Below are 53,561 nucleotides of genomic sequence, written 5' to 3'. Positions count from 1 at the left end.
GCTTTATTTAAATAGAAATGAGGTCAAAGTATTTTGTTAAGGTTTGGGATTTGTTTGCAGTATTTAACCTGGTTACAAAAAATATATGCTGGAAAGGTGGGATTTTGACTCTTAAAACAAATGAAATCTGTTCTTAAGTCACTGTTCATATGAACAATGTAAGTAAAGTAAAAGCAGAAGCGTTCATAGAAACATGCCTTTACTAGGTTAATCTGCTACAAAGAGTAGTTGTACATTCTTTTTCACCATTTGTTAATTAGTAGTGCTGATCTATAACAAAACAAATGTCAGGTTTTTCTTAATTGCTATGAATTTTCAGCATTTACCCATCCATCATAATTGTTAGGCATATCACAACTGGAATTACATCTAAAAGAAGGTCCTCCAAAGCTGTTGCACTCCAAGAAGAAATGGGTGTCAGACTCTAAAGAAAAACAAAGGAAAAGGAGAAACTTGAGATATGTGGCTTGAATGTTATTCTAGAATCCAGTTCTGTAAGAATATTAGTTTGGGGCTTCAGCTACTCATTTTAGCTGATAGTATTGCTTGCTTACCTGTTGGGCTTTGCATCCTCTGCAATCGTTTAGAAGTTGTACGTGAGAAAAAGCACTGAATATCTACTGCAGAGTAGCTATTCAGCATTAGCTCCTGTGTTGGGATCCCTTTACAACTTTAAAAGTCTGTCCTTGAAAATGGGTTTACCTAAACTGCAGAAAAAAAGGGCTCAGTAAGTGAAGGAGGAGAGCACACAAGGGAAGCTAATGCCAAACAGCTATTGTGCCTTTTTTTTTTTTTGCTTTAAATTACCTATGAAATCCCTATGTACACAATCCCCTATTCTACTGCAGAATACAAAATAAATACAGAATAGTTTCAGTCTAACAGGTATTGTTTCATGCACGTTGTAACATGAAGAAAATGCACATGATACCGTTAGATCTATCAAGTTTGAACCCCAAAACCTGTAGGGCAGTCTTGAACCCTAGGGAAAGAAGTGCACTTTTCTTAAGTCAAAGTGAGATAACACTTTGGAGAAGACAAAGTAGTTTGTAGTTCATTGTTTAGCAGACTGTTGAAGTCTGTAGCACTTCTATTCACCTGTGCACGTGTGGTATTTAACTGTTCTGCATAATAGGAACATCTTGCACAGGACAAACTGATGAGGATATCACCATAACTGTCCGTCTGGACTGTACAGATGGTTGAAGTAGCTCCTGAATTGCTTCATCATACAGCATAGGACTCAGTTAAACCAGCACTGATTTTGTTCTGCCTCAAGTTCCAGGCTGTAAGGAGATGCTTCATGATCATGTAGCCCTCCACACAGTTGATAAACTGTAATATTGACCAGTGTCCCAGTACTACGAATCCCCTCTGACTCTTGTCAGTCAGAGGACCTGTGAACTACCCATGACAAAACACTGGTTTTGCCTTACAGAAATCAGTTTATGTTAGGAACTTGAGCTAAGAACATCTCCTTTTTTCCTAATAAAAAGAAATAATCAGTTTGAGAGTTGGCTGCAATAAAGCTGTGAACATCTTCATGTCTACTCTAGTCAGAGTATAAAGCTTATGGCCTAGCACCTCACCAATAGTTGATGGGCACAGGAAACACAGAGCAACCTGCAGTTCTCAAAAGTCATTTCCAGGACAGATCATTTTCAAGCACCACTTTTAGCTCCAGATCTTGAGAACTGAACTGTACTTCAAAGGGCTACCCCCTGTGCTGCACAGCCTGATGTGATTGAATGAAGCAGCTTAATATTTATAGTTTCTTTTTTCAGGTTCGTTATTATCCTTGTATAGAAGATATTGCCAGTCCACAACCTTACTTCATATGGGTGTAAAGTAAGATGCAAAGATTTTAAAAACTACTTTGTATAATTTCGTAAGAGAAACTGTTTATACTATTTTTAACACTTGAGATTTGATATTGTATTGGGAAACATAATTTAGAAATTAGCAGCTGGAGGACTTTACTGGTCTTCCTGTGCCAACATGGATTTCTTTTGGCAATTTCTCTCTGAACGGGTACAACATTTGTGTGGCAGGATACCACAGATGATTGAAAAATGTTCCTGTAGCAGATCTGATTCAATAAAAGTAAGGTTTGGTATAGATCATATTTGACTACTTGATAGATAGATATGACTGGTAGATTTATTCATATCTTCACTGTGGAAAGCATTAATTTTTAATTGCCTTATTTTTCTGAACGTTGGAGGTGTGAGAAGCTAAGGATTTTTTTCCTTATGACTCATGGGAACTAAGATAAGTGTCCTGATATTGATTCAAACTTTAAAAAGCTTCACACCCACAGTTTATCAGTCTTCATCTTTTATTTTATGTTCAGCAGATACAAACCAAAGATAGCAACTGATCAATCACGTATGATTCAGCAGGTTGGTGCAATTGTCCTTGAGTTTGGTCACTTTTTCTCTAAAGGCATTCATTTCTTTGTAATATCCTTGATATTCTGCTTTCTCCAGCCCATTGCCTATCTATCTCCCTTGTTCTGGGTCCACCTTTCTACCAGGCAGATTTTTCACGTCTCAAACCTGTCTTTATTCCTGTTAATATGCCATTTAGATGAGGATTCATCAGAAGTTAGTCTTTATTCTCTTTGTTAGACTTCAGATGATTGCTCTACTCAAGTCTACTACATTTGCTCTCACAGTGGGATCATAGCTATGTGTAAGCTGATTACCTGCACAGCTGCAATTTTGTTTCATGCTTTATTACAAGAGATAAGTACATTGCTTTGTGTGGTGCTGAGTCCCCAAGTCCTCTGGTATATCTGTACCTAGTTCTTGTGCATCTTTGAGTCAGATGGGTACAATGGCAAAATTCCTTACTGTACATCAGGTGAGGTCTTAATCTGACCATTGAAGACAAGAGCTAGTAGTGTTCAGCAGATGTGATCAACTGACAGGGATGGCCTTCATCAAAAGAAATCTGTTATGGGATTGAAAAAGATAATAGATGCCTGTTCGAATTATCCTGATTTGTGAAAATGATAAGTAATCTTTCTGTTCAAAATTTCACCAATGGTTCAGTCAGTTCCTATTTTGTCAAATTTGTTTGCCCAGAACAATATCTGATGGTGCAATGCAATGTTTTTTGCTTCTTTTCCAAATGATGCTGCATCATTATAGCAGATAGCATGTTTACAAAATCATCATGTCATTTGAAATTCATATTCCCTTGAAAATCTGCCAGTACCCTTGCTGTTTCTTATGGTATCAGCTTTGCCAGGTATAGTGGCTAAAATTTCCCAGGTGAAAAGTGGAAACAAATTTGTTGCTTGTACATCATCATCACATTTCAGTTACTCAAAACATTTTGGTAAGTAAGAATTTTACAGAATACAAAGCAACAGACAATATGGCTTTTGGGTAATTCAGTGGTCGATGCTATGATGTTCTAGCATTTGTGTGGGTTATATTCATAATGCAGTTTTTAGAACTTAATACAAATTCTTAGATGATGCTAACAACGCTATTAAAAGATGCTGGAACTCTGAAATTTAGAACAAGGTCACTGGCAGCCTCTAATGAGACCGTCTTCTTAATACAAGGCTAATTATTTCTTGATGGAACAGTTTGTGATAATAATCACCAAGCTTTTATACGGAAAAAAAAGAGAGCATGCAGGACTTGAGTTAATATTTAGCAGTTCAGGAATGTCACAAAATCAGCTAATTTAGAAATGTTTGTTGATTTCCTCTCCACTAGATAATAGCAAACATTTTTGCATTCTATTTTATGTCATTCATTATTTAAATAGCCTGATGTTACTGTTGTTGGCATAGCTGTACAGGTAGAAACTCAAGAGAACGTGCTTGATTTTTTCTTGATATCAAGAGACATATAGATGGGGAGAAACTGGGAGAAACTTGTACAGTAGATGATACTTCTCAAACAACATTTCTTTTGACAAAGCAGCTGAGGTCTGATATTCTTTCTGCAGTCGAGGATTCAAAATTATTTTCAGTTTAAAGCAAGAGTAAGAATGGGCTCCGATGCCTGGTAACTGCTAGCTCCACTGTATTTTAAATTTTTGCAGTTCTGTCTAACCTCTTATGACTAGGTACCATTGCTGAAAGTCTCTGTCTTGCATCAAGCCTGTGTGCCAAATCATTGTTACATGGAGTAGTTACATCTTTACTAAGGGAAAAGAGCCCAAAAGTACAAATAATGTCTGTGTGAGTTAGAAAATGGAGGTCTTATTTTTTTTCCAGGATCCTCTGTGTTAGTCCTCTGATAACTTTGTCTGACAGCAGGTTTCTTATTTATTTTTAAATCTCAGTCAATAACTTTTAGGTATGTTGAATGGAGAGAATAGTTTATCTTGCACCGCAACTTTAGTTTTCATATTCTTCACCAAACAATTCAAATGAAGGTAGTGATAGGAATTAATTAACCAAACACTTAATAACCTGGGCCCACTATTCTTACCTGGTAATAAACTGTAATTTATAGAGCTAAAATTAAGATACGGAAGCAAAGTTTTGCGTTGCCAAAGATCTATAGTATATTGCTACTACTTGGTAATTTGAAACAAAACTCCAGGAATGTATTTTTTAACTTTTTACTTTAAAGAAGTCTTATTTCAAATGAGCTGAGGTTGTGACTGCTCCTTTTATGACTTGCATTTTCAATTGTATTACATTGTTTGCATTACACTAAAACATTTTGGACTATAATAGAAAAAATATTTTTCTTTTGGGAGCCTCAGGGAAGTCATATCTGTGCTCATGAGGTTTCTCAAAAAGCAAAACATTTAAGTAAGCATATTAAGTAGTGACAGTTTAAAGAAACAATTCTGACATTATACAGTGAAATATCTCAGTCAAGAAGTAAGATACATACATGTTTCTGTTAACCATCAACTTCGTTTTCAAAACTAATAAGCTGTTCCAGGAAGCATGTTTATTAGACAAGCTTCTAGGAATGCTACAAAAGTATATTTTGAACTATATTGGGATTTTCATCCTTCAAATAAATACATTTTTTACTATGTCTTTTGGATTTCTGTACATGAGACATAATAATTTTATGCAATGTGTGTCAATGTACCTGACCCTAACTTGCCAGGCATTGAATCCATCATCTGAAATGCAAATATGCCTCATTATTTACTTAGTAAACCACCTGCTGCACGTATTTAGCAGATGAATCTGCAAGTCATGGGGCTATGCATCCCAATGGTTATTCAAAGGTAATGGTACTCTGTGAAATATTGGTAAAATTGTCTATTTTTCCCTTTAAAATCTTCTCAGATCTACAGTTTCTGATATTAGTGATAAAATCTAGGTTTACTTCTTTTATCCTCACAATTTAATATGATTTAGGTGTGATAGTTTATGGGTGTTAGGTATGTGACAGAGGTAGATTCTTCTCCTGTTTACACATCACTAAGACTACTTATTAAATTACTTGTCACTGCTATGAAAATTTGTTGAAGCTGGTACTTCTTAGGCATATTTGCAAGATGATGGGATTATAAAATGTAAGGAATGGCCTACCTTTGCTAAATTAATGGCACGTGGACGAAAGAATTGTGTATTCCAGAGCTGGTTTGTAATATAACTATTGTAATATAAATTGGAATAAATTCACATACAAGACCATGTTACAAAGTTATATTGCCTCTTTCATTGCCTTCTAATGCTTTTGTTGTAAATATGAACCTTCACAAGGAGGTGTGTACAGTCACTTGTCTGACTCCGGCTTTGCTTTAACGTGGTCTCAGCCACCTGGAAGGCAGGACCTTGGACTGTAGCAGCAGACTTCTCCGTTCTAGGCAACAGACAGGTCTGTGAGGCTTGTCGTGAACTCTGCCGTGTTTCAAGTGCAATAGTCTTCTCATCCCTCAAAATATTTGACAACAGCCACGTTCAGCCTTTCTGAGGAAATAGGCCAAAGGGTCTCCTTGCAAGGAGCTGATTGCTCTACGTACCTCCGTCAGTGTCAACCTAACACAGATACATGGGCCTGTTGCATGCCTAGTTGTGTGTCCGTCTTGTCATGGTCCTCGGGAAGGGGGTGGCTATGAGCAGTCTGCAAGCTGCTAGAGCAAGTCATCAGCTTTATCAGCTGATTCCAGATGACAGCACTTTTGGGAGAGAGGGCAGCAGAGGGGGAGTCACAGGCTTAATGAAGTGGTCTGGGAGGTCATCTTCCTCTTTGAGATACTTGAAATGAAAAGAGCGATTGGTCAAATAAGTTACAGTCAAGGGAAATCCTCTCTGAAATCACTATCCCAACCACTAGTTGTTATAAATGACTTTGGCACTAATTTTGAAAACTGTTGAACTTCTAAAAGTTGCAAGTAGCAGCAGCAGCGAGCGGCGAGTACAGTATTGCCCGTAACGACACCGCTGTGGTCACCGTCAGCGTTGTGGGTCAGGTGGAGAGCAGGTGTGGCAGAGGAGCGGTGAAAAGGAAAGTCACTCTTGTGAAGATGCGGTGAACAGACGGCCGCGCTTCTGGGCGTGGAAACATGAGGCTGTGCCCCATGCACAACTTGCTGTGACAGGTCACCTTCGGTGGCCTTCACCGCAGACAGCACTCACAGGAAGCGTGAGCACGACCGTATAATAATGTTTCACTTCCCTCACTAGCTATTCCAACTCCTCCCCACGCTCTTCCTTTAGCTCCCCTTCATCCACATGCCCGAAGGTTCAGCAGCTGGCCGCTATGGCCTCGCGCTGTCAGAAGGCCTCCTCCCTGTGAGCATGGCTGTCCTGCACGCAGGGACGCTACGCCGAGACCCCGAGGCAGCTGCTGTGCGAGTTCGCTCCCAACCCGGCAGCGATACAGTCACTTCGGTGTGGCATCCACCTCCCCTAGTTAGTCCCTCTGAGGTGAGTTCTTCATAATTGCGTCTCCGTAGTTATTTCCTTCTCTGGTGTGGCGGTAGGGAGGCACACGCTGCCCCAAACACCACGGGAGCAGTTGTGCTTTACCTTCTGCCACCGTATGCCTGGCGCTCGTGAAAAGCCCAGGACGACAGGGAGAGGGAGGGCAGGAAAAGGACCCAAAGGTGTGTTCCTTCAACACCTCCTGCTTGACACTTGAGCCCTGGTTTTACGATGGTCAAGTGTCACAGGGGACCAAGTTACAGGGTGAATCAAACTCTATATTTAGGAAGAACAACTGGAAGCTATGACAGGAATTCCCTTTTACACTTCGCTTCTCAGCCGAGTCCCACTCCAGCCTGGAGCTGCTCTCAGTGCCGTCCAGGCTGAAAGCATCGGAGCTATTTCAGATACATTAAAAGGATCACAGTCAATACCTCCGCTGGTAGAAGAAGGTACCTCTTTCAGCATCAAAAGGAGGTGCACACACTCACTTGACGGTTTGGAACTTTTCTTATATAAGTAAATAAATAAGCTAATTTTGAAGGGGTCAATCAAAAACTTGAAAGACCCTTATGAAAACTCTTTAATAACTGCTGCGAGGTGACTGCAATAGTTGTGGGTTTATGCTTATTTTAATGTCTTGCACAGCATATCAGCGTATTCAGAGCAGATTGTTATAGTTATTGCTTCATAGTCCGTGGGGATCTTTAAAGATTTAAAACGGAAAGTCGCTTAAGTGCCTAGTGACTCCTAAGAAGCCTAACTGTGTATTCGCTCGAATACTGTAGTACATAGGTACATGCTTATTGTTTTCTGTATGTTTGTTAGAGCTAGTAAATTATTACATGGGTGTTTTGATGGTAAGAGAGGTGTTCTTTCACTGTAAGCTTAACAGGTAATGGTAGTGGAGACAACTGCATTACAGAAAATGTTACTGCATTTGCCTAAAGCATGTATCAAGTTTTTGTGTAACAGACTGGAAGCTGCAAAGTGGGGATGTCTCTTCTTTCTTTGTACTAGCTGGGTCTCACAGTAGTATAGTTCCTGTCAAAGCCTTTTAATAAAATAATACACTGCAGTTCTGTGTCCAAAATACCCGTTGTGCTTGATGCCGTGAGTGCGGCGGGGGGGAAAGGACAGCTTCCAGCTGGGGTGGGGGAAGGCTCTTTCTGTAGTCTGTGGGCTACTGTACATCTCTAGTGCAGATTACAAAAGATGGCATTATGATATCTCATCATATTTAAAGCAAATTGAATAAGTCAGCTTATTATCTTGCTGCAGCCCTGTCAGAAATTATTTTTAGCAGAGGGACAGAAGATAGGTCCTTTGTTTTACAAAGGTTCTTTTCAAAACACTGATTTATTTCACTGTAGTAGTCCTGTGTTTCACAAGTAGTCCTGTTCACAAGTGCTTCCACTGCGAAGCAGGGGAATTTGCAGGGGAAGTCTGGCATAAACCAGCTCCAAACTGAACTAACGTTGCTGTTGCATTCTAAGTTTGGCTCAGCATACAGCCCATAAAAGGTAAAAGGTAAGGTGTGGGGAGGCCAAAAAGACACCGGGGGATACAGGCTGCGTGCATCTGCGTTTCGCTGGGTGCGTATATGTGAAATCCTGCAGTGGAAATGAGAGTGAAGAGTGATTTGTTCAAGTTTGCAGAGCTGATTGGAATGCCAGAAATAACTTAATACAATCAGTGCAGCACTCTTGACTCTCTCTCTGAGACGCCTAGCAAAAATAACAAAGTAATTTATAAAAATGAACTAATCACTTCAGTAATAGATTCATCTGTAACCTAAGGTTTATTTTCCTCTGGTTGATGGTCAGTATTGCTCCGGAGGGAAACTCTGGGAAGGGAGGGAAAGGGAGAGAGCCAGAGATGATTGTCTATTTTTACTCAGTAGCGTGCTGTTGTCCTGATTTCTCTGGCGGTAATGAGGACAGCACGAACTGGTAGGAAAATCACCTCCTCCAAAAGCAGTCCTACACAATTGTATCATGCATCCATCTTTAGGAACCGGTGTCTGATTGCAATTATTTTGAATGCAGACTCCTTGTGAACCCAGAGCACCTCATTGAGGAGCACTATCGCTGTGCTTGCTTTAAAGTCAAGATTCAGTATAAATCCTTGCCCATTTAGCTCTAGGTGCCCCAAGAAGTGTGTATCAGTGTTTTTGCAATGCACAGGCACGCAAGATGGAGAAGTACATCTTAGCTTGAATTACTTTGTGACAGTGTTTAGAAAGTAGATTCATGGTGTTTTGAAATGTTGGATGTTAATTTCCTGTGCTTTTGTTTCCATTTTTCATTCTAATTAGAAAGAGGAGAAGATGATAAGAAAAATTAATTAAACTTTCTGTATTATGAGTCCTATCTTTCCAATAAACTAGGGGATTGTTTTGTATTTATCTTTGGAATACAACCACTGGTTAACAGCACAGTTATTTCTATGCATAGTAAAGATTTTCAAAAAGGAAAGAGAAAGAGTGCAGTATATCCTTTTGGCTTTTTGAAATCTGTGCAAATTTTATCATGAACTTCAGTGGCTGAGATTTCATTTCCCAAAGTGAACTCTGAAGTTTTTAAAACTACCTCTGATTTTAAAATTGTAAATGTAAATGTAAAACCACAATATAAAACTCACTGGAAGCATGCTGGTTTTATTTTGCACATATTTTTTTTTTGATTTATTAATTTAGTGGAAGCAATTTAAACCCGAAGCAACCTATGAAGATGATGTGTTGGTTTGGGCAGCACTCTGTACAGCTGATAGTGTGATCAGAGGGAGACCTCTAATGGCAGGTCATTTTTACTTTAAGTTCTGTTCAGCATTATACACAGATTTAAAGCCGATGCGAGAATATGCAAAAGCAAGTCTTCCATGCAGCTCTGGTGATACATTTTCGGGCTGATATTCCAGGCTGAAGACAACCTACAACTCATCTATAATTTTCTTTGGTACCGCCTCCATGTGACAGTTACGCTCTTTGGAGTACCAAAGTCTCTGACCCACTTTTGATTTCTTAGTGTATTTCTACTGTTCTCTCCTTCATCATTTATTACTTTTCTCAGGATTTTCTTTGTCATCTCAGGTTAAATATTGTAGCCAAAATATGCTGTAGTTTGTTTGTGATCAATGAGTTCTCTGGTGAACTCATTTGTCACCTTTTGGTATTACTATCTTATTTTGCATTATAATGAGACAGGTTAAATAACCAGACTTTGATGAAGGTCTAGTTCAGTTAAAATCTTAATTCTTAGTGAAAGAATAAAAGGCCGAGACAATCTTTCAATTAATCTGATAGCAAAATGTCTTTCTTGCTTTTTTTTCCCCCTACCTTTACAGAATCTTTTGACTTTGGTGTATTTCTCTTTGTTATTGTATATTAATACTGTATCAGTCCATATTTCTATGCCTGCATAAAATTATATGGAAAATTCTGTTCTTTTTTATCTTATTGCTAAAGAAAATCAATGAATCTATATGATCTAAAACTTTGAAGAGAGGCTACTTTGTGCCCTAGCAATTGTCAAGCAGAACTTTACAGTTTGACCGTCTTGATCATTTTCAGTCTATAGGCATTAAAGATTTGCAAGGATTTGTGAGTTGGAAAATGGTTATGTCTGCATTTACCAATGTTTTGTAGCAAGTTATTCTTTATTTGAAAGAAGTTTTAAACTGAGAGTTCCAATAATTCCCATGTACATACTATGACAGAAATAATCATACATTGTTTATGCTCAAATGCTTCCCTTAATTCTTACTCATTTTACAATGCCATTAAGGTTTGAGAGATTCCTTATCTCTACTCATTATTGTTTTTAATGTGAAAGAGAGAGCTCTATTTGTGGCTATGAAAGATTAATTGGAGAAGCTCAGATGTTCTGACTCCTTCTGATATTCAGAAGGAATAACTAAGCAACTCTGAAACTGAGACGGAAACAGGAGCTGGGCAGATGAAATGGATGCCTGTCAAGAGGCAGCACGGGTTAAGTTCTAGTTTATCTCCCCTAGCTATCAGAATGTCAGAGCCTGTAACACTTTCCCATTTTGCTTGCAGGGATAAGCCTCTGTCTTAAAAATGTCAAAACAGCCAGCGTCACATGTCAAAGCCATTCAGGTAAGAGACAGTATTTAAGTTTCTAATATAATAAAATAATAAATCTCAACCTCCATTGCTTGCCAAACTGCATTTTGCTCATACAAAACACCGCAGAAGTGCTAACTGGGGATTATTCTTTTAAAGCAAAAAGCTTGGTAGATATGAAAGCACTGAAAAAGTTTGACCTGAAGAGCATCTTATGATCTGAGCTGATGAAAAACTGGATCAGATAGGTTGGCTGCTTGCTTGCTTGCATGGTCTTTCCAGTGTTGAATTATTCCTATTGGTGAATCAGCTAAGCAAAACACGGTGATACATCTACAGAACTGATCACCATTATAAGTAAAACTAATTCTTGCAACTATTAGATTTTCCACAGAGTTAATATAATGCTGGAAGAATTATAGGCTAAAAAGATGGCATAGGTATTGTGAAGTTTTTCATGTCTGCATTCCTTTAGGAAAAACCCCACAACTTCCAATATTTGTTTAAGAAGCATTTTATTTAAAAGCCAAATCAAAATGAGAGAAATGTTGATGTTTACATTAAAAAAATTCTTGTATGTCACATACTTCTTCAAATGGCATATTCTCACAAGGATGAAGTTGGTTGTTACATACTTGTAAAAGAAACAGCTGGAGAATTATCCCAACATTATTATGAAGTAGCATCATAAAGAATGTATTTAGCTCATGCTGTCACTGATTCTTGTCAAAAGGCCAAAATACCTCCTGAGCTCCAGAATGTTACAGAATTTTCATGTATTTTGTAAAATGCATTTGCAATCAAAATTTCCCAGGAGTTCAGATTCCCTTAAAATCACATAAGAAACACAAACTGGAATTTCTGAAGTCTGATCTGTCCTCTGTTTCCCCAAGATAATACTAACTCAATGGATTGGAGTATCAAGAAGATTAATTACCCCATGGCTAGACAGTGTACTGAAGTTGCAAGGCACTGTAAAAATGCTAATTCTCTTTATCATCATCAACTCCGCTGGAACAGGCATGCAAACTACTGTACTCTCATTCAGTTGAAATTAGCAGAAGCTTGCCATTGATTTCACTTAGTTCAAATTTTCATCCCTCTTTTACAGTGACTATGGAAATATTTGTATGATTAATGAAAAAATGTAGATAATTTATAGATCAAAAGTATTTACATTTTACATTTAAACTCCATAGGCCCATACAAACATTTTTAAGGAATTAATTTGGCTTACTGTTTTCCTTAAAGTAAAGAAATAGTTATAGACTCCTTTTTAGTTTTATGATGACTTTCCAACTTATAAATGTAAAAAAACTCTTCTAATTTGTCCATTAAAAAAGTGCATTAATTTTAAACACCAAGTTTAATATTTTAAGAAACTTTAATTTTTGCAAAGGTAATTCGAATCATGAGAAAAATTACAGCATAAGCTTTAAAATAAATCTGTTTAACACTGTGTCAAAGGTTGCTCCAGCAGGGAGACTTGCACTTGAATCGATGCCTATTACACTTTGAGCACTCTAAGAACCATGATTCAAAATGTCACCTTACTTTTATACATTGTAATTCATATATTATGATCCTTTGCTATTATGTGCTATTATAGTAGGACCGACATCCCCTGGAGAATATACATTGTGCTGCAGCGATGAAAATGTAGTGTCACTTTACTAACAGAAGTATTTAATGGTACTCCATGTCAGAAGTGGCTTCTTTCTGATGGTACGAGATGTACACTACAATCTTCACTTGCCAACAGACACTAAATACAGATGTGGGAGAGTTAAAGGTGGCAACTGGTACCCAAGTGTAGTTTTGGACCAAAGTAGTGTTAATTTCTGGTAACATTCATTGCTGGCCTACTCCTCCCAGTGTGTAAAAGGCTGTGTATAGCTCTGGCTGACAATTATTCTACCTACAAACACCACTCTTGGCTTTCCTCAGAGGTCAGGGTGAGGGGTTTCCTATTTTTTTTCTGAATTACATTCCATTTTCTCTGTAGTGCCTTTATTTTTTTTTTAACTTGAATATGTTTATACTGAAGTGGCTTTCCAGCTTATTCACTCATCCTTCTGGTCAGCTAGGAATGGCTGTGATGCTGTGGAGAACTTACTCGTAACAGTCCTCAACTCATGCAGGGCTGCTGGTAATTCAAGACCCAACAGTTCCTGATCTGGATGCTCTGTCTCTAGTAAACAGAAAGAAGAACGTAAACACATCTCTAAACACCAGTTTAATGGAGTCAAACCAGCAATATATGTTGTATGTCATGCTTACAGATATTATTCCTTCGATCTGTTCAGGAAGACCTTAGTTCAGTACATCAGTACACATACCTACTCATTATGAAAACTGAAATGACATCCAAAATATGGTAGGCAATTTCCAAAAACAAAGAAAGATGCAAACCCAATAGTTTTAATAATTAGTATGATTAAAAATAATAATCACACCTAGACAGTCTGTCTAAAGCAATTATAATTTAGGATTTCAGGAGTTTGGAACAAAAAATCTCCAGTTTAGCATTTCACTGGGTGGGGAGCAGGCAAGGAAGAGATCACTGAGGCTCCTATCTCCGTCCCACCAGACAGGTGACAGGAGCCCTGAAATATATTTTAAAAACAAAATTGCAAACTTGTGCTGATCACAGCACAGCACAGTCCTTACAGAGGTACACTGGCATACAGAATCTGGTCTGTTGTTCGCCCATTATATGGCTGCTTATCCGCAGGCGGGGACCAGCATTGGATTAAGTGGGAGATTTACAGCTCAGGACTCTGGTGCTTCTGGTCAGGAACTGTTCGGAAATCAGTCATATGTTCATTTCTTACTAGAAATATTTTAATTTATAGTATGTGTTATCAGATCCAGACAGTGTTAAACTATGTCTTAAAGGCTGCTTGTTTTACCAAGTTAGTATTTCATGTCTCTGTACGTCTTGTCCAAACTCTGACGTGGATGCACTTACTTCAGATAAAATAGCTCAAACCGCTTTAGTGTGACACGGATTACTGTGAAAATGCTGAAGCAGACCAAAGAGTGGTTTATTTAATTTAATTAGCAGTCTGGCACTTAGTTCATTTTTGTTTCCTGAACCATTTTTAGTTACAGTTGGTCTGTCAATCACAGTAGGAAATAGAAGGGCCATGTATCAGAATTGCCGTGTTGCGGTATGCCCTGGGTGGCCGTGGGAGGCTGGCTTCTGCTTTTACTGACTCCAAGGGGAAGGAATGCCTGAGTTAAAAATGAGCACCAAGAAGAGAGATAACTTTTAATGTTTCAACTCTGCAAACTTGTGTGACCATGCTAGCTGTAAAGTGCAAAGAAGTTTCATATTCCAAAAAAAGAAGGTGACTGGAGGTACCAGAGCCCGGCAGGGGAGATGCTTAAAATTAAAAATAGCAAAGCTGGTTTTTTCCACTCCTAAATGAAATAATGGGTTAAGTACTGCAAGGCTGAAAATTCCCTGTCTCCTGGGAACTTAGGAAGTGCAGATGAAAGGTTTCACAATATCTAAATTAATGCTCAGTGAAAAAGCATTATGAAGTGAATACCCAGTTGCCTATAAACTACATGGCCCTACAGACATTTGCTGGCCCCACTGAAGTGGCAGCGTCACCCCCATAAATAAAAGAATGGGAAACAGATAAATAGAATAAAGAGAAAGGTGCTTATTTCTTGGCAAATGGATTCTTAATTTACTCAACGTTTGATTACAGCTGTCAGGACGGTTGTTCTTACTGAAAACAGTGGGCTGTTTACCTGTGTGGTTGCCCAACCTGGGGCACGATCTGCAAGACCACGATTTGAGCAGAAGGACGGGATTATTCATCTTCATTTAATGCAAATCAGTCAGATGGTAAACTACAATAACACAGCTCACTCTTGGAAGGTTCTCTGCTTCCGCTCCGTAACATTACCGATTCACCCCCTGGTTTTACCAGTGGGAGTCATGATATTTTGATGACATTTCCTAGGAGCAGCTTCTCTTCTGAGATCACAAAATAAGAATAGGTATAAATTGTGCATTTAGTTGATCACGCCATTTGACTTTTAAAATAATCCAGGCTGGGTCACATAGGGAAATAGATACATTTTAGCTGTTCTTTCCTAAGCAATGTTTTCTGCCATTCTTCTCTCAAAAATCTTTACTTTTAAGGTATCTAGTATAAGCCCCATTTATGTTATGGCTACTGGCTTTCTGCCACAGGTAAAAAATCAGATTGATTCAGTCGTGTGGGTATTATTTTGGAGGGAGTTTGCTAAAGCCAGGGGCTAGCCGTCTGCCTGGCGTTCGAGACGGCTCAGCCCGCTTTGACCCGTGAGCCCCCGCTGCAGGCCAGGCTGGGGTGTCTGGGCAAAACCCAGCAGGGACTGGACAGTCAAAAAGCCTTCCTGCCTTTTCCCACAGATCCTCTTTGCAACCGAGAAGTATATTTCTAGGACTAAGGCATTGCATTTGCAGTTTGTAGCACCCATGGGTAAATTCTGTTGGTAAAAATCACATTTTAAACACTTGTGGCTTATGTGGGCTCAGGACTGGCTTTCCTTCCTAACTACCTGTGATTAAGTGAAGTGAGAACTGGTGTCACTGGGGCAGGGAGACTGGTCCAGTGGTTTGGGTGCTATTGTAGGATTTGGCCAATTTACACTTAAATCCTTATTCTGGCACTCTCTGCTTGACCTTGACCAAATCGAAGCAGATGCCTAAAGAGACTTTGGTGTCTAGTACTCATTTGTTTAAAGTCCAATGAAATCAGGGAGCATTAGACTAAAATGCAGAACTTAAAAAGCTTTCTAGATAGCTTTGGTTTTTCACTTTCCATCTTTAAAATGAAGATGGAAGCATTTCCCTTTCCCATGGGAGTGGTGTAATGATGCATACATTGAAGGCGTAAGTGCTCAGAAACCTCGATAATGTCTATACTCCTGTCCCACCCTTTTTGAATTTTGCCACTTACCAACTGTATGTTTATTTATCAGTCACTATTACATGCATCATGATTTCCTTCTCACAGGCTAATATTAACATCCCAATGGGAGCATTTCGACCTGGTGCAGGCCACCCTCATAAAAGAAAAGAACTTACACCTGAGGAAGTGGAGGAGGTAAGAAAAAAAGGGGGGGTTGATTTTTTTTTCCCCAGGAGACTCCCTGATGTTGATGGAAGAAAGCCTTTTAATCAATCTTATAGCACTACGTACCAATCTTAGGTATGACAGCTGAACATGCACTGATCAATCATGGAAATAACTGGCCTTCTGCTAAACACTTCATGTATACATAATTCTGGTTTTGATGCCAAGGCACCTATAGGAATTTAAACTGTTTCAAAGGTGTGTATCTGCTGTCAGGAAAGAGAGCCAGGATTTCACCAGCAGTATTTATCTAGACTGGAGTTGATGGAATACAGCAGGAAAAGTTATAGCAAGGCTTTGGAAGAATCTACTACTACCTGCTGCCCCATAGTGGGATTTATTGTTATAGCTTAACAATATTAGAACAGGTTTTCAAACCTGACACTTTTTGGAATATTTATCAACAAGGAGAAATTGAATGTGAAGACTATCCATTTGCGAATTAGAAACAGAAATTGTGAACGCATTTACCTGCATAGGGGTGCAAATATTCCATTTTAGATTGAATTCTGTGTTTGCGTGCTTTTATTTTACAGGGAATATTTTAACACTGAGTTTTGAGTATAAAGTGCAATTTATACCTTAACCAACATTGATCACAAAGGTTATGATTAAACACAGATATCATATTTCTGGATGATATTAAAGCATCTTATTGTGACAGGTGCGCCACACCTAAGCTCTATCAGGAGTTTAGAAAGCGAGGGTGTCCACTCTGAACCTCGTGAGTCAACGGGAGGGTCTTCCTTACCCTTCACGTCTCCATTCTCTCTGCGAATCATTCTAACTCGAGTGTAATTCCGTTCTCCTTTGTATGTTTCTTCCATGCGGTAATAGAGTGAACTTTGCCATCAAACTTTGTTAAGTTGCACTTTTACAACATCATATTAAAACCACTCTTGCTAATAGCTTTCATGGTGATTCTTTAAGCGATCTAAATCACTCATTCGCGACAAATCGGCGTAGTTGGCAGGATCCTAAATCAGGATTCGCGACACTTATTTACCATGACCTTTTATAATAAATAAGAACTAAAACCTAAATAGAACCTAAACTAAATAGAACTAAGTGGAGAAAAAGGCAGTGGGATACTCCAAACAAGAAAAACCTCAAATAATGATGGGTGCTTATGGCTTCCTGGCCAGTTGGCTTAGTTTGGATTTATAATCCCCATTTGAGAACTGGTCCTGGTGGGCCAGAGTCGTGGATGCTCTCCAGAGCCAAGAGCAGGAAGGGCCCAAATGGACCCTGTACAGTTGGGCTGCTTCTGGCAGGACTCAGCCAGGTGGATCTGCTGCCATGCGGGTGAAGCAGCGCTGTTGTGGCTGGAGGGAGTCTTGCCTTCATGCAGAGCAGAGCCGTGAGGACCAGGAGGGAGGTGGATAGACACTTGTCTCCAGGCATGCAGTGCACTGCTGATGATTCAGCCCCAAACAAGCAGCCAGATTAGTTTTGGACAAATCATCAGCTCCTTCTGACCTGGTACAGGCACTTAAAATGGTCAGGTTGAGTTACATAAGAGCTAATTCTTCCTTTTCTGTCTAAATCAGACAGATTTTTTTCTGAATTTCAACATATTTGATATAAATAGTGCTCTGTTCACAGAGAACTTTTCTGAAGGAATCAAATCCAGGCTGACTTAACTCTTCTTAAGAAGATTGTAAAAAACCAAAATCAAACATACAATGTGACCTTGAACACATATTGTGGCTTTGTCCCCTGGAAAGAAATCAAAGCATATTCTCTCCACAGTAATTAAACTGGTGAAGGAATGCATGTTATTAAGCAGAAACTAATATAGCATGTGTGAATTCTGGTAGTATTTGAGAAATAAAATAAATGACTAGTGCTGATAAGTAGATTTGGTTGGGTAATTAAATACAGCTTTGCTTCTCAGTTATGTGAATACTGTATATGAGACAGAGATTACAGAATGAAAGTTCTTGGCCCCGGTTTTATAGCCAATATGCAACCAAAGCAATGGGAGTAAAGACTACAGAAGCAGATCTTGTAATAGGAATAGAATAAAAACGCTACCAGTGGACTTGTCTTCTCAGTTTTCTCCTCTCATTAAGTTTTGCAGTACAGCTTGTGGTTCTTCAAAGCAGCTTTTGCTAACAAATACATGTTTTGCTAACAGTGCTTAGCATTTTTCACTACATTTTAAAACCTTGGCAAAGGAGAAGAGGGAAATATGGGTCTTACGCAAAGGGTTGGTGGAGTCAGAAGGCAGCGCGTGTTTTTGAAGGTCAAAGGAGCAGACATGTTAACATTCAAAAGAAGCGGGGGTGGGAATTTCAGAAAATAACTCTTCTTCAGTCAGAGCATTTCCATGCATGTATTTGTTAACTCTTGTCGTATATCTAAGTCACTCTTCAGACTTCCTTCAATAAAACTGAAGGCCAAGGTCTGATACCAGCTGTGCGTTGCACACAGAGCGGGTGATATAGGAGAGGGTGCAGTCATAAATAGCACACATCTGAGATTAGACAGGAAAGCTAACATCAATTTATGGAGTGCAAAGTCTCCAAAACATGGTCGAAGTTTGCACCATTTGTACTATGAGAGGAATGGTATTGTAGATGACTTGAAATGGTATTTTTAACATAGTATCTGCTATGTACTAATAAGAACTAAGGGATTGGAGGGATGGTAGTTTTTCATAATTATTCAGATTAGCTAGCTGTGCAAGAAAACTGTCAAAGGAAACCATACAAGCTCATGGCATCTTCGGCTACCAATACAATTTCGTGCAACCCTCCAAACACCTACTGTATCAATTTACTTATTCTCCTGCTGTGCTTTGCTACTGTTCCAGGATGTTAGATCACGAAGCTAAATATTAGATAGTGTATATATAGTAGCTGGGGCTGGACCACTGACTGGGATTTTAAATTACCAAACCAGAAACAACAGTATGATGTTATTAGTATTATCTTGTATTCACTAATAGCGTAGTAGCTAAAAAGTGAGAAAAGATAATCCAAGTTTACTAAGCGAAGCAATATAATTGTTGCTTCAGTTTTCTTACATATGGTGATCTCTAGAAAGTTCGTAAAGATCAGATAAGAAGAAAATGTCAGTTTTCTAAAATTCCTTGGTTTTTTGCTACTCGATATTGCAAAAAGTCTGCTTCCTGATTAGCATGTAGTCAATTAGTCAACAGAAAAAAGAGGGGTTTACTGGCCAATATTTGACAGATAACTTTGGAATTTTAAAAATGATGTCAAATATTAAGAATTGACTGCTCACAGTCAGTACACCTTTACAAAAAGGGTGGCTAATAAATCTAAATACTGAATGAACTCCAAAAAGCCCACCCCAAGAGGACATTCACAGATTAATTAAAAAAGAAAAAATAATTTAATTGTCAAATTATTTGCAGTAAAATATTAATTCATCTCTAACCCTACATGATTTCCCCTGTATGCCAGTTTTCTAAAATACAGAACAGGCTGGAACAACCTTAAACTCCCTACTGGAAAACTACTCCTGCAAAACATTGCTCAGTGTAGAATAGAAATTGTCTAAAATACATGCTCTACCTCACCTAGGAGCAATAGTACAGCCGAGGAAGTACCAAGGACTGAAATACCGTGGTCCATAGGGAAATTAGCTGAGATGCTTGCTATTGTGTAAGTGCTGTTATTTAGCCTGTTTTTTTACAGTGTCAGCAAAATAGCCGTCAGGCACTACCCTAATTCAACCATAAAATGACAAAATCCCATCTGATCTTGCGGCTGAGGTTAAGAAAAATTAAACATCAACTCGAACTGAGCTTGGATGGAGCTTTTGGGGTCCATAACCTACTATCATATCTCTTCTCCAGAGCTGCAGAAGTGCATGATGGTTTTCTTCTCCAACTGGCCGGCAACTATGAGACTCAGAAAGAAATTAGATTCTAAAAATGGTTCTTCTGCTTTTTTTCTCTAAAATATGAAGGACCTGGGAATTGCCTTTAATGCTCCACTCAGTTAAATTTCTGTTAATGGTCTGACACTTTAAATTCTTATTCATTTACCAAAAGATCCACATTCCTCTGCACTAAGCACCGTCTAATTTTTTTTTTTCAGAATTTTTTTAGAAATTTTAGACAACAACCAACAAAATAACCTATGTATTCCTGCCCTCCCTGCCCTCCCCCCCCCCCAGTTTCCATTGGGATTGCATTTAGTATAAAAACATCCTTTCCTGTTTCTCAAATAACTGACCTATGTTCATACTTGAGAGATTACTATTGCGGCAGTAAGGTCACTGATATCCTTTTGTGCAGAGTGTTCCTGCTTCAACAGAGGAGGAGAAAGACAAGAAACACCTCCCAGGAGCTAAGAAGCTTCCAGGTCCTGCTGTCAACTTGTCAGAGATTCAGAACATAAAAAGTGAGCTGAAATTTGTCCCCAAAGCTGAACAATAGCTGAAACAAGCAGGTGAGTAAAAGAGAGGTTCTTTGCATGGCTCTAGGAGAAGGAGGCTGATCCAGAAACCTCTTTGCGTCAAAAGACGTCTTTCCAATTACTTCAAAGGGCCTGGAATCACACCCCATATTTCAAAAACAAAATATAAGAAGAAAAGGTCATAATCCTTGGAATTCTGTGTTATTTCAAACATGGAGCATGTAGGAGACTATATCCAATGATATTTGGCACCCATCAACCAGCCTAACAAAAAGTGTATTCAGCTATTAGCAATATTGAAGTCAGCTTAAAAATACCAGCTTCCTGCTTTGCAAGCACAAGTTTCAGTTTTACAGAATATAGGATTTGTATTTGTACACACTAACTACAAATAAATGTATTACAATGCAAATAAATTTATTGCAGTGATGGACAAGTAGGTCAGTTTTTTAAAAAGCTCCTTTGGAACGTTAGATATTTGATATTATTTTATTTCTGTAGTTCAAAACTGACATGCTAATGGCTCCATGTATTTGATCACACAGAAGTACCCAATGCCACTTGTGGCATCCAAGGACTTGCTATATATCGGTGCGGGGCTCAGAAATATGACATAAGACCTTGGAGAGATCTCTGCTGCTCTGGAGTGGCAGCTGGAGACCAGGCAGGGACCCTCAGGCACTGCAGAAAGCACCAGACACTATGGGTTGAGCTACTGGTCTATGATTAGCACCACAGCTCATACTTCATCTTATTTTGCTTGGTGAACAGTGACCAGTGGTGTGCCTCAGGGGTCTGTATTGGGACCAGTACTGTTTAATACCTTCATCAATGACATAGACAGTGGCATTGAGTGCACCCTCAGCAAGTTTGCAGACAACACCAAGCTGAGTGGTGCGGTTGACATGCCTGAGGGATGGGATGCCATCCAGAAGGACCTGGACAAGCTCAAGAAGTGGGGCCATGTGAACCTCATGAGGTTCAAGAAGGCTAAATGCAAGGTCCTGCACTTGGGTCCGGGCAGCCCCAAATATCAATACAGGCTGGAGGATGAAGGGCTTGAGAGCAGTCCTGTGGAGAAGGACTTGGGGGTAGTGGTGGATGAAAAGCTGGACATGAGCCAGTAATGTGCGCTCACAACCCAGAAGGACAACCGTATGTGGGCTGCATCAAAAGAAGTGTGGCCAGCAGTTTGAGGGAGATGATTCTGCCCCTCTTCCCTGCTCTGGTGAGACCCCACCGGGAGTACTGCATCCAGCTCTGGGGTCCTCAGCACAGGAAAGACATGGACCTGTTGGAGCAGGTCCAGAGGAAGGCCACAAAAATGATCAAAGGAATGGAACACCTCTCCTATGAGGAAAAGCTGAGAGAGTTGGCGTTGTTCAGCCCGGAGAAGAGAAGGCTCCGGGGAGACCTTAGTGCAGCCTTTCAGTACTTAAAGGGGGGCCTATAAGAAAGATGGGGCCAAACATTTTAGTCGGGCGTGTTGTGATAGGACAAGGGGTAACGGTTTTAAACTAAAAAAGGGCAGATTCAGACTAGACATATGAAAGAAACTGTTTACGCTGAGGGTGGTGAAACCCTGGCACAGGTTGCCCAGAGAGGTGGTAGATGCCCCATCCCTGGAAACATTCAAGGTCAGGTTGGACGGGGCTCTGAGCAACCTGATCGAGTTGAAGACGTCCCTGCTCATTGCAGGGGGATGGACTAGATGACCTTTAAAGGTCCCTTCCAACCCAAACCATTCTATGATTCTATGATTACTTTATTTAAAAGGAAATATTCAGCACTTCAACACAGATTTCAGAATAATTTCCATCTGATTTCAAACAAGTCCCATAAGCCTCTGTTGTTCTACATTCTGAGCCTTAAATAAATTAATGATCATTTCTGACCACGAAATTATCCTCTGATTGTCTTTGAAAAGCCTGAGTCAGTAAAGATGCATCAGGCAGTTAAAATGAAAATTCAGCTGTACAGAGAAGTTTCAATACAAAAAACCCCTGGCTACAGTAAGGAAAAGATATTTGTGCCACGTAGTAGTCATCTGAATTGCCAGTTGTACCTATTAACACAAGTCCTTTTACTGTGAAGAGAGGCAGAGGAGCTAAGCTGACTAGGAGAACATCACCTGGAATTTACTGCACCGAAACGTAAATGAAGAACAGAAGAAAACAGAAAGCAGTGTAAAAGGGTTCTGGGAATGCAGAAGTGCTATGGACCAGGAATCTTGAAAGAAATGGCGTATAATCTGAGTGAATTGCCCCAATACACACTGCAACATTAACTTATTTTTATGTACAGCATAAATATGCCATTTAGAAGGAAAAAGTGTTTATTTTTTTCTTGCTTTTGCCCTGCTGTGTCATAATGTTCCTGTTATTTTAAAGAAACAACGGAATCTTTATCTTCAGAAAACTTGGGAAAAGGAAAATTAACGTTTTGCAAAATGTGTATTAGTCATTGCACTAAAGCAGTGCTCAGAGAAATATGAATTTTTAATGTGAGGCTTTAAAGAGGTTTTTCTCTGTAAGAGATATTTAGACATAAATTTAACCCCATATTTATTCTCAGAAGATTGCTATTTTCAATGTTTAAAACAGTTTTTTAATAATTAGCTTACTGAGAGTCTGACAGAAATATTTAAGGTGTGCACAGAGATTTCACTCTAAAGAAAAGATTTCTACAGAAAGGTCAGCAAAGTGAGGGGCATCTTGAAAGCTGTGAGGTCATTATGAAGTCATTTCGGTCTCCATCCTTCTTTTGATGTTGTATTGTTTATCAGGTTCTGACAGTGACACAGATTTCTAGATTTTGGATGGTACAGTCACAGATCATATCTGAAAACTTGGTTTCTAGAAGAGTTGCAGACACAGTACTCACTGGAGACTACGAGTTTGGTTTTGGTTACAGTGCAGACCTAAGCATGTGCATAAAGTCTACATAAAATTGAGACGTAAATCAATCACTTGCCACATCCAGCAACCTCGAATGGTACTAAATCTAAGGATTGTCCCCTATAGAGGGCATTCATCAGTTCAATTGGTTTAGGCATGACCTGCAGCCTTGTATAAAACGTGATATAGTCAGTGATTTGTTTTATGACTGACCATGCCAAGCCAGTAAAGATTATCTTTAATTGCAAGAAATCCACGCTCACATCTGCCTGATACTTTGCTTCATCTCCAAGAACGGGCTACTGATCATCCTTTGGATGTGATGCTCTCTAAAGAATGGTAAACTGACTGGTCAATAGAAACGCCTCTGCAGAGTGTGTACTGATAAATCAGGGCATTCTGGTTTTCACAGTTTGGAAATGAATTATCTCTCACATCAGTACAATAAAGTCTACAGATATTCACTGTTGAGGGATTTCCCTTTGTTAGTATTTTTATATTTCTTGTGGCACTCTGTGGGAAATACCCACTGAAACTAGTAGAATAACTCCAAATTCTCTGGACAATTTCCATTATGCTGTGATCCTATAACATGATCTCATAAAAGCATAAAAAGTATAGATAAATATGTCAAAAATACTGAAGGTTTTACAACTACAACAATTATTTCTAACACTTCCTCCTACTATTGTCAATTTTCACTGGCTAGTTTCAGTAAATTGCAAGTCCACATAATCAATTTTGTTTTAATTTTGATCCATGTTTTCTTGCTAGGTTTTACAGAGTGCAAACACATCAGCAAAGATAAGGAACATGAAAAACAATAGGTTGGTTCATTATTAACAAACCCATTCCTACATAATTTGCATTTTGGATTAACTTCTGTTAAATATCTTTGGTCTTGCTCTTTCACCAAATTAGGAAACATGAATAGACTTGCTAAGATCATAGTTGTGAGTCTAACAGTTTGTGGGAGGGATATAATTAGTGAGACGTCATGAAGCTGGATCCACCGAAGGTCATAAAGTGCTTATCAGTTAAGATATTCCTGTAGTCATCCCCTGCTGCTCATCTATCATCTATAATTAACTAGCATACCCTTCTTTGTTATAAAGATTTTTTTTCTTGCACAGACCTACAGATAATGTGTTTGATGCAGCTAGTTTTCATATACAAAATGAGTTGTGATTCCTTTTCCTTTTCTCCACCTGCAATTTTTTTTTTTGCTGCTCCCTTCACATGTATACATTTCTACATGCACAAGAGTGAAACGTATGGAAAATAAAATAGTAATAAAATAGCGCACACTAATCAGCTAAATATATGTCCTGTTGATTAAGTAGTGGTAGGAAGCATTTAATTTGTGACAAATGGAGCCGGCTATGGCTGAGATTTATTGCTGATTGTTATGATATTTCATGTGATAACTAGTATGATGAATGTTCCTGAAAATGGGAATGAGCACAAAATGGCATTTCACCTGAACGTATATATTAATCACAGCCAGTTACTGCTGCAGCTCATGTTTGGGTTCTTTCTTCAGTCTGTACCAGTTCACGTTTTGTGTCCTGAAGTGTGGGGGTTTGTGTAACAAGACTTTACACAATGCACCGTGAAGGGCCATGGAGTCTGAATGCTGGACTATGGTTTTAAAGGTCCTAAACCTTCAGTCTTGAAGGAGACTTTCATACTCACTGAAGAAACTTCTCAAAAGGCAAAAAGGGACGTTTACTGGCTTCAAGTTACTAAAAAGTCTGTCATGGACATATGGGCAGCACTCCTGGAACTGTGTTCTGGTCATGTTTGGAGAAAGTGCTCATCAGGATGCTCATCACAATGGTGATGAGATGGTTTCTCAAGGTGTGAGAAACCATGCAGCTGGTACTTGTAGATAAACTGTTGTCTTTACCTGGAACTCTGTGAGGGAGGGTGGTTTAATTGCAGAAGCTAAGCAGTAGTTCTGCTGTCAGGTTACAGAAGCAAGGGAGTCCTATTTTGAGGGCGGAAGAATAAACAGCTAGTAAAAGCTTCCCAGGGCAGCTTAGACTTTGTATTGCTTGCAGCATTACCTCCTCTCTAACATATTGGGAATCCTGCCTGCATAAAATGAGGAATCCTGTCAGCAGAGCAGCCTCTGAGATTGGCATCACTTGGGGAAGAAAGAGAAGGGGAGAAAAAGAAGTCCCTTAGGCAGTAGAGCTCTTCTATCCATACTTAGAAGATGTTCTTTGGTGTTGCTGTTAATTATTTACAAAAAATTCCAATTACCCTGGGCTAAAAACACACATTATAACTTTGTCCACTGAGTCCTGCACGTTTCAATTACAGTTTCATGCTATATACTGCTCTTAAGCTGCATCTCAGTTAACAGTAGCCATCTACCTCTCCCAGTGTCACTGCTCTGACACACTGTTCAATGATTGTGTGTTATTCCTGTGCTCACATGGACCAGAGGGATATGGTTAAACTGCCGTACAGTAACAAGCAAAGTTATTGCCATTGTGTCCAGCAAACACATCCAGTGCCTTGCTAGTAGAGGAACTCTGACATGCTGTAAGCTCTTGAAACAGCCCCACAGTTTTAAGAAAATGTGTTCATTTGATTAAGCCCAAGTAGCCAGCCCTTGTGTGAGAGAAAGGAATTCTGCATCCAGAGGATGCCAAGGTAGGTCAGGAGCTCAGGTCTACTTAGCTGGAGTGGGAACAATGGGGTGAAGAAGGAGGATGTGCTGCAAGAATTTCTGCAGGACCCTTCTGCCAAAGTCAGAGGAGGCTTGGGGGGATCTCATCAATATATATAAATACCTGAAGGGAGGGTGCAAAGAGGACGGAGCCAGGCTCTTTTCGGTGGTGCCCGGTGACGGGCCATCCCCAGACCCACTCACTGTTTGGCCTGTGTTAATTTCAAAGTAGTTCTTGTGGTTTTCTATCCTTGGTTCCCTACCATCCTGCTTTGGTTCAGAGTTCCCATATTAGTAGCACTTGGGGTTTTCATGGCCAGCTATAAATTTTGCCAGGTCACTTCTCTTTGTAAAATTGTCCTAAGAAACCAGGCAGTTGAGGGGTTTTAGGATTATTAACAGCACGTTTAAGGTTCTTTTGGTTTGCTGTCCAGGTTTTTTGAGTCTACTTATGTCATGCTTTCAGACTTCAAAACAGAAGAGCTAGAAATTTCAGGACATAATTTAATATGAGAGGAACTTTTAGAATCATATTATCTCCTTGAGTGAAAAAAGTTATTCCCATTTTGTTTCGCAGAGTTTCTGTGTTCAGAAGTAAAAATTTGGTTCATTGTCTCTACCATGGCCTGCAGCTGTCTGTCGCAAACTGAGTCTCTTCTCTACCACCAAGGAAATGCTGTGGTAAGCCCCCAGCATGTCGTTCCTCAGGCCTTTGCAAGTCAAGGAGAGGTTTCCTTCTCATTCTCTTGTTGAATGGTGGAAGTGAGGAGGAAAGCAGGCTGGAGAGACTCTGCTTTCTAGATGCCTAAGAAAGCTTGAAGGTATGCATTAGGAGGTTGATTTTACCAAGTAAAGAACAGGGCATATTCTTATGAACAACAAATGATTCTACACAAGCTAGTTAGGAAAAAAATGTGTTTTGTTGTTTTGAAAACTGACTGATAACTTCAAAAAGAACACCAAAAAAATCAGAAAACATTTTGCTTCAAAGCAAACTACAAGAATGGATAGTTGTATTTTTTCAAAACATAAAATATGCAAAAAAAAGTCTTTTATTTCCAAACTGTGTCTTCAAGCAGAGCATTTTTATTACTGGAAGAGACAAGCACAAAGTAATAATTCAAAGAACTCTCTACTAGTTTTTAGAACATAAGCATGTTATGTGCTCTTCTACTTTCACAATATTCAAGAGAGTTTGCAGACATGTAGAGATGAACAGGCCTCTACACAGAGACAGAAGAAATTTTTTCATTGAGCCTCTCACTTTGAAATGTTAATGCCCTTAAAGTTAAAAAAATACTTCCCACACTGGCAATGTAGTCTCACAGATCTCTGCTCCATTCTCAAGTGAGAAACGTCAGTTTCTGGGAGAAAGTTCCAAGTATTTTGTTTGAAAGCTGAAAATTCTCTCTTAAAAAAACCTGAAAATTAAATCACTGCTATTTAATAGCTGCTTTCCTGTGATCACTCTGTTGATTACTTGGTCCTCAACTTTTATTGCCAGACTCTTTTATATAGAAACCCCTATGTTCCCATCAGTGCTGTTCATGACAGATTTTTGTAGGAACTAAACTTTTTAGTCAATTCCCTGAGTTGGATGCAATTTCTGGGGTGACTTCTCTCAAGTGAAACTCAGAAAGACAGGAAGCCTCCTGAAGATATCAGGTGTGGAAGGATTGGTGAAGTGTAAAGATGGGATACAGTCATTAGTTTTTTTCTTGCTTATCTCTGCTATATGTGTTAAGAGGTAGTATGAATGAAATGCAGCATTAAAAAATAAGTACCACTGGAATGTATTCCTCTTGGAAATCTCAGAACAGGATATCAGAAATCCCTAAAAGTTCAGCTATTTGCTGTGTGAACAGATCCTGGTATTTAGAGAAGGTACTGTGGCACTTACCCTGAGGCACACGGGTACAAGCCTATGCAGAGCTAACTGCAACTGGGGAACCATGGGCATTAGAAACTGTTTGGAGAGCATGAAAGAGATCATACTGACCACTATTAAAGAGTTATGGGCAGGAGTGTTGATCTGCTTGAGGGTAGGAAGGCTCTGCAGAGGGATCTGCACAGGCTGGATCGATGGGCCCAGGCCAATTGTATGAGGTTCAACAAGGCCAAGTGCCGGGTCCTGCACTTTGGTCACAACAACCCCATGCAACGCTACAGGCTTGGGGACGAGTGGCTGGAAAGATGCCCCGCAGAAAAGGACCTGGGGGTGTTGATTGACAGCCAGCTGAATATGAGCCAGCAGTGTGCCCAGGTGGCCAAGAAGGCCAATGGCATCCTGGCTTGTATCAGAAATGGTGTGGCCAGCAGGAGCAGGGAGGTGATCGTGCCCCTGTACTCGGTGCTGCTGAGGCCGCACCTCGAATCCTGTGTTCAGTTTTGGGCCCCTCACTACAAGAAGGACATTGAGGTGCTGGAGTGTGTCTAGAGAAGGGCGACGAAGCTGGTGAGGGGTCTGGAGCACAAGTCTTATGAGGAGCGGCTGAGGGAGCTGGGGTTGTTCAGTCTGGAGAAGAGGAGGCTGAGGGGAGACCTCATTGCTCTCTACAATTACCTGAAAGGGGGTTGCAGAGAGGTGGGTGTTGGTCTCTTCTCCCAAGCGACAAGTGACAGGACTGGAGGAAATGGCCTCAAGTTGCACCAGGGGAGGTTTAGGCTGGATATTAGGAAAAACTTCTTCACTGAAGGGGTTGTCAGACACTGGAACAGGCTGCCCAGGGAGGTGGTTGAGTCACCATCCCTGGAGGTATTTAAAAGACGTGTGGATGAGGTGCTTAGGGACAAGGCTTAGTGGTGGACTTGGCAGTGCTAGGTTTATGGTTGGACTTAAAGGTCTTTTCCAACCTAAACGATTCTATGATTCTATTTGCAGAGATGAGAGCGATGCTGTTTCTCTGTACCTGGGAACTGTCCTGCCAGCGTTAGGTATGCCTGGACCACTCAGACACTGTAATGACAGGTGTCATCAGGAACCCAAAATAATAAGTAATTCCAGTTTCTCTAACCTTACACAGTTCAAAATGGGGTCAGCACAAAGGTTTTCAAGTGCCTACACCAGAGTAAAAAAGCTAACTGCTTTTGAATACATGAAGTGCAACTTCCTACGTTATTAACAGCTCACATAGTTTTATCAAATCTACATAAATTTTAGCCAATTAAGCTGACACTATAATCTGAAATATCACGGCTCTGATGTGATAATCAAATGAATTTTCTTCTAAATTTAGTGCCTCATCATTTTGTTTTATAGTTTTTATTCGTTTCATTTGATAAAAGACTACCTAATTATGTTTTCACAGCCTTGTGCTCAAGAACCACATAAATTACTGCATCACTGTACTTTGTCATCTCTTGCAGAGATGGCTTGATATTGTATGAGCCTTGTGATCCCTGTCTGGGAGCAGGCCATCTACAAGTGTCATGAGTCCTACTCTGTGCTTAGAATTAGGCCTGCTTCAGCCACCAAATAGCTTCCTGTGTGCCTTGTTTTGAAAAGTGCATCTCTTTTTAGTGCCAAGGCTACCTCTATTCCACACTTGGTTGCAAATTCCTTCTGAGAATATATAACATCATATAATGGTAGAGCTCACCGTATATAGGTAGAACATTGTATATAGGTAGAGCTCACCATTACAGTGATCCTAACATCTGTTGCCCAGTCGGCAGCACTACTGAGGAAATACTATGCTGCAGATGTTACTGGTTTTTTGGTGTCCCTATCTGCTGCCATTTTAACCTCCTAATTCCCCTTTGACTTGCAGCAGCAGGCTCAAATGCAGTGTATTTCCATGCACCAAGGCAACAAAGTACACAGCATAAATAAGCATTTCCTATGGGAATATGTATTGGTTTTGCTGTCAGCATTGGTCATACCTTATTTTTCACATTTCATTTGCTGCAGGTTGTAGCCAGTTGAAAGGAAACTCAGCTGAACTAACCTTTACTTGAACTTGGGACCAGGTATAAAGTCTGGTTTTCCCTCCCTCCATTTAGTGGTTATACTAGTATGGCTGTATTTGTTTCTGACCACAAAGGGCTGAGCTCCATGTACAGACATGGATTCAATAAAAGCAGAATAAAACCCGCAGACTTGGTGCTCAGAACTTACTCCCCCACTTTGGTAAAGTTGCCATAACATTGCTTTTAATTTGATAATTCAGTTATTCAACTGATAAAAAAATAAATTGAGTCCTTCAGCTTTTAGCTTTCCTGTGTCTTTGTTCCTGTTTGTTGCCTTGGAGCGAACCTTGTCTTAACATCGCTGTTACTCCTGCACAGAGCCTTTCATGGCACAGAAATATAATCTTGGAGCACACAATGACTGCGGCCATGAATGCACTGAGGGAACAAGAGAGCGATGGCCGTACTTGCCCTGCGTCCTAGCAAATGAACCACAGGAGAAGCAGGCTAACTGGCCCATGTCCACTCCTGTGTTAGTGCATTTTAACAGCGGTGGCAGCAGCAATACTGGCGTGCACAAGACGAGAGCAGGACTGGCAAAATTGCTTTTACTGAGGAAACATCAAAGAACAAAAAACTTCCCCCAAAGCAAAACTGCTGCTGTTCTGAGGGAAGGATGATGACAATAACTAGATGGTGTTATTTGAAGGCTTTGAAAGGTGCAGCCTTTACATATAAGATGAAACCAACACAAAGTGTGTACTGAAATGGAAGAAAATACAAATCCGAAGACTTGAAACCAGATACTTGAGCTGAAATAGGCAGAATATAAGGAAAAGCAAACCTCCAGTTGTTTCTGTGTTTGCAAATCATGCTGTTCTTGAGTGCAGAATCCTTCCCAAAGGCTGTCAAAGACCAGGACAGAGTATGTCCTCTGCTGTACACAGAATTTAATTAAGGATCTCAGATCTTTTACTTTTGAATTTCGCACTTTCCTGGTTTTCATGGTTTTGTATGAAAATAGTTGAATTGATCTGTCTTTTCAGGGTCTGAATGGAAGCTTTTATTTTTGAAAAAAGTGTAATCTTTCTCCCTTTTAGTTCTCAAGACAAGAAGAGGTCTCTCTGAGAAGACAAGAGGCATATTTTCAGTTTTCAGTCCATTTTGCTGAAAGTAAAGTGAATTCAGACAGGCATATCTCACATGTACCTTTTTTTTTTTTTAGTTCAAGCCCTTCATTGAAAAAGTACCAAATTAGGCAATGATGTAGTATTGCAGTCCTTTCCACTCTTTATATGCTTTTCTTGGTTTTATTCTTAAGTTTGACATGTCTTGGAATAGATTTGCTATTAGATGTTTGAACAATTACTTCTGGGGCAAATCAGTTCTGCTTTTTTAAGGAAGAGCTAAGTGTTGTCTGTCAAGTTACTGTAGTTTAACACATTAGTAGACAACATCTGAGTCACTGCTGAGCATGTGCATGCTTCAAAGTCTTTGACAAACCAGTAGAAACCTCAGTGAGGATGTACATGCTCTGCTTCATATGCATAGAGAATAAGAGTTTGAACCTGGCCAAACACCACAACTCAGCTGACAAACAGTAGCTTGCTGGGTCACAGGGCAACTTGGTCAGATGTCCAAGTGTGAAGTTATTTGCAGTTTGGTTAAAACTGAAGAAATCTGTTTCCCTAAGGCAGGATGAGAAGTAGAGCAATTAGCTCCAACTCCTTCGATACCTTACTTTAATAGACACCATGGAGATGACTGGAGACTGGCTCCCAGCGAAGCTTGTGCTGACATGAGGCTAAAGGCCTAATTTTTGAGCTGCAGACTGACCATCCTTCAGCACAGGAAACTCCTCAGGATCCCACCTGCAGTGAGAGTTTTGGCATCTAACCATTTCCATCAAGGCAAGCCTCTGGCATGAAAATCACGTGCAATGGCATTAGAGTGTCTTGTGCCACTGGAGCGTTCCTTCACGTCCCTCACCAGTGGCTGGGATTTTATTAACAGCACAGGAATCAGATACATTTTGGGCAGTACAATGCAGGCAGCTGTTTCTGGTAGCCGTGGAGGATGGCAGAACAATACGTTGCACCACTGTGTACTCATTTGCCTCAGAGAGGCACTACAAGCTCTGTGTCTCCCAAAGCCTCTCTTTACCGTGGAGGTGATCCTCTTGCATGATCTACCAGTGGATACAACTGCCTGGGTTCTACCTTCTGTTAAACACCTACTGGCTGGCTGGCTTCACCATTAAAGAGGGGAGCTGATGTGCCCCAGACCCTGGGGGTAGGCAGACAGGAGTGGAGAATAGATGGCCCAGAGCCTATGGCACCACCATCTGCCTTGATTGCTGTGTCCCAAGGGCTGGATGAAGGCCAGCATTGTCTTCCCCTGCCAGGATGCACTAGCATTGCTCAGGGACAGGTCCTGGTCCCTCCCAGGAGGCAACTGGCTGTAAGGAGACATACAAGGTTACAGAGAGAAGAAAGGGGGGTGGAGACCTCTTGTCTCAGCCATAGTACCCAGTGTCTCTGATCACACAGGTCCATTCAGAAACCTTCTGCCCTGCAGAAACCTGCTCTTCTGCCATCTCAAGATGGCACTGCATATGCTGTTAAGAAACCTTGAGCCACTTCTGCAAGCAGCATCGTGAAGCTTGTGTGGAGAGCTGTTTAGATACAGCTAATAGCAAAAAAAAAGAAAACAATCAGTTTGTCTTCTCTGGGGCTTCAGCAATGTCCTGAGTAGAGCCAGGAGCCATTTCCCCTCACACCAGATCTACAGTGTGAACCGTCTCCTCCAGATTCGCACCTGAGTATTTTTTTAAAAAACAAGAACAACAATTTGAAAACATGCAAGAGAAGGAATGTGCTGGTGGCCCCTCCTTTCTGCCTGGGCACAGCTATTATCACACGTACCCAGCCAGAAAGCATGAATAAAGCAGGTCAATTCCTTCTTCTCCTCAAAAGGATTAAACCTTACATTTCTTGCTTCCCTGGAGACTGCAGACTACCTTGGCAGGGGGGACCCTTTCTAGACTTTGAGCTAAGGCTAGGCTGCTGTGCAGAAATTAATTAAAATTAATCTGTAGACAAGTGAGCCTGACAGCAGCTTAGCTTAGCTGGCAGTAGGAAAACCTGCTTCCATGTGCCTTAGCCTGTGGATTGCTGTGTACCTTGTCTAAAGGCTAATTTGTGTGGCAACAGTTTCCTCAAGCTGTGCTTTGAAAGAAACCAGGGTAGCTGCTGCTATGTTTTTCTACAACGCCTGATGCAGTTAGGTTGGTGTTGAGGCGGAAAGTCTCCCGTGGAAACCCACCAGCTTTTGGGTGCTGCTCAGGATTACATGTGTCCCAGGTACTCAGCTGAGCAGGTTTATCAAAACTCAGGTATTTGTAGATGGACATGAGCACAGTTTGAGGTTACGGTGTAGCTGGACCACAGTTTTGAGGGCTGCAGTTTTGGAGTTAAGCACCTATGTCCCATTTGCACCTTAGACATCTCAATCGCTGGGACTCTGCCCTCCAGTACTAAGGAGCACAATCACATATTAACAGTACAGTCTTGTACAGCCAACATGCTGTAATGCCTTCGTTTATGTTTTGAAGAAATCTGTTTATTCCAGGGGAAAAAATGGGCTTACATTTGAAGGTCTAATAAATGGCAAAACCCTATAAACACAACATATATATATATACTGGTTGCTGCTGTGAAAGAACTTCACGTGTACTGTAGCTGTATGTATCAAATATTAAATGACTAGACAATAAGGTTTCCAAAGAAGAGACAATTACCACGCTACCTGCAGTAGCTTTGAAGAAGCAAGATAATGGGAGGAATTAAGCATAGCCTGCATGGACCAGATGTCAGAATACACAGTTTTCTAATACAGTCAGTTACACGTCAAGTCAAATTAGCAGCCTGAGTATGATGTCTTGCCTTCATGCTTATCTGTCTCTGGAGAGATCCTCTGGGTTATGTACAAGATGGCTGTTGAATTTCCTGAGCTGATTAAGACCTCTTGCTTTTCTGTGGCAAGGAGGCCATGAAATCCAGGACAAGAGTCTTAAATATTCAGAAGAGGCTGCAGAGAATGCGGGTTAGGGAAGGACCGTGTGCTGGGTTTTGACAGTTAGCAATCACTTTCTTACCACCCTTCCTTTTCCTCTCATTTGCAGTCTTTTTTCAATGTATTTTGCTTCATATGAAGTGCTAAGCATTTCAGAAGTATTTGCAAAGTGCACAGAGACCTCCCAGTCCCGATTTGAATATTTTGAAAACAAAACCATAGCCAACTTCCATCTCTTCTGTAACTATATTTGCAGGGATGTGACCGTTGTCTCAGGCCCTCTCTTTTTATTGCACGTGCCAGAGTTATATTGAAAGAAAACAGGTGGATGCATAGTACCACAATTAATCATGGTTCAGTGGTGCTATGATATTATCTGTAGGCATATCAGATGTACACAATATTTATATGGAACAACACTCACTCACACATTATGAATTCTGTTGAGAAGAAGCCATATGACCAGGAGAAAGTAGCATTTTTAGAAAGTGTAACTAGCACAGAGAGTCAAACTTGGGCTATTTGCAGTACAGCCCGGGTAAGGTGGCAGAAGAGGCAGTATTCATGATGAATAAATTGGATATTGCTGCCCAAATAGAGACGGCTGAGATTTCTATTTTCTTGCTTGGAGAGGAGACCCTTCTCAGGGTCTCCAAGATCACAGAGCTTGCTGCTAATGCATTAAAAGCAAAGAAATCAGTCTGAGAGAGCTTAGGGATGGACATTGGAGCACCAGCACTTGGCCTGCCCCAACCCCATCACCCCCACGCTCCCCATCCTTGTTCCCGCAATAGAGTGGTACTAAAGTGGTGGGCCACACGGCCCACACCAGCCCGCCGGCTGAGGAGGAACAACCTCCCCTGCCTTCGCACCTCGGCGAGGACCACCAAACACCGCTCCTGCTGACCGGATCTCTGGACACATCTTCTCTTTTAATTGAAGAGCAGCACGGAGCAGTGCCGTTTGCCTCGCAGAGTTTCAAACTGCCCGAGTGCCGGTGAAATCCCTGAAAAATCCTGAAAGAGCCGAAATTACGGCCGAGCTACGTCCCGTCGCTGAGACCTTCAAGCAAACCCGAGGTCCTGGCAAAGCCCTCGCTAGGGTTGAGCTCTAGGCAGCTTCTGAAGCGAAGCGGGACGGTTCTCTGTGACTTCAATTGCGGCTCAGTTTTGAAGCGGTGAGCGCGGCAGGCGGCAGCGGAGGAGCGTTTGCAGGACGGTCCCCCCTTCCCGGTTGCCGGGGCGGCCGGTCGGGGCGCGGCGGGTGCGGGCGCTGCGGGCGGCGGCTCCGGCGGGCGGCGGGGAAGCGCCACCGGCCGCCACCACCCCGCCACGGCCCCCGGGCACGGCCGGGCGGGAGGAGGGAGAAGGCACCGCGCCGGGCAAGGATTTCTCGGGCTTTAAGTGCCAAGGAGCTTTTTGTCTTTACCGGCAAAGGCCTCAGGGCATCGCCTCCCGCTGTGCAACAGGGTTTTGTGTCAGTTAAACCGCTGTATTTTTTCCCTTTCACTGTAATAGCAGAAGCAGGTAGTCCGTGCTGCTGCCCTTCTGGGTTTCCGTGGCTACCACAGAAATGTGCTTTTTTACCTCCCCCGCCCTCTTCTCAAGAGTAACGTAAAGGAGCAGTGTCTCCTGCGGCCCCTTCAGCCATGTGAAGTGCTAAAACGCAAAAGCCTCTTTTCTGACAGTCATTTCTCTTCTTGTGCTCACTGGGTGCGTCATTAATAAAGGCTATTTTTTTTTTTTCAAAGCATTAGTTTTCAAATGAAACTGTGGTTTTACCAACTCTACTTATATCATCATTCTAGTACAGAACATTGCCCAAAGGGTTAACTCTGAATCTAGTTTCTTTACAGTGTGGGTTGTTGGTAGGGTGTGGGGGGGTTGGGGTTTTTTTGGTGGAAAAGAAGGGGAAATAATCGTTACAGCGAGGTAAATCACAGCAAAGCATATGTGTAAATACTGCGTCGTGACAGTAACTCTTAAGGGAAACTAGAGGGCAGACTTCTAAAATACTTCAAGCTCTGTAAAGATGCAGATAGGTCAGGTACCTCATCGGCTTCCCAAAAAAAGTTAAGTACCTAACTTCTAGGGGTTTTACATGTTTAACCAGCTAAATGCTTTCAAAATACTGTCCTGGGATGGCTCAGGAAGCCTATTGCATAAAAATAATAGGCATTGCTGTGTGTCAGCAGCCAAGCAGCTCCTATTGTAAACCTGCTAATTATTATACACAATATAACTGAGTTGCCATTTGCTTATCCCTCCCTTTGTCTCAAAGTTGTTGTGTCATGAATTGTGTCTTATTGTGTACCAGAAATCATTTAGGACTGGACAGGTGGTTTTTAAATTATTATTACATGTGTGAATATTGCTTACCATCTGCACGGGGCTTGGCTTCTGACCTGTTCACTGTGGGATGTTTACAAAGACCCTTTGTAAAGGGTCCAGTGGCCGAGAAAAATAGAGATAAGTGAACCCTCACGGTCAAATCGCCAAGAAGGAAATGAAATCAGTAGAAAATTTATTTGGATTTTTTTTTCTTTTTTTAACTTTTCATGGTCCAGTCTTCAAGTCTGGGGTAGATCGGGTGTACAGTATAATTTTTAGGGCTTGGAGTTGTCAGAATGAATCTTGAAGGGCAGCATTAAAGTGTTTCGTGTCACGCACCTGAATGAAGGTGGAGATCAATGCAGCAGGACACTGAGATGAGATGGAGGCTGTGGAACCAGTTTGGACATGCCAATGTTATGTTATACTGCAGAGCTGAGCCCTGTCCTCAGCTGGACGAGAACGATGCAGGAACAGCTGGAGTTAAACCATGTTATTCAGAATTTAAAAAATAGAATATTTCTTCACTGATTTGAGAAACTAGCTGTCTCCAGCAACTTCTGGATGTTAGGAGTGTTGAGCAGGAATTAGGGTTTCCAAGTCTGGCAGACCTGAAGTTGTCAGCCCTTGGAAGCCCCCGTCAAAAAGCTGCACCAGCCTTTTGGCAGGCGGCTGGGGAGCCAGCACGGGGGCTGATAAGAAACTGCCCGGATCAGTCATGCTCAATGTTCCATGTTGGAACAGGAGAATCAGTGAAAGCAAGATGTTTCCATAAAAAGTTACACTTTCAAACCATAAACTTTTCCCAGCGGAGAAATGTTCCATCAGAAAATGTTGGACCAGTTTGACTCTTGGCATACTCTAAGGTACAAAAGCTCATTGCATTTTAAATAAACTTCAGCAGCCTCAGCCCATGCCAACTCTCAAACAACAAATCAAGCAAACTTGGCTTTTTCTCCTGTAATTATCCAACCTAATAATTCTCTTGTCATTTTCCCCTTTTGCTTCACTGAAGAAAGGTTGTATTTGCAGTACACTAAGATGCTGTTTGCTTCTAGTTTCATTGCCCTGGAATTTGAAATTCATAAACAGTCATGATGTAAATATATATAGCTTTAATCCCAAATTAAGTATGTGCAAACATCACCAAAATTCAATTACCTTCAGGACACACATGATCGGACTTTGTTTTATAAAACATTTTTTTGACATTGTCCTTTCTAAATACAGCATGAAACGCACATTTTCTTCAGGGACAAATGAAAGACAAAGTCTGCCTTGCCAAGGTTTGACCACTTGGCTTTCAAAAGTCTAACCAGTTAACACCTAATGCTTAGACCTTTCCCCTCAAACATTAAAGTTGCATGAGAGACGGAGAGTATTTGCAATGAAAAATGAATGGCAGAGCTAGCATCCTGGAGGATATGTGAATTCTGAAGAATAATGAAAGAAAAGTGTTCAGACAATGTTAAAGTCTGGTAGGAACTGAAAAATCAGGCAGTATGGAAGCTAAGGGTGAGTGTTTATGTGTTTGTTGGTGCAGATGAATTAACATACTGTACAGCCTGCCGTATATTGTGTTATCTGAAAACTACGATTTATAACAATTTTCCCCTGACCATCTCATATCTTCAAAATTATGTGTGGTTACAAAACTAACACAGTAATGCCGATTCATCTTTTGTACATACCAGTAAGTCTCTGAAGTAACCTACCTCACTTTAAGTATAGGGGAAGTAAAGTTTGGTACCTATATCTTAACTTTTGGATATGAATAACCACTATCAGGCTATGTGTTCAGTCTTAACTGATTAACTGATGCTTATGTGAGTCATTTATCAACCTAATACTGGTTTAATATGTGCTTTTTACCATTCAGTTCCTCAACTTTTTTGGAAAAGGAAAAAGCCATTGACTCCACAAATGTCAGTAGGCAACAAAGACCAATGGCACTTTAGAATTGCCATTAGTGAGCGCACATACTTGCGGACTCCATAGGAATCAGCAGTGTGCCAGATATTTCACTTTCTGCAGCCTTTGCCCCTGCAACTCTACCATCTCCTGCAAAAAAAAATTCAGAATCTCTTGCTTACAATTTTTTATTTAAAAAATACAAATAATTTTTTTACTCTTCTCAGTGTGTGAAAACCATGCAGATACCAAGCAGTGTTGCTTACCACTGGGTGTGCATCTCTGGAGAAAATGCCAGCTTATCAGGACTATTAAGTGGCAGCCAGCGTGACAATAACAAAAGACATGAGCATTCAGGTGTGAAATCAGAGAACCTTTCCAGCAGCAGCATTTTGCTGTGTGATATGTTGCATTCAGATTTGTGAGAAAGTTTTGTACATAATTTAGAGTAAAGCTTTAATATTTGATTGGAGACCTAGCACCAAATGAAGTGCCAGCATAAAAGAAGTCCCAGGCAAGTGCCTTCCTCCAGAATCTCTTCCATGTAGTAAAACAACTTACTTGAAAATCATGGTTTATCATTTCATTATGTAGCATAGTTATGCATTTTAGAGTTCATATGGCATGAAACAGCATGATCTTGAGGGTGATAGTCCACTCCTACAAAGGCTTTTATTCCACTGTAAGACTGCTGAAAGTATTCAACTGGAAGAGTCTTTACCCTACCATAAAAATGTCAGTAAAAATAGTGTCACCTTTCTCCAAATTTCAGCCTCCCCAAATCAACTGTTCTTCTAGAAAAACAAAACTGGGTGGCCTGAATTTTCACAGAAGAGCACAGAACATCTGGGGATTTTCAATTTCCTGAGAAAAAAATCAAAATTTTTAAACTAAATCAGGCACTTCTTGTGAGAAGCTTTATTTTGTTAGATTTCCAGCTTCCTGTCCACCCTAAATAACAAATAACATTTATAAGCACTTCCAACACCTGTTGTTCAGCAGCTTCAAAGCCTTGATGCTATGGATCTGGTGCAGACACAGGCCATTAAGGTTGTTACAAAATGTTATGGTCCAAGCTGCTGACTGAGGATTTACAAGGCTGCGAAATGCCACACCAAAAGTCCTCCTATGCTGCTGGGCACAGTTCCTGGTGGTGGTTGGTCCGTGCAGCTGTCTGTAGGTCGCTCTGAGCTGAGTGCCTGGCCAAGGCACGCTCAAGGCTGGTGGAGTGAAGCTTCCACCGGAGTGAATGGGACTACCATAAGAGCAGGCAGCAAGGTTTTGAGAAGTGCAAAATGCCTTTGGTCCCCCTGCTTGTGCTGCCCTACATGGGACATGAGAGGGTTTGACTTTTCAGAGCCTAGTGCTTGCAGTGGATTAGCTCAAGATCCAACCCGAAGGCTGTGACCCCCACACTCATAAGTCACCTTTGAAACAATCCAGGAATTCTGCTTTTTAGCGTTACAATAATTTGACCGTGTTTAATCCAGGTTACACAGTGCAATACCAGTCATTGTGTTCTTGCTTCTTGTGCTTTAGCTGCAGACACCTGTGAGGCATTTCCACCCCCAGTTATCTCTGTGGTGGGCTACGAAGCGCTCACTGTAGGGAGTCTTTGCGGCAAGACCACTCACCACCATATACATTTTCTCCTAGCTGGAAACTTTGCTTTCAGCAACGCATCCTGGTTGAGAAACCCCAGTCATGCAATTAACTCCCAGCAGGTGCATTTCATATTGCATCAATGAGTGCCTCCTTACAGAGCCTTCATCACTCTCAGTACAGCAAGGATGTCCCGTTGTTTTAAATGTCACAGCTTTTTTGGACTTTTTCTTTTAGTAGCTGATTTCTCTTGCTGCTTTTTTCTGTACTGAATATTTTATCAATCATTATTTTATTTCTAATAGTGCTTAGCCTGGCCCCTTCCGTACATATCTTTGTCCTGTAGACATGACAATTACCAGTCCATAAGGAGACCTAGCAACATCTTTTCATTTTCACAGTGCACCACCACCCAGGTGCATTTCTACTGGCTATTTTTTGCCGTGTGCCTGCAAGCTGCTAAGTGGTTTTGGTTATCATTGGAGAAATCAATAGGATTTGTAGCACCTTGAAGGAGGTAATAAGCACTTTGCAGGATCAGCTCTTAGGCCTTGGTTTCCTGACTTATGAATTTGCTATGACGATAATTCCTGAAGTTTCACCATCTCTGTTAGCCTTTGTCTTGAGAATCTGAATTGCTATTATGAGGAATGAAAATGAAAATGAAATAAAACTAAACTGTCCCAGAGATCCCTTTCTAATCTCAGTGCCATAAATTTTTTACTACTTAAGCTCTTTAAGTCGTGGGCATACGTGTTAATATGATCAGGATGATACCTTAAAAAGGGGACCAAGCCCTTCAGTGATGCCTACACTGGGAATCAAATGCTTTTTAAAGAAGAGGTGGTATGGGTGAATGAGAATAGCTTAACATAAACTCAGAGAACAATTTTCCCCCTAAATTGATTAATAATTACAAAGAATAATAATTACAGGCAGACACCTGCATGAACCTAGCAGGTCTTAGTAAAGTGCCACCGAGGAATAATCTTTTTTTTCTCTTGAAGGCAGTAATTTCAAAGGTAGTAAGTACCACAGCATAATTCTCATTAACAGACATAGAAGGAGCCACTGCAGCTCCTCATCAACAACTTTAATCACAGCATTTGGTGTATACTGCTTGATCTTTGCTTCCCATTATGAATCATAAATGACCTCATACACTCCCAAAGCAACTGAAGATAGGTCTGTGAAAACTTTTTATAGGGATGACACTTTAGGTTATGAGAAGTTGGAGGGAAAATGTTAATGAAAAGCTGAAAATTGAAATAAAAGCTTGAATTTAATGTGAGGTAAACATATGTTACAGCTACTGTGCTTTAAGACGTGTAAACTGTGGAGAGAAAACATTAAGCATAGCTCCAGAAAAAGTGACAGCAGCAATAGCAATACCAATAACAGAAAGTATGTCAGAGTTAGTATAGGTTTTTTTGTAATACCATTTTGAAGTGTTATGCATAATCAGGCCTTAAAAATTCAGACTCTTTATGAACTGCTCAGATATGATAAACCTCAGGATATGCTTTCCCAACTTTAAGAAACTGTTTTTATCCCTGTAAACAACATATTTATATCAATGTCTGTAGTGAACCCATAAGCTAAAAAAATGTGCTTATTAAGGTGCTACTTCATCTAAATCATAACTAGCAGCCCGTCGCATATTGTTTTAGGCAGCTTTCTGATCTCGGCCAAGAGATGCCCAAACAAAAGAAAAAAAAAATGACTGAGGAGATGATAGAAAAGTTCAGAATCCATTTCCATGCTCTAGAGAGTGTAACATTTGTAACACATTACAAACGCGAAACCTTTTGAGTTAGTACTAGTCAGGAAGTAGAGATGTGTTATGGGAAGAAGTTCTTTCTTTTTCACTGGAAATGCTGAAGTCTGAGGGATTTTTTTTCACTTTTGAAACTGCTACTAGTTGCAACATCTTGGACTGTTAGGAACAACATACGATAGCATTCGGGTCATCTACATCTGGGTTCCAGTTACCAAGAGAAAAGGAAAGGCAGTATAACTCATGTCAAGTATCATGGCTTTATGGACATTAGGTCTTTTCAGAGAACAAAAATTTAGAATTCATGTTCTTTAAGAAATTTTGGAAAAAGACTGATTCTGTTTCACAAAGAAAATGAGAGGTTTTGCTTCTCAAGAGAAAGAAATTCTAAGGAGAAATCATTTAGCAAAAAGAGAAATATTTCAGTATGATTTTTCCGAAGTATTTCAGCAGCCTTTACTCTTGGGAGCTCTCCTGGGAGTGTCCTGGGAGGTGATGGCAAACTGGAGACTTGCCAGGTGCATGGTGGCTGCCCTGAAGCTCCTCACTCTGGAGATGGATCCCGGGAGCTCTAAGGGCTCCAGCTCCAAGGTTTGCAGGGCTGCCTGACCTCTTACTGCAAATTCACAGCTGGAAGCATGGAGATACAAGAACCCAGGGTCAGCCCAGAATTTCTAGGGGTTTCAGAGCCTCTCCTTAGGAGTCAGAGCCCTGAAGTCCCTAGGCAGAAGTAGAACTCCCACAGGTTCCCAAATGTAGGACCCTGCCCTGCAGAACATGGCTTGGGCACTCTAAGAGCTGCCACCTCTGCTTGGCTCTCTGGTCCATGGCAGGGAAGGAGGTTTGAGGGAAGAAAAAAAATCTAACTTGAGAAAAACTTCAAGATGGTATACTCTGAGTGAGCCAGCTGCACTGTTGTCTTCTCAAGATGAGCAGTTGCCTGCAGCTGGGTAAGTGAAGAACACGTTTCTTGCCTGAAAAATTTATAATGGAATTTTTCCTTTTGGATGACAATTATCCTACAGACCAACTGAACCATCCAAATCATTGGATTTTACTGTTGTTACATGGTTAATCCAATGAAAACTAATGGGAAATATTGGTCCTTCAGGGAACTGATAGACTTCTGTGCTTACACAATACTTAGTAATTTGCTTTAGAAAGTTAAAAAATATCTGATGTATAGACTGTAAAGAAGCCAAGGTGCTGCTTCAGCTGGCTTCAACTAGGAGTCCGTGCATGAACCTCACCATGAAAAATATTCACATGTATGATTTGTTCATGTGTTCTCTTGTTCATGCTTATTAACTCTCTGGGAACTACTCGCATAAATCAGCTTATGTGCCCAAGTAGTTGCAATCTCCAAATAACTGAGGGAACAACCTAGCAACCATGCACAGTTTAATACTACTGCACTGAGCCAAAAATCTGCCAAACAGCTTCAGACACATACTGATATCTAATCTGGTTTTTTACCACTTAAACTGTTACGGCAGCCATTAGGTCAGTGCAACGCCATTCTTCTTAATTGTGTTATGTTGGCCAAGTACCCAATTAATACCTTTCAAAAATGCCATGGATTTGTTCCTTACTTGGCAGGAGATAAATCTGCTGCCATAACATATTGATCTGAAAGACCTCCATTTGACAGCTGTCACTTCAGAGCCACTGGGCTAAATTGTCTCTCTTTTGCAAGTTCCTTTGCTGACAAAGCTTTCTGACTGTGTAGGTAACAAGAAATTTTGACAACAGTGTAACGTGAGGAATGTTTTCACTTGACTGGTTTTTTGTCTTAAACAAAAAGGTCTATTGCGGTTGACTAGACATGCTGTTACACAGTACTCTATTGCAGCTCCCTTGTGCGTGCACTACCGAACCATGAACAGTGGAAAGGGTCAAAACTGTCCTTAGTTCCCCGTGTCATACTGTCTGAGGACAGACGTAAATTAATATGAGAAAGCGAGCATATGGCTTTCAATAATTTCTTCATAGTGAAGATAAGCAAGGCTCATTATCAAAACTATTTTTGTATTTCAGTGGAAAAGACCTCGTTTTTGTCTAACATTCTTTGTCAGACAAATTGAAAGAATAAAAGTTCTGACCTTTTTTGTTTTGAAACTCTGTGTGTATGTGCATGCACAACCTGAATCTCCATTTTTAGTTGCTTCCCCACATATGTTAACCTGGTGCACATTTGACTTCCTACTGCTTCTTCCGCCATCTGTCTGGACATTCCAGATACGATATAAATGTTAAAGCAGTTGCACAGGAGAAGATGATCTTAGCAGGTGGTGCCCACTGAAGGGAAGCGAGGGCAGACGAATTAAAGCAGATCCCTTGGCACTTCAGGTTACCGCCTCAGGACAGACAAGGCTTTTACCAGATGTGTAGGAGAATTAGGGAGTCAAAGGAGATAGTCCAGCTTTATTTCACATTCCCAATTCACTAGAGCAATCAAAGTAGACATGTCCCTGGATTTACCTTTTTCAGAGGTTTTTCCTTCTGAAGATCAGTGTATTTGTAATTCTAGGCTAATTCTGCTCCAGACTAACAGAAGTTCATGAACTCTGTCCCCTTCTTACCTTACTGAAACTGATACCGTTTTCATTCCCAGGGTGCTATTTGCTGAGAATGCCCAGATGTCATTTAAAAGTTGTGGGAACAAGACTTCCCTGGTTCTCCTAACTCCATAGGAAGTCATTACCTTCAATTCCCACTTGCACTTTTGAAGAGGCATTTTTTGACACTTTTTATAAATTTTTTCCAATCACTGCAAAATTTTGTCCAAGCAGCCATACCTGTTGTCCGTGTGCAATGCCCACGGTATGTCATGAATGCTTTCAGTTGATTATAATCTTTAGAGTTTGCATGATTTAAATCATACTTCACAGCTTGGTTAAACAGTATTGTAAAGAAAAGACCCAGTTCTCCAAATGTAACCCCCCCATCCACTCCCAAATAGAGGACTTCTTGCTGTCTTTTCTTAAATGTTGCATGTATAACGGTGATAGTGGTGAGTAAGGGATCTATAAATGGGTTCTGGTGAGGAGTAAACATCATGTGGTCATTCACTTTGGAAGCTTGTTGAGTGGGAGGCATTTACTGAACCTTGGTGCACTTGCTATAATCACTGATTTTCTATGAGGTGCTAATAGGACATGTCTGTTTTCTCCTTTGTAAAGTTACTTATAAAACAGGCTGCCTTACCAGAATCTTAGGGTTAAATATATAAGGCTGGCAATTGTCCAAATAAAGACAAATTTTATTCAGCCCTCAGGTGATTCATGCATGGTCTTTAATTATATAACATTAGCACTGAATATGGTCATTTTCTTGCATATCTGGAGATACAGACAAAATCTGGATTCATTTCATGTTTCATCTTCTTTCAGCTAACGTTGTATAAGAACGGAAAATACTGACAGTTGGAATTACTGGTGCTTTTTCTAGAGTAAATCTTTCATCTGCTTGTTGTTAACCACTTTGGACATATTTTCAGGGAATAAAAGGGAGATGCAACATTAAAAAATGTAATTTTGAAGGAAAAGGGAGATTTTTGCAATTAATTAATGTATTTAGTTGTATTTTTGAAGTTGCATGTATGTTGAATAGCACAAAAATTAAATTATTTTTAACAGAAAAATAGCCATTGCTTTTTCCCGTGGTTAGAAAACTCAGGGACCCAGTCTTTTTTGTCCCAGAAGTTAACACTGGAATGTCATTGACTGTGATCACAGCCCTGCAGATTCTCAGACACGGAATGAAGAAAGTCTTGAGGGCTGGGAAAAAACCCTAATACCGTGATTCAGTAAAGCTCTTAAGCACATGCTTGCGTCCACCCTTAATCAGGACAACACTTAAGCATTTGCTGTCAAGTACATTCTTTTCTGTTTTCTTTAAAACGGCAGAGTGTTGTTCAGTAGAATAAGGTTGATTGGAGTGGCAAAAGAGGCGCTGGTAGATAAGCTGCAGCAGCTGAAAGAATAACCAGGGAACCTAACTGTGAGGATTATTAATGTACCATAAGCAACCTATTTTTGAGTTTACAGACTCCTATTGATCTCTGGAGGAGTCTGAGGTCTAAAAATAATGTGCCTTTGGGAGCTGGGAGAGAGAGAATTGGAGCTGGCCAGAGGGAGGTCTGTGTGGATTGGAGTATCACGGGGAGATAATAGAGGGTCTGCTGACTGCAAAGGGAGTTCAGGTAGCAATTATAAGCAACCAGAGAGCAGAGAGTACACCTGAGAGAAAGATAATATTATTAGCAGGTGTTAAAATAGCACTGCTTGCAAGCAATGTGCTTTAGACAAAATTTGAGAACAGTGGGCTTGATTTTCCCCAGCACCTGAGCATGGAGGCAAAGCTCATCATCATCATGACAATTTAGTTGCTCCTGCATTTGGATGGCAAGTGACAGGGTTCCTGGGGGCTGTAGTATTTTTTTTTTCGCTCCTCCTGTTAATTAACTAGTCTTGTGGGTGCACGGTCTCCTAGAAGACTGGGCTTCCTTTGACTAGAGTTGCTATGGCTCAGTTGTGACTGGGAGAACTGGAGACAGAAGACCTTTTGGAAGGTCCACTGCCTAGTGAGTCCTGTGCTGTGGGAGGGAGAAGACAAGAGGTGCTCGCTCGGCTAGCTGGGTTATGATGCCAGTTGGGAACTTTCAGCCTTGAGGTCATAAAGGTTTTAAGTGGTATTAATATTGACTTCAGCGGGAGCTGGGTTTCAAAGGTCTGGGATCTATAAGGACACGAAGGGAGGACATGGAGTATTTGAAGAAATGGAGCATGTGGCTAAAAGTAATCCCAGCAGCCAAATTACTTGGATTATTAGCAACGCAGTAATACAGTATATAACACCTTGTTTTAGTTTGTAAACTCACTGACAGTTCCACAGCAAAGCAGGGGCAAGCAAGGACCTTGCACCTGGCCCACAAATCCACCCTGGCCCTCATGAGTGGAGGACAGCTTCCCTTGAGATCAACAAAGGCTCTTCCCAGACTCACAGACTGGCTGAGGCTTGAGAGCACCTCTGGAGACCATCCAGTCCAACTCCCTGCTCAGGACAGGGTCATTGCTTAGGGCCATGTACAGTCAGGTTTTGAATATCTCTGAGAACGAAGACTCTACAGTCTCTCTGGGCAACCTGCTCTGGTGTTTGACTGCCCTGACAGTAAAAGAAGCTTTGTTTCCTGCTTACATGAAATTCCCTGTATTTCAGTTTGTGCCAGTTGCCTCCTGTCCTGTCACTGGTCTCCAGTGGGGAAAGTCTGGCTCCATCTTCTTTGTACCCTTATCACCAAGATCCCTGGGGGCTTGGTGTGAGCAGCGCAGGATGGCTGGTATTAGTTGCTCAGGAAATAAGGAAAGAAAAGCTACCAGGAGAAGATAAGCATGAAGCTCCCATGCAGGGCAGATGTCTCCTCCAGAATGACACCTGCAGGAAACACAGCCTTACCATCTAAGACACTGAATCTACTAGAAAGGTATAAAAAATGTCATGTAATCCTAAAAACTGGAATGAAAAGCTATAGATGTCCTTCACACCACAAACCTGCCCACGATGCATTTGGAGGTAGAACGTGATGTTGGCCTCTTTCAGCAGAAGGATCAGAAAACACTTGTGACACCAAGGACCACATTATGCTCAGATGTGCCTGCTGCACTCTGCACACCCTCTCTCCTGATCCCAGGCTTGACTGCATGAGTTTAATCACAGCCAGCAATGTTTTATCCACCCACCACTGGAAAACAGTCACCTTGTGATATTCAGGAACAGGCACAGAACAGTTTGAAAGAGAAAAGAGAATACTTGACTGAAACACACAGAGCGCGTGTGTAGGCAGGTGGTAATTATATAGGACAGGATTACACGTGCCTTTGTATCCTGGGGAGCCATCAAATACAGCCTTAAAGTTGGATTTTGGTTTTTTGAGACCAGAAAGATAAGTACCTAAAATTACCTGATTGGAAGGAAATTTCAGCTGAAATAAAATAGCACATTGCCTTACTGAATCAGGCTACGAGATGATTACGTCGTTTGATTGCTAATGGCCACAGAGCGTGTCAGTAGCACTACGTGTGGTTTTATGACCTCTTTCCTGTGGACAATGACACCCCCTCACTTTTTTTCAAGTCAAGTTAATTAACTTTTGACTTCTTTATTCAAAAGTTGCCAACGCTTTCAAGCACTTAGTGTAAGCCATGCAGGGTTTCTCTTAATAGCACCTCTTTTCTCCAGGGAAGTGTTTCTTCTCAAAGCTAAGCAATTCCAGCCTTTTGAATGCCCCTCCAATATTTGTTCAAATGTGTACAGCCTACACAGGTTCAGGAGCACAGCAAAAACTCACTTTATGTAACACATCATGAAACAGAGAAGGCTGTCATTTCTTCTCTGTCCTGTGGCTTTTTCTCTGCTTTCTGAGCATTTGTTAAAGGTTCATGAGTTCAGTAAAATTTACCAAAAATAGAGATATTTCTCCACCCCAAATACTTACATTTTAGCTGATTAAACATATATGCTGAGAAAGTTAGTGTCTTGAACTTTTGAAAGTTAATTGCAAAACCTGTTTTCATCAGTATTGAGCTGTCTGGAAACACCGATATCGACAGCAACTACTGATATCTCTTAAATTCAAAGAGAATAGGAATAGACCCTATGCTGGATTTCAAATTAGCTGTGACTATGCAGGAAAGAATCACTGTAGACGGGTCAATGGAAATTGCTCATCATTCCCCAGACAGCAGCTAAACACCTGCCCCCCCCCGCACCTTGCTTTACATAAGTAAATAAATTAACTCCAATGGGATTTATACAAACAGCACAGAAAATACTATGCTACCATGTCTAGAATACTGTCTTCAGTGCTGGTCAGTCATGAAAATTAAAGCAGAAATAGGGTAGGAGTGGAGCTCTGACAAAGACAGTTACAGGAACAGAAACACAACCAAAAGAAGGGAGGCTGAAAATTGCTGGGACTGTTCAGTTTGGATAGCAGACTCACTACTAGTAAGGACTCTCATGGGCAGAACAGAGAAAGCAAGAGAAGAGGATAATCAAAGCAGCTGAGAAAAAAAAAAAAATTAATATATATTTATACATATATCCAATTAATGTATTCCTACTACCTGTGGCACGGCCACGGTGCTGTGCCATATGGCAGGATTTGCCACCTGTGCCTGCTGAAGCAGTGCCAGGGCTTCCCCGGGGATGAGTCCCAGGGGCCATGTGGGGTTGGAGTCTGCTTGCCTGAAGGCAGAGGCAGCCCAGAAACCCCCTGCGCCCTGCCAGGCAGGCGGGGGCAACTGGGCAATGGGATGGGGCAGGGGTCGCAGCTACCCTGTACTGAGGGCAAAACTCAAGGCTTTAAAGACCTGAGCTCTTAAGAGAGTCATGAACTTTCATCAGACAGAGATTTGGAGTGTAGGCGGAAAAAGCTAGTGGATCAAAAAGATTTGTTTCACGCCCACTCTGTATTCCCTGAGCTTGGGTGTAAACAAGTACACTCAGTGAAAGCAAAATTGCAGGTGCGGGGAATATACTCCCCCTCACAACTTACAGGTACTTTTCTGCATGCTCTAAAAATACCGGTGAATGCACTGATAAATGATTAATTTCTGGTCTTGTATTTGTCACACAGGTCTGACAGGAGAAACCGAAAGGATTCCAATGAATGGAGATAATTTGGAATATTTTATATATTTGTATGAAGACTATGAACTTCCTAACTCTGCAGCACCCCATAGGAAGCATCTTCTTTGTACATTTATATCAACACTTTCTTCTTGTCCATTTTGTTTAACATAGGAAAGTATCTATGAAATAAAGCAGAACACAGCAACTAGCATTGAATATATATATATTCAGGAATGATTTTGACCTGAGAACAGGGAATAGTGTAATTTGTAGTTTGAGCAAGAGTGGAAGAAACACTTTTAAAAAAAAAATAAAAATCATTATTTGCAATTAATTTGGTTTATTTCCTTTTGAAAAAAATTAACATGGACAAAATAATTTTAAAATTATTTGACAAAATGCAGAATAAATGAGGAATGTAACATCTAATTTCCTGTTGTGTACTCCTGGTTATAGAACAGGAATCATGTATCATGTGTAATAAAGGAAATGAAAATATTAAAAGGGATGGTCTTTCTGGTGAGTTTAGCTAAATTCTTCTTTTGTTGTAGAGCCAAAGTATTTCCTTTTCTCGAGAATTTAAAATGCACTGGTGTTCTGATATTTATGCATCAACTTTAGTTTATACAATGAAAATACAAGATGTGAGCTAGCTGACAGAAAACCTGCAATCTTTATTCAAATAAACAGGTCATCCAGCCTTGATGGAACATGCTCCTGAATATAGGTTGAAGGATCACTATCTTCAAAAGCCCAAATAAAAAGGGGACATCGAAATACTGATGCTAGGTAAAAATCATGTATGATCACATCAACTCTTACTACAGTGATTAATCCCCGATACTTGTTTTATACAGACTGTACATAAATGAAGACTGTTCGATGCATATTCTATTTTTGGAAATGAGAACTTATTGTTAGAGAAATTTAATACACTCTGTCTCCTTGGTCTCTCTTGTGTTATTTACTGTGAAGGGATAAGAGGAACAGTTTTGTAATAATATTCTTCTACCGTTGATTGAAACTATTCTACAAGCTCTGAAACTCTCTGCCTGGCTCTTGTTTATTCAATTAAAATAAAGATAATTATTCTGGTTAGAAAACAGATTTCAAGTTGAATATTACGAACAATGACATCCATTTAATACTTGTTCGCTCCATCAGACAACACAAAAGCTAACTGGCAATATTTTTGTATTTTGAATTATTACATATATTTGCATGGCTTTGTACAGGAAATTAAAAAGGAGCCCTACTTGCTGCAGCTCAATTAAAAGGACATTCTTGTATTTTTTTGCTTTCAATATGCAATACCGACATTGCTTACTATCCTGCTTCATCCTTACATGCTTACGGCTGATTTCCCTTAATGCATTTCTTGGAGGCAAACATCCCCAAAAGACAAGTTGAAATGGAAGTGTCAAGAGGCAGAATGCATCAGGAGCACCTTTCATTTACATACCGATAAGAATAACATGCCTATTCAATCGAAAATGAACAATTTTCCCCAACACTGCATTATCAGTCACTGATATTGGACTGCATTGTTCCTGCCAGTATGGAAGTGATAAAAAGAGGAAAAAACACACTATCCCTTGAGCCAAAAGCATGTTGAAGATGAGATGAGTCAGGGCCTCAGCTTTTATTATTCTTTACTCACTTCAAAAATACTCATTTCAGAGAACTGTGGAAAGTTAAAGCCACATTTTTTCCTCTCCTTTCGCAGTTAGGAAACTTCACAGTGGAAATTCCGGGGGATGGGGAGACCTGGGAGTACATCCCAGTCATCATGTCTGAATGTTTAAGTGCAAGAAAAACCCCCATCCCTGACACAGAAGTGTGCTGCTTTTGCCAGATTTCAACTCCTTGCTCCCAAATGGAGGGGTACCACCAGTGGCCACCGAAACATCTTAATGATGGGGAGGGGCTAGGCAGAGGCAAAGAATATTTTTTCTCAGCTTCATTTTTATTTTAAATGAAATTTCAAAATATATAGAATTTTAAACCATCTCGAGGCTGATGACTATGGGGCATGGGGATCAGTGAGGACCCAGGGCGAGGTCTTAGCACTACAAGGAATCTTTATTAAAGCATAAAATTAGCAACTAAATGCTAGAAAAAAGGGAGGCTATGCAGGCTCTCTGTGTCTCAACTAGCACACTGTTAACAACTGGTCTGAACCAGCATGCGCGAGTGATGTTACTTTTCATCTCAGTCTTCTGGAAGGGTCTGACTGTAGGGCATACACAGACCAGTGAAAGATGCCCCAAGCAACTCTGCAATCTATTACTTCTGGCATGGAAAAATTTGTCCCCCAAATGTTACACTTTGGCACAAATTTAGGGAAAAATTGATGTCTTACAATGGCAGATGAGCTCAGAAATACATAATAACAGATGATGCTAAAATCATGCCTATTTCATGTGGTTACATGCCAGCCTTTGTTAGTATGAGTCAAACTCACTATCAGCTATATCCTAACACCTTACTAATGAGATGATACATGACCACCCCTCGGCAGTGAAGCCAGAGGAATGGTTGCAGCAAAAGAAATAGTTATCATAGCTGAACCACAGAGAGATAAACTCCCCTCCATCCCACAACCCCTAACCTGCTTAATGAAGAACTCATGAAATAAAGGAAAACAGCTGGATTTCAATGTCATCCGTACGCTCTGGTCTCCGCATGGTTCTGGTGTGACAGTAAATCAAGGGGACAGTATTGCCCTGGTGTCACTAAGCCCTGTGCACGTAAGGTGGAGGAAGTTTCCTTTGTTAACTCCCTACCCAGTTATCTGCGCTGCAATTTTTTTTTGTCCCAATGCCGAAAGAGAGACTCCTTTAATCTAACTGAACATATTTTTCTGAGAAACTTCTCAACAATGTGGTTGGAGACACGTTCTGTCAGAAAAACAGAAATAGTTATTGCGCTGTGCCCAAGGCAAAGGGTTTAGTCTAATGAGACACCATGACCCCGGCACATTCGGGGAGAGACTTTTAATCGTTGGTCACTGAACAAAGACACACTCTAATGATTCCTCTGATCATCTGCACAGAAAAATCCAAACACATTTAACTTACAGGTAAAGATAAAAGTAGAAGTAAAATAATAATTACTGTTACCGGAAAGCTTTTGGTGAGTTTGAATGTATTTCAATTGAAGACTCTGGTTTAATCACTTTCAATTAAAAGATTATAATGTTTCTGCATTTCTAAGACAAATAGTGTTGCTTGCCTTAAGAATCTGGGGGCTTGGCTTTATGCATAACTTGAATTATAGAACTAAAGCGGCAGTTTTGCATTTTCTCTGGTGGTGTTAGCTATTATTTTTAGCAGTAAAGGAAGGCCCCACTGTACTAATTTACTTACTGTACCAGCAAAACACCTGTAGTTACATGCAACTGTGTTCATGGACGTGAATTCCCAAAATCAAAGTTTCGAGATGCAGTTCATTGAGTTCAGTGGCACCTTACCAGGACTGTGCTCAGTGCAATCACAAGGGTGATAAAGATGGCCCTTTTATTTGTCTCTTGTTCCATGCTGTCTGTAAATTATTTATGGGAGGATGTAATAAAAATCTGGCACTTTGGCCATTTTGTATTATAAAAAAATTGATGTTGAGAGAAGAGAATCAGAGAAGGCTGTCCAAGGAAAGTAGTTTTATTTTTCTTGGTAATAACTTTAGGGCCAAAATGCTGAAACAATTTTCTTTTGCCCCTGTGACTAAGTCCTGGTTTCCCTAATGTAGGCACATTTAATTTGAATGAGTTTTTGCTTCATAAGTGAAACAGATTAAGTAATGTGCTTGGCAAAAAAATCCTAATTTTGGTATACAAGCTGCCTAGTACTACTGGTGCATAAATCATGACAAAGGAAACTCCCCCTAATGCCAGTTTTTCAGCCCCCAAAAGTACTGCAGCTTTGCTGCTTAATTTATGCCCCTAGATAAAACAGTTCTCTAGAGATAAAAAAATAATGGTTGGATATAAGATCAGTCAAACTTGGTAAAATCCAGTTTTCTTGAGTCTTTGGAAGCAGTCTAAAGCCATTGATAAAATAAACACATCTGTTCATATGTTATACTCACTTTCCACTACTTTGCAGTAACTATGAAGTGGATGTTTTCACAGATATCCTACAGAAGACTGGTGACTAACTGCAAGCGCAATAGCAAAGTGGCAATGTTCTGGCCCTGATACCAACTGTGGGTTTCATATGCACCAGTGCTTGATAAATCTTGTCTGGTAACTAATGACATTT

The 53,561-nt window shown here is 40.6% G+C and overlaps 1 protein-coding gene across 2 annotated transcripts; it reads left to right on the top strand.

The window, feature by feature from the left end:
- The first annotated feature begins 7,210 nt into the window (after window positions 1-7,210).
- On the top strand, window positions 7,211-50,421 carry SMPX (small muscle protein X-linked). 2 transcript variants are annotated; one of them, XM_059822023.1, is made up of 5 exons: window positions 7,211-7,342; window positions 10,926-10,985; window positions 15,974-16,063; window positions 20,367-20,520; window positions 49,307-50,421. In XM_059822023.1, exons 2-4 carry the CDS (start codon window positions 10,947-10,949, stop codon window positions 20,505-20,507), a joined length of 270 nt encoding a protein of 89 aa, XP_059678006.1. In that variant the 5' UTR covers window positions 7,211-7,342; window positions 10,926-10,946; the 3' UTR covers window positions 20,508-20,520; window positions 49,307-50,421. The 2 variants fall into 2 exon arrangements, with proteins under 2 accessions (XP_059678006.1, XP_059677999.1); XM_059822016.1 differs by having other exon boundaries at window positions 7,211-7,362.
- Window positions 50,422-53,561: the final 3,140 nt, after the last annotated feature.

The sequence above is a fragment of the Gavia stellata genome, chromosome 1 (assembly GCF_030936135.1).
Source record: "Gavia stellata isolate bGavSte3 chromosome 1, bGavSte3.hap2, whole genome shotgun sequence".
Classification (NCBI taxonomy): Eukaryota; Metazoa; Chordata; class Aves; order Gaviiformes; family Gaviidae; genus Gavia; species Gavia stellata.
The sequence above is the reverse complement of the archived record's forward strand: the minus strand, read 5'-3'. Positions and strand labels throughout refer to the sequence as shown.

Coding starts and splice junctions, on each gene's coding strand:
- SMPX (XM_059822023.1), top strand. CDS start 10,947: ATGTCAAAACAGCCAGCGTCACATGTCAAAGCCATTCAG. Junction 10,986..15,973: donor CACATGTCAAAGCCATTCAG/GTAAGAGACAGT, acceptor TCCTTCTCACAG/GCTAATATTAACATCCCAAT. Junction 16,064..20,366: donor CACCTGAGGAAGTGGAGGAG/GTAAGAAAAAAA, acceptor CCTTTTGTGCAG/AGTGTTCCTGCTTCAACAGA.